The sequence below is a fragment of the Pagrus major genome, chromosome 21, assembly GCF_040436345.1.
Source record: "Pagrus major chromosome 21, Pma_NU_1.0".
In the NCBI taxonomy this organism is placed as follows: domain Eukaryota; kingdom Metazoa; phylum Chordata; class Actinopteri; order Spariformes; family Sparidae; genus Pagrus; species Pagrus major.
The window spans coordinates 13,974,412-14,035,359 of record NC_133235.1 but is presented as its reverse complement, the minus strand read 5'-3'; the positions used below and the strand labels follow the sequence as shown (position 1 = coordinate 14,035,359).

General features: G+C 40.1%; 1 protein-coding gene across 1 annotated transcript; it reads right to left on the bottom strand.

Annotated features, from left to right (window-relative positions):
* Window positions 1-679: 679 nt before the first annotated feature.
* On the bottom strand, window positions 680-54,296 carry lig1 (ligase I, DNA, ATP-dependent). The gene is made up of 27 exons (XM_073490459.1): window positions 54,168-54,296; window positions 53,440-53,508; window positions 50,807-50,984; window positions 48,625-48,799; window positions 46,984-47,121; window positions 44,325-44,669; window positions 44,061-44,172; window positions 41,715-41,801; window positions 40,422-40,478; window positions 39,610-39,668; window positions 37,337-37,450; window positions 36,944-37,110; window positions 36,489-36,565; window positions 36,180-36,271; window positions 34,330-34,429; window positions 34,018-34,103; window positions 32,974-33,089; window positions 29,858-29,953; window positions 24,468-24,578; window positions 22,914-22,985; window positions 20,831-20,975; window positions 20,145-20,227; window positions 18,665-18,817; window positions 12,651-12,704; window positions 7,658-7,801; window positions 5,139-5,231; window positions 680-875 (listed from the first exon to the last, which is right to left on the bottom strand). The coding sequence occupies exons 1-27, from the start codon at window positions 54,182-54,184 to the stop codon at window positions 801-803; spliced, it is 3,015 nt and encodes a 1,004-aa protein (XP_073346560.1). The 5' UTR covers window positions 54,185-54,296; the 3' UTR covers window positions 680-800.
* Window positions 54,297-60,948: the final 6,652 nt, after the last annotated feature.

Below are 60,948 nucleotides of genomic sequence, written 5' to 3'. Positions count from 1 at the left end.
CTCACTCCACTTTGCATTTAATGCGATTCCGAGTTGCTTACGGCTCACACAGACGAAAGCACAAACACATCGCTAACCCCTAAGTGGTTCAATCTCCATTGCGGGCACACTCGCATCCTCTCACATGGCATCACTACGCAGGAAACTCTCAAAATCCTCTTTGCTTCTTCGTGTAATAACTGCTCGTCCTTGGCTCTCAAACTGACCCCCCTCCACACATCTCCAACAGTCCCTGATTGATTCAGGCTGGACAGTTAGTGGATTTCCATCATCTAATGCAAGCTGTGAGTGCTTCTCTTTTGTCCTGCTGTTTGAGCAACTGTCAGCTCCCGCGTCTTTTTCTACTTCTAATAACGTTTCAGGCAGCCGGCAATCTCCTTGGCTTGTCCTCTTATTAAGACACGCGCTGAATGCACTTCGCTGCCACCTTTTTTTGAGTGCTCGAGCAGAAATCAGGCCAGCTCTAAGTATTGGTATGCCGCCGTAGATTTCATGTTTTGCTGGGCAGTTTTGCAGAGTGAATTCTTGATGGGGATCTATTACCAGCAGGTACGCTGTAACTGCTGAGTCGATATTGTGTGTTTGGAATTGCGAGATGTTTACGCAATTTTGCCTCTGAAAAGGAAATCAGAGTCTGTATGGGAGCGGTGTCGATAAATCAATAACATAAACGACAGGATGCTTAAAACTGGCAAGAGCCTTTATTTTAATTGAACATTACAAAAAGAAAGAAGCTATTTACAATTATTTCTGAAATTGCATTTATTTATTTATTATTCCCAGCTGATGACCACAGACGATCAGTAGTAGTCCTCCGGGTCAACTTTCTCTCCCTGATTCTGGATCTGCTGCTGCTTCTTGTACAAATCAGCGATCTGCAGAGAGCAGAAGAGATGGACAGAGATCGAGAGGAAGAGAGATATTGAAAGAGAGAGAGAAGGAGGGGAGAGGGTTGGCATGAGAGAGCAAGCATGAAAGAGAGAAGGAGAGGGAGGGGGAGAAGATCATGAAGTCAGGTCAGTAACATGAAGAGGAAAAGCTAAAAATAACAGTTTGATTATTCATATCCCGGGCTTTGAAGTCGGTGACTCCCAGCTGCTGACTGGGAGACAGAGGTTGTGTTCACTTGAGCTCATCAGGGTTTGGGAGTGAGGGGGCGGGAGGCGGGACAATGAATAATGTGTGAACAGCGGGCCCACCCAGAATCAGCAGTATCAGTACCAGAGCAGCAGGGTGGCACAGAGAGGAGGAAAACAATGAAACATCACATTATTTCTCCAAAACAGGATCAAGGTAATGCTTTGATGCTCAGCCTAAAACCAAATGGGTCCAACTGGTTCAGCTCCCAGCTTTTCCTCATTCCCTCCGACTTAAGTGGCCATGTTTACATGCTGCTGCAACCAACAATTATTTTCTCCTTTAATCGATTATTTGTTTGGTCTAAAATGTCGATCAGTGTTTCCCAAAGCCCAAGATGACGTCCTCAAAAGTCTTGTCTTAACAACAACACAAAGATATTCAGTTTACAGTCATAGAGGAAGAAAGAAACGAGAAAATATTCACATTTAAGAAGCTGGAATCAGAGAATGTTTATTTTTTTCCCTTGAAAGATTACTCAAAATGATTGATCAATTACCAAAACAGTTGCAGATCAGTTTAATAGTTGATTTAATAATCAATTAGTTGATGCAGCACGTATCACAGCAATATTCCACTATTACTCAGAACATGACTTTATTCTTCACATTCCACTGATAGTCAGAATAGTCAGCATAAAAACATGTTAGGTAACCTCTCATCCAAGAAACAAGAAGCCTCTTGGATGAGAGTTGAGAGTTAGGGTATGTTTTTTGAGTGCGGCTGCAAGTTAACAGGAATATTAGTGGAATATTAATTTTCATTAGCCATGTAAACAGCTCATGAGAAATATTGTCTTTTTCGGAATAGGGGGGAACAAAACTATTTTATGCATGTTAAAATGGTAACTGATGTCAGGTCTCATTTTAATTATCTGCTAAATGAGAGAATATGACACAATGTGCGGTGTTAGCACAGTGCGTGTGCATCCTCAGACAAGAAGTGGCAGAAGTATCATTTAAATGCAGCTAATGTTCCAACCTGACTCCCAGCTGAGCACAAATTTAGACTCTACAGTTGACAGATGGCTCTTAATTCAAGTCAGTGAAAATTCACATAATAGATGTGTTTCTGACCTGAACAAAGTTATACTGGCTCAGGCTGGGGTTAAAAAGCAACAGTCCAGCCTTAGCTCGAAGTCAAAATCTTGCGTCATACCTGGCGGGAGTCTGGTTGCCAGTCAGCGTTTGTACATTCAGGGAAACTCCTCATGCTGCCGAGCGCGTCTTAAATGTTTCAGTAGAGAATCAAAGTTCGATAAGGAAGCCTGTGGTGGGCTGTGAGCACTTTCACAAACCAAATATAACCTTCCTGTCTGGACGGTGGTGGTTTTGTCAGTGTCAGTGAGGTTTGAGTATATAGCTATTTCCTTACCTCCTTACAGTAAACAAAGTGTTACTAGTTCCCATGAATTATCGACTACACCCACAGCATAAAGAGTATACTTTCTTTAAGAGGTTAAAAAGAATCATCTAGCAGTTGGTTAGCGTGAGGAGCTTTCTTTTTTTTTTTTTTTTTTTTAATAAACATTTATTTTTGCATTAAAGCAATTGGAAAATGCCCATCACAACTTCACAGAACTCAAGGTGATGTTGGCTTTGAAAAAAAGTTCAAAACTCATTTTCAATTTACAACGACTGAGGAGCTTTTATTGAGGCGATTTCAGGTCAATTTTACTTTATAAATCAAAATAACTGCTCATAATGTTTTACAGCTGAAATGTTTAGTCAGTTATTCTTAATTCTAATGGATCAATATAAAATTCAGATCAGATATTCTGTCTGAGGCAATGTGATTGTGAATTTGGGCTGTATAAATAAAATTGATTTGATTTGATTTTACTGCGTTCAACTTCTCTAATGTGAGGATTTGTTAATTGTTCTTCCGTTACATTATAGATAAATACACATCTTTGGCTCTATGGCTGTTGGTCAAACAAAACAAGATTTGCAAAGATGTCATATTGTGACTTTTTTCACAATCTTTTGACATTTTAAAGCTCAAATGATTTAGGATTAATCTTGAAATGCAATCGATAAAGAGAAGAATTGCTTGTTGTAGGCCAAATTACCTTTTTTTGTTGTCACTTAACTAATTGTTTCAGCACTCTTAATAAGGGCTGCAACTAACAATTATGTTCATCATATATACAGTTCACTCTTAAGTCTATAAAAAGGCAAAAAAACAAGAAAATGCTCAATACAATTCCCAGAGCCTGAAGTGAAGTCTTTAAACTGCTTCTTATGTCCAACCAACAGTCCAAAACCCAGAAACTCTTCAGTTACTGTCATCAGTGACAAAGGAAAGCAGCAAATCCTCACATTTAAGAAGCTGAAACCAGGAAATGTTTCCTTGAAAAAAGTTGATTTGTCAATTATCCAAATATTTTCATTAGTTAATATGAACAAAGACTAGGGACTGAAGTCGGTCAGTTAGTTTCTAGTTGCTATTGTGAAAAAATACCTATCACAACTTCACAGAACTCAAGGTGATGTCGGCTTTGAAGAAAAGTTAAAAACTCAATATTCAATTACGACGACTGAGAAGCTTTTATTGTGGTGATTGTAGTTTATTTCTACTTTATAAATCAAAACAATTTTCATCATTTTCAGAGATGAAATGTTTGGACATGTAATTTTGATATTATTGGATCAATATAAAATATAAAATTCGTCAGAGACTAATCCGAGAATCTTAATCATTAAAGCAATTCTTTAAGCAAAACAGCCAAACATGTGCTGCTTTCAGCTTCTCTGATGTGAGGATTTATTGTTTTTTCTTCTATTACATAATAGAAAAATAAAAATGTTTGGCTTGTCAGCTGTTGATCAGGAAAAAACAAGCATTACAAAGATATTGGGCTTTAAAAAAAATGTGAGACAGCTTATAGATCAAATTATTTTTGATTAATTTTGAACTGCAGACTAATCAATAATGAGAACAATCGTTTGTTTTGTTTGTTGTAGGCCAAATTATTTTGTTGTTGCTTAACTAATTGTTTCAGCACTCAGAGCCTGAAGTGACGTCTTCAAGTTGCTTCTTTTGTCCAACCAACAGTCCAAAACCTAAAGATTCTTCATTTATTAACGAAAATGTGTTGATTATCAAAATAATTTCGAACAGCTCTAGAGTTAATACGTACATAGAGTTTAGACAAAAGTTGTTCCAGTCTTTATGCTACAAGACAAATCTGAAGAATTGAGTTTATATAAGGTATTCCATATTGCAACAGAGGGATGTGTGCATTGACTTGTAATTCAGGTTGGGTTGACTCATAAATAAATGATATGCTGCTGGGTCGGCAGGCAGGTCACAGAGAAGCAAGTAAAGATCATTTTAGAATAAATAAAACATCTTAAATCATTGAAACTTAATTTATGTCTTTGGCAAAGCTTATTGTAACTGTGTTGATCGTGGCTTCCTTTCACATACAGCGCTAAAACAAGAGACAGCCAATGATTAAGAAATAAAAGAATTATGTAAAGTAGAGTTACTGGTTGGTGTGTATTCCAGTCAAGGTATAGCTGACCGACACGTTGCTAGAGAACCATTTAATTCACTGTTTGCTGCCACACAATATATTCTCCACCACAGATCTCCATAGGTGCTGCTCTACCTCACTGTTATACAGTGTTGTTCATGCTGGAGGCCACTGCATAAACCCATGATAGTATAAAAGAAGACTGTCCTTGTGGTACTGTTCACCCTTGAAATTTTGCAGGACAGCTCTTGTGAGGTGACCATGATGATGATGATGATGATGATGATGATGATGATGATGATGATGATGATGATGCAGCATTTCTACACGGTACTTCAAGTAACATGGCCAAACAAACACTTGATTGAATTCTTACTGGTTTACAGAACAAGTCTGACCTTGTTTCACCTCCAGAGCCTTCACACACGCTCTGCAGATAGTATTTGATGTATTTCATCTGTACTACACAACCCTGTTTTTTTCTTTGTTTTTACCCCTCAGTACAGGTGGCGTGATGTACCTGAGCTCCGCTCGTGGCGTCCTCGGGCTTCTTGTCATCTCTGATCCGAAGGAAGCGGGGGAACCTCAGAGAAATGCCCTTTTCTGGATCCACCTGAGGGCAGACACAATCACAGTCAGTTAACAGCAGACAGCCATTGATGCATGTGAGGATTTGTCCTTTTTTACACGTACTGTACTGACCTCCGACATGTGTTGAATAAATGTTTCAAGCTATTAGAATCCCCTTTTGTTCAACGCTTTAAAACATCAAAGACTGAATGATTTTTTTTAAAAAAGGGATGGGTTTTAAAACCTTTTCAGTTCCAGGACAAAAACTGTGCTTTTGTCCTACTTCCATTTATCTGCCTCTAAGATTCTCTCATTACCCTAAAATATGGATGCATTGCATTTTACTTTTAAGAATAACCAGGGCAATTTGAGAATAATAAAAAAAAAAAGTTGGCTGTGAATAATTGCACTCATGGTTTTTGATGGATCATAAGTAGGTAGACAAATTCTGTTACAAAATGCATTTTATTGAAATTCTGAGGGTGTCAAATCTGATGGCTCACTACAGAGCGATAGTCACACCAATGAGTGAATATTATGAGATTGTGGGTGAAACTGGCAGCAACTGTGGGCTAAGAACAGCCTCATAATTAGGGATAGACTGATTATTCACTATCAGATTACCAGATCTGACATTCAGCATATTCATGATTATCAGCTGTAGTAGTAGTAGTAGTAGTAGTAAGTTTTTCGTTACATTTCAGATAAAACAGATGCATCACTTTGGATCTGATGCCAAATAATCATGAGGTATTCATAATCTGAATCTGCAAAGTAACTAGTAACTAAAGTAATCAAATAAATGTAGCAGAGTAGAAAAGTAAAATATTTGCCTCAAAGTTTTAGTGGAGTGGAAGTATAAAGTAACAGAATATAGAAACATTGAAGTACAAGTACCTCAAAATTGTACAAGATCAAGATTATTCTAAATTATGACTTTCAATTATGATTTTCATTTATACTGCAAATGTATATTGGTTCCAAATATCAGTTATCTGCTCCTTCACTACTAATAATCTATAAAAAACTGAAAAACCATATCAGTCAACACTTCTAATAATTAAAAAATGTGATTTAGCTCAACAAAAAACATGAACAAGTAACTTCTATTCAAGTCAAACCATGTCATTAACAGGGGTGGGAACCACAGAGAAACTCTCGATATGCTCCAGACGATAAATATGCTATCAGAACACATCGATTCTGTGATAATCAATACATTGTGAAACAACCTTCAAATGAAACATCAAGATATCCGTCTAATTGAAGAATACAAAATACCCCTAAAAAGGCAAAGTGCAGAAATTGTGTATTCATTCACTTCATTGTGATCAGTTTCACAGAATTTGACATGAGCTGTGATGAAACTGTATAAAAAAAAGTTCAGAGTCTTAGCTGAGTGCCTCTTTACCTCAAACACACTGACTGCAACTTGCCCTCGTCCATGTGTTTCATGTAGAAGAGCCAAAAACTGGAAAAACGCTGAACTGCCAGAAAGTTAAAAGGATACAACTATGGCTCATTAAACTCTTTTCAATCTGTGTAAATGTAGTTTACAGACGTTTAAACCGCAAGGACTCATGAAGTAGTGACTCTGGCAAGTCAAACTTTCAGGAACATTTATAGCTCATGCATGTTTTAATAAAAATCTTGATATCTGGCGACTGACATGATGACTGAAAGAGATATACACCGATCGGTTTAAGCCGATTAGTTGTGGAATATGTTTTGCTCTAGTTATGGTTATATCCTGAGACAATGTTGGTGATGGCATTGGCAGCCAATGTGTGTGTACACAAGTGCTACTGGTAGTGTTAAAATTTCCCATTAGATATGAGAGCTCTGACGTAATTTCTTTCCATTGTTTCTACCAGCTTTTGAAAGAAAGAAAAAGCTGCAGCTAAAAATGTTTAAAGCCACACAGTAATCTGACAAATTACCAGGTGGTTGATGATATGTCAAGTGTAGATAAAACTAATCCTCTTAGCGGGGGTCTTATTTGTCTACAACAACTCTTTCAGCCGTCTCAAATACATGTGTTTGAAAGTGACGTAAATGGAAGGTTTATTGTGAATGAATGAAACCTCTTTTAACCTTTACATTCAGATTTTGAGAACTAAATACAATAAAAACATGCTTAACAATTTCTTTCTTCCTGTAAATGTTTTCAGATAGATATAATGAGTTTATCACGGTGTCATTTTACATCAGCTTTGGTTAAAATGTGAGCTGTATGCTGTTAATGTTCCTGTTAATGCGCACTGTGGGACTGATTCCAGCATGCAGCCAGACAGCGGGTAATAACAAGTATCTGTTCCATTAAATCCAGCATCTTTTACAGCAGTTTTAATAACTCAATTAAGAGGCGCTAATTGTGACTTTTCATTGCAGGCAACAGACCATAACAGGCAGAATTTATCAGTGGAAACACATAAGGAGGGGCGGGGGGGATTAACATAATGAACTGACCATTCCCATGGCAGCCTTGTAGACGGGCGACAGCGACAGGTCGGCGCACTTCACCTCCCAAACCTGCACGGCGTCCAGCCACACGTCGGGCTCTGCCGACTGGTCGAAGCGGTAGTAGGCGCGTGGCTTCTGGAGAATGTGCTCCTAAAGGAAATAGAATAGATAATGACCATTTTCATTAAAATTATATCACACGTTAATTTAAAAGAAATAAATAAATTAAGAAGCAATCACAGGAGCGTAAAGGGATGAGACAAAACAACAAATGTTCAACTCATGATTTATTCACATTTTAAAATCTAAACACAGACGAGCAAAATGTAAAAAAATAGGTCAATGCATTCACAGAGAACCTGATAAAGAGACAGTGACAGAGTGGCTGCCCCTGCTGAATCCTGCTGCTGCCTCACAATCACCTTCCAAGAGACTGCACACCGTTTGAACACTCTCATTCAAATGATGCCTTCTTACCTGAGGGGCAACATGAGAGTGTGATTTTCAAAAAAAAACACATCATCACATGCCGACATGACAGATTTCAATCACAAACACCTTGATATGCACAGATTTGTTACCCGATATTCACCTCTTAAGATAAAACAGCCATAAACCTCGCAGCTGAGCTCCACCAATCTGTTCCTGTGCTGTAAGCAAACCGTCAACTTCTAAAATATTTACTAGTGCCTTTTTTTTCCAATTTGACACAAGTTATCATTCTGTCAGCATTTACAAAAATGACACCCCTCTTGTTTCAGTGTATTTCAGCTAGTGAGACTCTGGATCAGTGTAATGTTAACTAGACTGCCGCAGTGTCCACAGAACTGGGTCATAGTTAAGTAATGCTGGGAGAAGAAGGCTCCAGCAGGAGTGGTGCTGGTTTTCTCACACACATTATTTATACTGTAGGCATTCAAGTGACACTCTTATACGGAGTGAATTACAATGAACGAGCCGGTAGGCGTGTAGAGTCTCCTCAAACATCGCTGCCGATAGACGAGTTAGAGATGCACCTTTATACTTTATATGACAGGTCAGGCATCAGCTGAACGAGGCTGAAATATTTAATCTAGACTCTGATAGGAATAAAAAACAGTGCAATTTTACAAATTACAAGAGTCTTTTCAAATCAGTTTGGGATCTCAGGGCTTCTGAAGACCTGGATTAGGCTGGACGAGCTGTATGGAGCCAGTCTTTGTTTTCATTGGTTGTTTTTTTACATTTTAAAACAAGTCACCATCTACTTCAGTTGTTTGCTGCAACACTGTTTTGCTGTAAAGCTCCAGAAATGTTTTTTGGACTACAAAACTTCTCATCGACATGAGGTAAGCACGCAGTGTATCTTTTGAATTTGCATCGAGGCTAAATGTAAACAGCAGCAACAAGATGGTGATGATGGGTTGGCATCTTCACATTAAAAGTTCGACATTTGGGGAACACTGTCCAACTGTGACAGTGGGAGCACCAAAAATTGACGATGCAAACAGAGGCCACCTCTTCTCATCCAGCTGTAGTCCTGCACTCTGTTGGCCTGGAAAGCTGTCTGTCCTTTAAGTGCAACAGCTTGATCTTCAATGTTGTGGTGGAGACAAGTCTCTGAAAAAATGTGGGCACAACAGTCTCTGGTTTCTAGTTGCTTGGCCATCCTGAGTGCCATTTGTCAATTTCCTTTGCCTGTGACCAGACATTAGCCAGGAGCAGCCTTAAAACCATGCTGGATTAGTACGGCTCTTATTCCGACTCTCTTCCTCCCTGGGGCAGTCCGGCTGGTCCGACTGGATGGTCGAAAGATGCCATAGGCAGTGATCATCTCAAAGTTTGCTGCTCTTAATCCATAACACTGTTTTTTTTTCTCCAATGCTAATGAAAGTATTTCGCCATAGGCAGTACGTGTTTCAACTATACTGTAAAGCTGAAAAAATAAGCCATTGCCCCAGCCGTTAAGACACTTATTAAGGAGAGAAATTATCTATTAAGTACAGGTGTTGTTGCTGGAGGAAGCGACACAGTTATTTCAGACCATTCAGCAATAATGGTAAGCTAAAAAAAAGTTTGACTTCTTCTTAAGTAGAAGGGAGATTTTATAACATCAAAGGGAAAATACATCAGCAGGAGCCAATCAGTGGCTTCTTAAGTAAAGCAAATGGCCACTACAGGATGTCACCTGATACTTAAATATAAAGTTAGGTAAAGGTAAGGCGAATTCCAGTTAAATACACATGAGTCTTTGCATATATTCTCTTGTAAAAGCCTTTGGCCATCAGCTCAAATGAGTGTAACTTCTCTTGTTCCTGTTTTAAGTTTAAATGTGAAAAATCTGTGCAGGAAGTGCTGAGTTTGCACTCAACGGAACATGATTAGTGAATGAGAAGTGTATTTCTGCTGGGAGAGAAAAACTCAAGAGCAGCAGAGTGTTGAGTCTGGCATAACTGTTATTGTACTGATGGAAGTGGTGGATGAACACAAGGACACCGTTTGAGAAATTATAGTATTTTCATAGTTTTGGTCGTCATTTCTATCAATCATTACAACTTTGCACACAACAAGTTAATATATGAGGTATTTCTTGGAAATGGTGACACTAAAAATATGTGCAAAACAAACCCCAAGGTTAGCTAAATATATCTGAAAACGAAGGCGAAAAATAAAAGTTACATCCCAAACTGTGTTGTTCAGACCCATAATAGGTAACGGACCAGCTTCTACGTTTAACTTCAATCTACTTAATCTACTTCAGTTGTCCTCTTGGATCCACACTCTTCACATATATTTTATAACCTACTTGTATCAGATATTTTGTCATTGTAATCTGTATACTCTTATTTTGCAGGGCATCTATTGGCTGTCTGTCTGTCCTGAGAGAGAGGGATCCCTCCTCAGTGCCTTTTCCTGAAGTTTCTTCCTTTGTTAAAAGAGTTGTTCTTGTGGGGAGATTTTCCTTATTCAAATCCAAGGGTCTACTGAAAAGCCCAGAGAGATAATGCGATTTGTGATTTCAGGCTATATAAATAAAACTAACTGGACTAGACTTGCTGTAGTTGTGTAGTGTCAATATCTTGGGCACTCCGTCTTTCAGTATTATCTTCAAATTAAGAGATTCTTGCTGTCTGACTGTGTCATAGCAATGCTGCCAGATTCTTGATCTCAGCCATTTACTTAGTGAGTACAACCAAAGGAAGAAAAGAAAAAATTCTTGACTGTTTGGTTGGTCTTCATAGTGTCAAACAGTTTCCCGTTTTCTTGTAAGAATTCTTGAGTGACAGCCAAAAATGTGTTGTGACTCTGATCTCTGACCACCAAATTCTAATCAGTTCATCCTTGAGTTATTGTGGATATTTGTACAAAATTTGAAGAAATTTCTTCAAGGCAATTTTGAGATATTGATTCACAATAAAGGGACGGATGTACGGACAACCTGAAAACAATGCCTCCAGCCATGGCTCCCGCCAGCGTGGAGGCATAAAAAAATCCAAAAACATATTCAGGTCGAATACACAGAAGACTAAAATATTTGCATATTTATTTACAAAATAATAGTCAATTCATTTTCTCCTTTTTTAACTAATTAGTTAATCATCTAATTGTTTCAGCTTTAGTGCAGTTAACAGCCTCGAGTTCAACACATAAAGAATACTCAGTTACTCACACTAAGCAAATTGAAAAGAAAAAAGCAGCTCTGGTTTGTGCTAATGTAACAAAAAAAACATGGATACAGAAAAAGAAGGGGGGTATGTACATCAGTGTATCGCACGTTACAGCACAGCACCTCGCCACCCAGAGGAGTGTGTACAGAGCCAATTGTCTCCGTGTCTGGAATTCCATCGGCCTGCAGCACTGCAACCAAAGCAACACGGCCGCACCAGCAGCTTGCCTTAATTCACCATCCATCACTTTCAGATGGAGGGCTTCATTACAAAGCACTACAGTACAAGCTGTATTGGTCTGGGGCAGAAAAAAAAAGGTTACACCGCCTTCTCAATCACTGTTTCACTCCGATTCTGCACCGTGCAGCAGTTTGTACCACTGACTCTAAACCATTAACCTTCAAAATATTACTTTAAGGTTATATGATCCCGAAACACTACAGTGTGTAGCAGGTTTGATCAGTGAATATGATCTCGCAGTTAGTCACTTTCATAAACAGATGACTGCATTTATAAAAAGTCTCTCTGCTCTTAATTCCTTAAAAGCAGGTCTAAATTTAGCCGATGAAGTTAACAGAGTACCCAAATGAATTGTGACTCTCACAACAGCTATCATTTCCAGAGAGCTGTTGTCAATTTCTTCAAAAGTTGCTGCTCTGTCGCTCTGGAACGAACCTCTTCAAATGTAAATTGAAAAGGCAATTCATTTCCCAACGTCAGAGCATGCCTGCACAGTTACTCCAAACGCAGATTTGTTTTGAAGTAGTTTATGATCTCTGTCCAATGTTTTCCAAGAAGGCACTAAACTCACACATTTGCAAGCAATTGTTACTTCAAAGCCAAATTATTTGTATTTCGGTGATTTCTTTTGGGAGATACATGAGAAGTTTAGGATACTAGACACGATGTGTACAAGCCTGAAGGAGAAAAAAAATGATTTCCTGTAATACCTCAGCTTATTTCTGTGACTTCTCTCATTTTGACAACTTAAAAGGTACCTGGAGGCGTCAGTTACAAAATGATTGCAGTATCCTAGTTGCATTTTAGGTGTATGTTTGCACACTGGCTATCTCATTTTGGTCAGAAAATCTCAATATATTTCAGAGAATAAAGAATTAAAATGAGGGTATGATTATTTGTAGGACGAAGGGGCTCCGAAGACCCTCATTACAGCTCTTTTAACCTCAAAAATGACCCTGAGTCGGTTTTTAAAGTGAAGAAACTGTGGCTGCAGAATGTTAAGAACCCAGGTTAGGATTTTAAAAAATGAAGGCATCAATGTGAGAAAACAGGTGTTGAAGTTGTGAATTTTAACTGAGCTTGTACGTGTGACAGACTCTTTGCCTCTTTACCTTTAAGAACTTGTAATGCTGCTCCAGATCTTCATCCTTGAAGCCTGTCCCGATCTGCAAGAGAAGAAAGGAGATAAGAAAGACACACACGCTCAGATATACACATACACATATTCCCTCATGGTGAGACAGCAGATATTTGGCAGCGAGCGGCAGAACACATAACAGCAAGCAAATCCGCCCCCCTTATACCACGAGCGCCTTGTCTGCCTGCCTCGCCTGAAGCGTCATGTCACCTCTCAGAAGACCTGAGCCCCGCTGGGACACGAAAATCACCGAGCGGGCTGACATGCACAGAAAGGCAAAGAAAAAAGGCACTGTATCATGCAAATATAGCATTTTGCAGCTCACAGACAGATTCTAAAAAGGTGAATTCTGCAGGTGTCCACCAACAGCTTTGTGTTTATTAAGCCTGCAGTCGCCACAAACGGGTTTAGAGGTGTTTCATTCAACTGTGACACCTTTATGGGTTTAGTTTTATCCATCTGACAAGGCCAAGAAGTCCTCTGTCAGGCCAACTGTTAGAAGACCCTGATATGAAACAGCTACTTCACAGCAAATAACCCTGCAGGTGCTCTTTCTTTGAAAGAAGTACAAGGAAGTGTTTGTTTTGTTAAATGGCATAATCAGACCCCTACAGCAACTCGATTCGATCAATACAGAATTGTGGTTGTGTGCGTGCGCTTTTGTTAACTATTAAAGATCTTTTCCAGTACAAACACTGACCCTGTCGGGACCAGCAGTCCTCATGTGGACCAAAGCCTGGTCTAAATGCGGCAAATGGGTCATAGTTAAGGTTAAGTTTGGGCATAAAGTTGTTTTGGTTAAGGTTTGGGTAAGGGTTAGGTTGTCCACAATGAATGGAAGCCAATTTAAAGCCTAACAAGGATAGCTGTGCAGGATGTGTGGTCTATTTTTACTATATTTGTGGGGCCAAACAGCTTCGTGAGGACTCAAGTACTGGACTCCATAACATAAATCATTAAATTCTAGGTTGAAGATTTGGGTTATGGTTATGCTAAGGGTCAGGCAAGTAGTGGTTAAGGTTAGGCTCCAGCAAATGAATGCAAGTCTTGGATGTCCCAAAAAGTGAAGAAAAATAGGACGAATGTGCGTGTATGTGTATGAGGGCTTATGGTAGTAACAGGCAGGGCTGGATAACAGTAGACAACTGAGTAATGGCTTAATTTAAGGAATTTTAACATGTTTCTTCTAGAAACCTTTTCATCTCCGTTACTAAATAGTTTCCAGCATTGAGAACGCACTCACAAGGAGTTGCAGATCAGATTGGCTTCAATGCAAATCCATTAAAATTAAACATGTCTCAGATCACAGCTTTTGATTTAGTTTGGTGAAGAATATCGAGACATTTTGGTTATAGTCTTTTCTCCTTTTTATATGTATGGTCATTTATTATTCTCTTGTACATTTATGAAAAAATGAATCTAAAAAGAGGATCAAGTTTTGGATCCCTTGTGATGTATAAGTCACATGTCTGATCAAAGAACTGCCTATGAGGAAACCAGAATCAGCCGCAGACACGACCCTGATGTAGTAGACAGCGTTTTGTGAATAAAGCGTGGGGTAACTGACAAGAGTTACAGTGCGTTTTAATTGTTACGATGCACATGACCTTTGTCTCAAAAATAAAAAAGCTGACTCAAAGCAGAATGTAAATTTGATCAAAACAGAAGACAGAACACATTTTGGGTGGTACTCAAAGTATTGACATTCAATACTTGGCTCTACAGTCACAACAGAGAGAAGACAATTCAAATGCTGTATGCAATTTCATTTCTTGTTATCCTGGCTGATATTTCTGTTGTGTTTGAAGGGATGATATATCTAACTTTGCTTTTTGAAGGCGTGTGATTTTTCTTCATTGAATCTAACATTCACACAAACCTGCTGCTCAGTCACCCTGCCTCAAACTACAGACAAGCATAATAGCCAATAGTCAAGGAAAAAAGTGCAAAAAAAAGACTAAATAAGACCATAAATAACCTAGACTGGCACTCAATAGAGCTCATACCTCCACCAAGGCTGAACAGTCCCCCTTAATTTAATCAAGCTTAATCCAATATCAAACTCAATAGCCCTGAATAGCTCTAAATCTTAACCACTCATAACTGATTAACCATTATTTAAGCTCAATAGATCTAGGACCTGCATCAAATTGTACTCAATCATAGATACCATCCACTTAAATATGCCTGATTTTTTTCATCAAGATCCATGCATTATTCCCTGAGAACTTGAAAACCTGAAAACGAAAATCGAAAAAAAAACGCCCTCTCTTGCAATGTTAAAGAAAGTGAGAAAGTATGCCTAGATCCGTCCCTTTTATCAGGATCTGCACCAAAAGTTCACTGGGTCTATTCTGGGCTGAGACCCATCCTCCATCCAAGTTTGGTGGAAATCAATTCATTCGTTTTTGTGTTATGCTGCTAAAGGACACTGGTGAAGACAACCTCCTTGCCAGAGGTAATGAATTCTGTTTAGCTAGAATTTAAACTGATGTTTCCACTGCCTTTAATATAACAGTATGTCAGTACCAATAATCACTAAATATACAATGTATCAGCCTTTTGTGAGTTCATGTGATAGCTCTGAATTTAAAGTTATGTTTGGAGTACAAATAACAAGTTGTCCTGTCTTTTTGTTCTCTGTTCGGGGAGTCTTTGTGAACTGTGTCTGAGTGGCCTGCTCCTGCATCTGCTGAGGACTCATGTCTCGCTCAAGGACATTTCAGCCGGATGTATAGTTGAGATTACATTTGGGAAATGGAAATGTGGGTTGAAGTCTGCTTTCAGCCACTGAAATTGAGGGTTCCTGAAGTTACTATGTCAAGGACAACAAGATCACTTTTTAAGGGGCTATGCCTTTGTTTTATGGCTGACATTGAAGAGTGAAAGAGAAAAAGACAGATGACAAGCAGCACACAGGAACTGCTGGCGCTGCAGTCACATGATACACATCCTAAACCACCAGACAGCTGGGACGTGCCACAGACGCCATTTATTATAGAGACTGATTTTATATCATCTATATGGAGAGATTTCTTTGTTCTTTAAAATCAACATTTTCCTGCAGTGGACACAGACCTTTTCGAAGATAAAATGTGTCTGAATGAAGCACATCAGCACCACTTTCATCCAAAAGAGACAAAATAGGACAAAAAAAGCACATACTCTCTTGGCTCTGTCAAGTCTTTCACTGTTGTGACAGTGATGGCAACACTCACTCAACACTGCAGAGTGTCAGGCAGCTTTAGTATTTCAAAGTAACTAGTAACTTTAGATGTCAGATAAATGTAGTGTAGTAAAATGTACAATATTTCACTGGGCACGTCTCTGTAACCTCACGTGTGTGACGGTGTTTGTTCTGCCCTCTTCTACCATGGGTGAGTAGTCTATATAATTAAATCGTTTTTTCGCTGTCTGTTTAAAGGGTCTCGATAGATGATACTTCCGACTTTGTTGTGCTGTAGATCCTGATTCTGGCCAGGATGTTTTAGTCTGAAAATTGTCTGACTTCCTGTCTCGCTCAAGCTGCTCTCTGCAGCTTGACATGGCTGCTGTCCTCCTCTGTCAATCATGGACTATGTGCGTATTTTCTGCAGAGCTGAGCTGAGAGCAGCTCCTAGGACGATGCTGAAAGTCACTGTGGCGCAGCTGGTGGAAAAGCAGACATTGTCTAGAACGGCAGAGCTTATCACGGCTGTAACACTACACAGATGTGCCTGATGAAATCTGGGCGTATGGTGGCTGGCTAGCAAAGCTTTGTCCTGCTAAAAGCTGAAGATTGATCGATGGGTGAATGTCATGATATTATTGGTAGCACACGTAATATTAAGAGGAAGAAAATGATTGGATTTTGATATAAGAATTACAAGAAATATGCACAATATGACTGGGGATGTTATCTTAAAGGCATTTTTCATTTCATCTTGACTTTAAGTACAAAACTTGAGTAAAATTTTTTAACATGTCAGCAACATCAACTTTTTTGCCATGTATTTGTGAGAAGGCAAAGTAAACAAATGATATTACCTGTAATTTCCACATCGCTGCAGGTTTCTTTTCCACTCATATGAAAGAAGTAAACGGAGGCGCATCACAACATGCCAGTCCACCACTTCATTTTGAAATAAACTGATTTTGGCTTGCTTATGAAGACTGCAGTCCTCTGTGTACTTTCTGAATATTACTTAAGTTGCTGTGCATGGGGGAGGTGATGCACCAACACAACTTTAAGAACAAGGTGTAACTGCCAAGTTATCCACACATTTCTGAGATCAGACAGGAATGCCAGCCAGGACAGCTCCGAATGGAAATTTGTGGATTTCATCAAAATTGAGCTGCAAGTGTGAGTTCATAAAACCTGGTGTGACTGGATGCACCAGGTCAAATAGACTGACAGGTGCGACTGAAAGCTCAGTCAGAATCTGTTTAGCCTTGACAGTTTAAAAAATGATGACTATGTAAAAACAAAAAGCTCTTATTTTGAAAAATATCTGAAAATTGAAGGTTTCCAAAACACTGGAGCCAGCAGCTATCCAAGCAAAGAAGACTAATGTGAAAATCAATACCAGACAACAGGCAAGAGCTCTTCATCTGACATTTTTCACATTTTACACAGCAAGTGGTGTCTTTTGTTGTGCAATTCAAACACAACATCCATCCTCACCCCACTTATCCAGGATAGCCATCTCAAGTGTGAAAACATTCTCCAAAGAGAATTTATTTATGGCAGAAGCAGTGAGAACATGGAGAAACCACCCGCACTGCATTAAAGAGTTAACACGGCAATCTAACCACGCTTTAACCTCAGTCGGCTCAGTGGAGCTGCTCAGTGGAGCTGCTCAGTGGAGCTGCTCAGTGGCCGACAGCAGAGCGCTGCGGTTATACCACCGGGCTCCCAGGTGTGACTGTGAAAGTGATGCGGGCGGTGCTGGAAAGTGTGTGTGTGTGTGTGTGTGCTCGCCGCTCACTAAAGCCGTTTTCCATGGTTAAAGACATAAAAGTTACACAGAGAGAAATGGAGATGGGAGGTTTTTGTAGGACAGAGAAGAGACAGAATTTATGCTCTCTGGTGAAGTCGTACTCCAACTTGTTCACGCTTTCATTATCTCAAACACACACACATAAATACACAAAAGTGGTCACGCTTGCTCCAATATGTGCTTACCACTTATCCTAAGATGCACCCAGTCACGCCTCCACACACACTTTTTTCCTCCAACTCAGGTTTGAGAGGAAAAGTGACAGTTCAAAAAGCACACACACAACTGCACACTAGATACAACAAACACATCCAAAACACACTCAGCGGGAACGCAAAAACACCCCCGCAGCGCACACACACACACAAACAAACACACTATCAAGAGACATGAGCAGAAAACACTCAACAGTTTATGGCTCCTTACCACAAAGATTGGAGATACATTTAGCAAAAAAGAGAAACAAGACAAACAAAACACTCTGTTGTGATATGTGATCATGATTCATAATGCACATTTTTGTCAGGGTTGCCTCCCAAAGGTTACATATTAAAATACATGAACTGCCAGAGGGGAAATTAAATAGATTAACAGTTTGAACTTCAAGATTCAACTGCTGCCTCAAAATGTTGACAAATATGTCAAGGCCAGAAATATAAAATCGGTTTCTCTGGAGGTGTTTAATGTGGGTGCCTCGGCTGTTTAAAATATATGTATGTGCTCTATGCCCCTGCGGTTATACAGCAGGGCAATAAAAAAAACAGTGAACAGCAGCATGTTAAAGAGGGCAAACCTTTATAAATTTATAAAAACAATTCAGCCAAATCAAACCAACACTTGCAAGCAACAAAGAGGCTTTGATACTTTCTACACTGATGAATTAAGGTTAACTATGGTCCCGACTGCAGGACAGGGTAACATAAACTCAGAGGGCCATAGGCCTGTATTCTGTGGCGTATTAAACCATGTGTTGGCTGTATCGTAAAACAAGAACTGTACAGACACACACCTTGCAGACAGACTGGAACTCCTCGTTTTCCTCGTCGTAGCAGGCCAACAGGAAGCCACCATATGTGCCCGTCCTCTTGCCTTTTCCGAGGTAGGCACCGATCACACACAGGTCCACTGTGTCGCCAACCCCTTCCAGATAGTCCTTTTTCAGCTGAGGGGAGGACAACAGCATGAGAGAGATATCGCTGTGTGTCATGATGTAAGACACTGGATAAGACAACAGACAAATGTGAGTAAAAATGCATCTCAATATTAATAAAATAAACAAAAAGGTATTAATGTTCTTTACATTAATTGGATGCCAAAGGGAACAAATAAATGCTATTTATTAGCAATGTGAACTGTCAGAGGTCCAAACCCAAAAGCTTTAAAATGCTGACAAGATAATGGTCTTAAAAATATTCTTGTAAAAATGATGATTGTTATCTAATAGGATGTTTGTAAAATGTTGCTGTCACAATGTCAGACATTTACTGTTCATCCATACGAGGATCATTTTCAGAGATTCTATTTATTTGTATTTTGCATTAATAAAATGTTACCAGGACAGGGAACTAAATTAAGACCTTACAGGTTTTGTTCAGACTGCAGGCAAATGAGATTTGTTTCTCAATTCAGATCTATGCAGCTGCAATCACTGCAATGCTATTTCCAAGTGATCGGAACGGATTTGCGTGTCATTCACCAACCTATCTGCATGGGTTGTAGCGATAACAAAATAGGCGTTAGTAACTACATATGCTGGTGATGCGGCTTTCCAACACAGACGCATGAGCTTTCAACTTTGCCTGTACAGGAGCCTGCCTCAAAGTATGAGCAGACAGTTTATTTCTGCATCCGTCCACAGACTGTTGTCCGCTGTCATGTTGTCCTTCACACCGAGGCGCACTGATGCGCTTCAGTCACTCTGGATTTGATGTCATCGTATGTGTCACCCTCACCAATCTGACTGGAATCACATTGCAGATGACGCATTTCACGTGGCTTGTTGCTGTCCAGACTTTTATACAAATCAATCTGGATATGGCAAAAAAACGATCTGGGTTGGCAGTCTGAACAAGACCTTACAGTCAGAGTTGCACACCTCATTTTTCAGAATCAGAATCAGAATCAGCTTTATTGGCCAAGTATGTGAAACACAAACAAGGAATTTGACTTGGTTTTTTCTTCGCACACAATGTACATAGACATAGACATGAACATAAACAAACATAACAACATTCAACTAGAAGGAACAAGAACAACAAAGAACAGTGAGTTAAAAGGTGTTCAGAAGTCCGGACTATTATAAATATATAAATATATATTTAAGTATATTTATATTATATTATTTACAGTGTGGATATATGTTGTATGTATTTCTGTGATAAGACAACAAAGAGAACAATGTGGCACACATGCTTTCGAGTCAGTGTGTACCCACATTGTGTTGCATGTAAATGTGTATAGGAGTTACTGTACTACTGTGTCACACAAACCTTGAGCCAGTTATGAGAGCGCTTGGCAATTTCATAGGTGGCATCCTTCTCCAGAGTCTTCACCATTAGGCCTTCGCAGGAGTCTGAACACACACACACATATTAATACACCAAAACACGATTCTAGTCGTGCAGAAAGGAAATGAACAGATTATCTTTCAGATAAATGTAAGGTCTTTGTTTCCTTCTGAGAGACACACACTCACACAAACACAAAAGGGTTCCCGACACAAAGAGCCAGTAGGACAAGGACACAGGTATATAACTCACACACACAAGAAAACTCAATTACACAAGTCACTGTTCTGTTGCTGTGACACACACACACACACACACACACACACACACACACACACACACACACACACACACAACTAACACATAAATACAACTAACAAACAGGCCAAACAATGAGACAGCAGGCAGGGAAACAAGGACACAACTACTACACACACCCGTCATGCAATTTACACATGAAGGTAAGGGCACTAATGAAATGAAACACACAGGCAACTCACCCACACACAAAGAGATTCAAGACACACAGGGACATCAGACAGGAAAACAAGTACACAGTTAGCACACACACACACAAAGAGAAAAAGTTCAAGACAAAAAAAGTATGAAAATCTGTCTCGTCTCACAAACATACAAACACAAACACAAACACACACACACACACACACCTCGGACAGACTGCTCCAGGAACTCTGCAATGGTGTCGGTGTTGTCGGAGTCGATGGATCGGGCGAACACAAACTCCCCCTCCACCTCTGAGAAGCTTTCTTTCAGCAGAGCCCGACGCCGACACAACGGCTGTCGCACCAGGGACTACACACAAACACAAACACACACACACACAAACACCATTACAAATGGCAAAACTGTGTATCATTACAACCATTTCCTCTTCATAGCTTGGAGCCTTGCAATGACAAGGATGAAATGCCATCTCCACTAGCTACCCACACACACACAAACACACGTCTCAGAGTATACTCACAGATACACAGTCACGACAGCTTTGAACGCACATGCAAACACCCACACACACACATACTGTACAGTCTCAAACCGCGAGAACACACACATTCTCGGTTGCACACAATAACTAGGAGCAGATTTCAAACCACCTACTGTATTTTTCGGGGCATTTTGAATTTGTTTATTAAAAAATTGAATGAAATGAGCTCAAATTCTTCTAAATATCACGAAACAGCTTTGTCGAAACGGAAAAGGACTTACATCTTTACAAAAAGGAAACACTAGAAGTTGACAGATGCAGGATTTTCCAATTAATGATGTTGGCAGGGTCTGCAGCTTCCTCATATTTATATTTATATTTATATTTATACTCTCTTTTAAAAGGGGTACTATGTAGTTTTGGAGAAGAATACTAAGGAGGTAATATTACAAATTCAATAACAATAACACAATAACACTGTTTGAAGCTAGAAAGGTGGCAGGGTCCTCCATATATAAACAAAGTAAACAGTATGAAATTTGTGTTGTCCTTTGTGGTCGGTTTGTTTTTTCAGTTTATTCAGTCATGAAATAGAGAGTTTGTTTATTTAGTTTGTTTAGGCATAAAAAAAGTCAGTCAATAAAGATCTTTCTCTTCTGGTAAAAAATGTTTCCCCAAAACTACATAATGCACCTTTAATTTGCAACAATACAGATGGAGTCTCAGCCTTAAAACAAGATGTGTAATATGTGTTTAACTATGGATTATTAGCTCCTCCTGTTGTCTTTAAACCTGCAAAATTTCCCAAAATAGCATCAAGGACATGACCTTGCTGTCGTCAGCTGTAGCTTTAGTCCTGCTAGCAGCCCCTAATGGTTGGCTGAAAGTTGGAAGGGAGGGTTCTGTAGGGGGGGGGAGCATAAACAGCCCTCTCCCGTCCAACAATAGAGTTAGCAGTGACGAGGACTGCAGCGCACAGGGAATTACACAGTAACAATTTGTAGAAAAAGGGGAAAGAATTAATTAAAAATAAAAAAAAATGAATTTTAAAAAGCGCAACAGCCCAAAATAAGACAGAAAGGATGAGTGTACAGAGACAAATTAATTCATAACATTTACATAAATGTCATATTAGGTGGGAAGCAGCAATGAAATGGCACAACTAAAGAGTCACTGGTACTTGTTTAATTCTGTAATTGTGTTCCGGTCCACTTGGGAAAACTCACACAGCATTGGCTGATGGAAACTTTACTGATTTGCATTTTCTTTGGCTGACTTTTAGGAAATTAGCTTTAAAAAGTGTGTATTATTTAGAGGGAATCATACACATTCTCAATCCCACACAGTCACAATTACCACCCACAACACACACACACACACACACACACACACACACACACACACACACACACACACACACACACACACACACACACACACACACACACACACACACACACACACACACACACACACACACACACACACACACACAGACAGACAGTCTCAAAAAGACACCGACTCTCCCTCTCATACACACAGACTCAGAGACAGTCTCAGACAGACACACACACTCAGACACACTCCGCTGGAATTACAATGAGCGTTACAATCATTATCTAGTTACGGCCTCCAGTAGCACCATCATTGGCATTCAGGGACGCTGTTGGCATCTCAGCGGGTCGACGAGCACGCGGGCGCGCTCGCAAACAATAAACTCGCACGCACATGCCAGTTTTAAATGACAATGGCAGCGCTGAGAGAGATCTTAGGGTTATAGTTGCCTCACCAGCACCGGATCTTACCTCGCCATTGAGATAGAGGAGGTCAAAGGCGTACACACACACTTGGACTTTGATCTCTGAGGCATCCACATCCTGCAGGGAGGCATCAAATCACACACACAAAAATACATTTAAATATTTTTTCCTTGACAAAAATATGCAAATAGACGCATCTTATTCACAAATCGCTACATACAACCTTGGGACTTGTTACAAAGAGCTCTTTGATTTCCGCCCATTCATCTTAAAGTTAACCAAGCTGCCTTCCTGTCTCCCCCACCTAACTTTTAACAGCATCGCACCTCCTTGTTGTCTGCCTCCCTCTCTTCCTGCTCCTCAACTTATTTCACTCACCTCTCCTGCCTTTCCATCTCCTACTCTCACCTCTCTTGCACTTCGTCCTGTTTATTCTACTCTTGTTTCATCCTGTCAGCCTCTTGAGTCTCGACTCAGCCTCATTACAAAGTTTCCACCGCGGCCTTGATATAAAATTCCAGGATTTTTCCATAAAAAGCTACATTGAATTCCAAGATTGTGTTGCATCAGTCATCATTAATCCATTACTGGGTTTGTGTATAAAGTCCCTCTTGTCAACGAGTGATTTACTAAATCAGGTTGTACCATTAAAACTTAAAAGCATTGTGTTGACTTTTTCACTACAGACATGATCCACACAGCAATATCTGCTTTAAGAAAACATTTCACCAATATTTGATGACATTAGAAAAAACTTCTATGATCAGTGGTGGAGGGATGTAGTCAAGAAAGCATGAAATACATCTGCCATCTCAAACCTGAAAGATTTCTCTCCTGATGTATCCCTCTTCTCCTTCATTCTCCTTTTAACTCCCTTATTACTTTCCCCCCGCCGCCCATTAATGATGTTTAATTAGTCCGTATCAGGTTTCATCTCCTCTTCTGAAATATTTCATTTCAGCAAGAACGTGCATGGTAGTAAAACAGTGATGTTGTTACAAAATGCCAGAAGCGCAGTACAATCAATTTGTGCATCAAACCATCATTACAAATAATCATGATTTCATAGTGGCGGTAACAGTATCTAGCAAAAAATCATCAGGATAATCATTTTCAGCCGTTTTCATCATCTCGTTCTCCGTATTTGCACTCTCATTTCTCTTTTTCCTAATTTACAAAGAGGTCATCATGCATACAAAAAGACAAGGTAAAAGGAACGGTTTCACGCTAATGTGATTGGTGTAGTGGAAAGAGGCCGTTATTCTGATCAAAACTGAAAAAACACCATGCTGACATTTGCAATCTCACAACCCCCCCTCTCTCTCCTCGATCCATTTGATTCTTCTGTCTCGTACTTATCAACTCCCCCCCTTTCTGTCTGCTCTTTCTCCGTCCATCTCCCTCCGTCTGCCGGATCATTTCACTCTATTATCTACCTCTCCTCTACCTTCTGGTCTTTATCTCTGTCTTGTTTTCTCTCTTCAACCTTTTCACTTCCTTTTTCTGTCTCTCATCATCTCCAACTTTCTACCCTTTTAACATCCCGAGCACTTCACATATTCTTCTCCTACTTTAATATACTCTCTCTCCATTCCATACCTTTCTCTTACGGGTGGTGAGGACCTGGAATGGTTGGATCTGTTTCTTCTCGCGATCCCAGGCTACTGCCTCCGAGTCCAGGACGCAGGATACCACCGATTCCTTCTTCACCTTTTAGAAAAATAATGAAGACACAGCAAAATAGAATTATAAAACAAGAGATTATTATTCAGTGGAGAGATGAGGAAGGCTATTCAAAATTAAAAAAAAAAAAGAAGAGGAGGTTATTTGCCAATCTGCATATAAGAAACATCTGCTGCAGCAATCAGAGGATTGTCTAGAAGCTTCATTAAAATAAAACAAACTTGGAGATTTAAACTGAGTACAAGACTTAACGTGGAGTTTTTTAAAGGCCTGGATCCAAGCAATCAAATTGAAGACACGTTCAGGCAGTTTCAGGACCTACAGCTGCCCTCAATTTGTTGCCAAATGCTTTAGGAGTCAACACATTAACATTTTTTCTCCCCACTACTCTTAAGTAGGCATGTCTATTGCTACCATCTCTTCTACTCAACCAGTTACCCAAGTGTTAAACACACCCACTCTTTTGGTCGGATGCCCACGCTGTGCCAAAAGCAAAATTCTACACCAGGGACATTTTGCAGTTTGCTTCTCGGTTTGTTTGTTTTTCATTTCTGCATTAACTAAAAGGCTTTGGCAGCGGCGATTTCCTCGTGCAGGAGAAACACTGACAGGGTTTAGGCCGTGGATAAACCATCTACGGGCAGATTATATTGACTATTGCAGCTGATTTCCAAGATGAGACAGAGTGGCTGCTAATTATCTGAGCCACCAAATCCTGTGTGTGAAGCTAAGGAATGTTAATCTCTTGCGTCCTGGTCGATTTGGGGCCACGAGGATGCTTTAAATGTACACCTTGAACCAGATTGAGAGCAGATCAGTGAGATAAATCTGAAAGGTGATCTGAGAGAGCCAATCAGAGTTAAAAGCAAGAGCCACCTTGGAGGTAACAGGTTGTTTGGAAACAGCTAAATACATCAAATATAACCAGTTATACTCATAAGGTCATTAGGCTAAGTAATACATTAATTACCAATTAATGTATTTGTATTAACATTAATGTTAATGTATTAATATTAATTCATAATTAGAAGCATTAAGGCACCATGGTAGCTTCAGGAAAATTAGTTTTCCCTCATTAATATGCAAAATAATGCAGCAAGGTGCTGCAAAATCTAATCAGACCATCTCTTCTATGCAGTGTTGGTGTGAAGTTTCACTCTGGCATTGTTCATGAAAATGAGTCAACACACAGCCATGACAACATAATGTGAGGACTAAAGATGCAAATTTCAATTTAAGCAATTTCTTTCATCAATTGTCTGCCACGTTAATGGTCAGCAATCGATTTCCTTGATGAAAGCTTCGATTAAACAACTGACAGGGGCTATTTTTATAGCACAATCACAGGAAATTAAATGGCATAAATTAAAAGTCACACATTAAACAAATGCAAGAAAATGTGTTTCCAGCTCAAATTAAATAAAATGAAATGATGCCATCACTTAAAAAGGGTGCATCGTTCACACGGCATGCAAATGAAGCACAAGAAGCCAAACTTTCTACTCTGCTGAACTGTTTCTTCACCTTAAACTCAAAACAGGATGAGGTAATGGTGAGAGGCAGCAAAGGAGAGAGGTAAAAAAAAAAAAAAAATAGACGAGAAGTCTACGGGTTAAGGGTGTAGAGCGAATGAGAAGATGGAAGATGAGTATGAGAGGAAAACAAGAGAAATGTGAAAGAAATAGTTTTAAAAAGGGAGGGAGATGTGTGGAAAAACAGTGAGAAAGATAAATGGTGAGAAGGTAGACGGGAATAAAGAGGAAGCAAAAACAAAAAGGTGAGAAGACGGCAGTCAGGAGCATCGACAGGCAACGAAGAAAAAGAGCGAGTGTGGGTATGGAAGGAGTGTAGAGGGAGAGAGAGGAGTGGTGAGAGGAGGAGAAGGGTACGAGAGGCAGACCTAAAAGGTAAAATTGCAAGACAGGTTGTATCAAAGTGCTGGAAAAAGATGAGAGGAAGAGGAGAGACAAGAATGAATGAGATAAGAGTGAGAAGAGAGGAGAGGAGATGGAGACGGAGACGGAGAGGTGAGAGGAGATCAGCGAGTAGTGAGGGACCCAACAGGTATCATCAAGAAGTAATGAAGAAGAAAGAAGAGAGAAATGATCAGATGGAGAGAAAGAAGAAAGCGTCAGGTGGACAGAGAGAGCAATAAGGTGAGAGCGAGAGACAAAGAGCTGTGTAGCTTTAAAAGTTCTGAAAAGAAAAATGAAAATCAGTGTGAGAGTGAAGTGAGAGGGCAGATGTGAAATGATGAGATACAGGGTGCGAGAGAGAAGACTGAGGGAGGGGGTGGCAGGCGCTGAGAAGTAAACTTTTCGGATGCTGTCATGACCTAATGCTGTATGTCAATAGGCAAGGAGGCGGTGGGTGGATGGGGAGGTTTACTTGTACTGCACAGCCATGAGCAACCAAAGCCAGTCAAGTCATGCTGGCACAAAGTTATTGGTTTACCACAGGAGAGCACGGCGAGAGAAAAGAAGCGTTTTTTACCTTGATGTTTTGGAGGTGAGCTGGTTCACACAGTACAGAATGAGCACTTCTAAAATCCATGGCTGTTTTCATATTTTACCAATGCGCCCTGTGATATTTTAAAATTCATTCACTGACCAATGTGGCTTTCCCATGCACATGTGCCGACTAGGCTGGACTCGGCACGTCAGCCCAAAGCGGCACGGATTTTAATTTCTACTACAACGAGGCTACCTGCATAAAGGTGTGCCTTTAAATGATGATTTGCTCGTCTAGAGTAGTGGTTAAAGGAGAGCTTTGAATACTCCTCCTCCACAAAATCATATCGAAAAATAGCTGCTAACAAAGTTCTGCTAATTCATAAATTTAATTTCCATAAATTCTTCACAATAAAAGTCCCCTGTTATTTAGTTATTAAAAAGCTTTTATCATAAAGCTGCAAAATCAGGAATGTTGGGTTTTTCCACCAGCAGTAGCTTAATACGACTTCTGAATCAGCCGAAAGCAAACACGATAAAACTGTAAAAAACAGTAGATGTGGGACTCCTCAATTCATCACTCCCCATCCCAATTCACTCCACAAAATAGTTAATTTTTGTTTTGTATTGTTTTTCTCTTACGTAGCACAAAGAAACTTATGCTTTGCAAACAGTTTCGTAAAAAGGCAAACAAATTAGCCGTGTAACCTTGTGTTTAAAAGCACAAACAGGGATGCTGGAGAGAAAACAAAATTCAATCCACAGAGATTCAGTCAGAAACTACAAAAATGACTGTGAGAACACAGAGACTTTTAAAAACACCTTTCTCTTGGGTTCGGGTGCGCTTTGTCCCGCTTCAGAGATGGTCCAATTCAGGCCTGGCACAGCTCAACTCGTTGAGGGCTGTCAATTGATCAAATTATTTAATTGTGGTTTATCACATGATTGTCCATGGTTAACTCGCAATTAATCGCATATTAATCACACATTATTTTATCTGGTGTAAATGTACCTTAAAATATATTTTTCAAGTTTTTAATACTCTTATCAATGTGGGAGTGGACTAATATGCTTGCTTTATGCAAATGTGTTTATTATTATTGCAACAATCCAAAACAATGAAAAATACTGTCCAGAATATTATCCAGAATAACCTCAAGCCCAACAAGCAACAACAGATGGGCATATTGACCTGAGTGTAACACTCCTCCGTAATACTAACGCAACATAGTGTCCAACTTTACACTACACAAAAGTTAACTAAGCAATGTTAATGGGCCTGCAAGCTGCAGCCACCCATTTAGCTATCACTGTTGACAGAGTTGTCCAGGCGTCTCCCTTGCAAACTATACAGTGTGGTCTGCCTTTGGAGAGGGGGAGGAGGGCTTTCTGCATCAGCTGTGCGCTTGACCAGCAAGTTGTATTTGAGACTCGACGCACTCCGGTGGTAACTCAGTTCACATCGACAGTAAATGCAAATAACTTTGTTCTTGTCGAGAGAATCATCTGGCAGGGCTTTGAAGCTGAACTTTCAAAAGACCCTTTTCTTTATCCATTTCTGCTCAAGGAGGTTTGTTCCTGCTGCCATCCACAACATTACTGCTGTACTGCTTCTTGACTTCCCAAACTACGGGGCGGGCAAAGGGTCATAACGTGCGTGCGTTAATTGTACATCAAAAAAATTAACGCTGTTAAGTGGAATTAGCGTTAACACGTTATCATCGCAATAACTTTGACAGCCCTACACAGTGTCACAATTTAGGAATCAGGTTTTTTATGCTGAATAAAAACCCAGCCTTTAGTTGTTTAGTTTTCTTAAATTGTTTGTTTTTCAGCTCAGGAGAGTTCTTATAGTAAGTAGTAAAAGGTGTGAACTGTCCAGTAAGGATGTGTTTGACCTGAAAACGACATGCATAGTAGAAAACTGGAGAGAAAAAAGAACACCCTCGAATAATTGTGTGAAACAGGTCGCTGAACTTGTTTGGAGAAACAAACACATTGTATTTTTGGAAGCAGAATACAGAGTCTAGGAGAGGTGAAACTATTTCCTCTTATAAATTGGAGCTCTACAGTATGCCTTAATAAATTCGAGCAAAGGGACCCATTAGCAAAATGCTCCGACTATACTGCGATTCATCAGATTCATTAACTCGCCTTGATAGAGCGGATGGGAATAGCTTTTAATATTATTGACATTTCAATAATGGCTGTGTACTCGACATAGTCTTGAAAACAACAACGGTGAATGAGACAGGAAGAGAGTGGAGACTTTATTGCGGATCCTTAGTGAAGCAGAAAAACACACTCAGCAGGTGTCGAGGTAGTGCGCGCTCAGATAACCCCCAGGCCAACTGCCAAAATCCTCAGGTACTGGTGATCTCTTTCTCTCTCCCCACGCAAGCAGAAGCCCGCTAATTCAACAAGCCTGCCCACAACTGCACTGTGAATTAAACAGACGTTGTTTTTACCATGTATTAGGGAGATGTAGTTTCATGACAAGTGGTCTAAATTCCATCCTTTCTGAGTACAAAAGAAATTGAATGGCCAGTGGTAGCTTTTGGCGACTGAAGGGAAACAAGAGGATAAGGAAGGGTAAGGACGAACAAAGGAGTAAATAAACTTTGAAGAGGAGTTTCACACAGAGGCAGACTGGAGGAGTGGGCAGAAGAAAAGCAGACAGATGAGTGAGTCGATGAGAAAAAGAGGCAAAATGAACGACAGAGAGAGCAAGTTAAATGTGTGCAGTTGTTATCCACACTGCTGCAGAAGACCTCATTTGACAATCACGGCTCAGACCGACTCTCCTGTCTCTCCCAGGGGCTGAGCTGCAGCGCTCTGTGTGTTCAAGAGTTTTACCTTGGGAATGCGAGAGATGATGTCGGGGTATTTGCTGGTGTTGTCTTCCTGGTTGCGGCTGAATATTCGAACCTCGCCGCTCTCCAGAATATGAATCTGTGGGGAAAAATATAAAAGCAAACTCGATGAATAAAATAGAGACAAAATCTAACGCCGGGAGCTCAGATTTGATGATCAAGTCTGACAGATGGATGAGTGAATAATGCATGTAGTAAAGGAGGAACAAGCGCCAATACAAACAGTGGACACATGAAATTAAAATCACAACCAGAGCATACAACAAACTAGATCACAGTCAGACTACACAATAGTTTTGTCTTTTGAGCCGGTCACTGTGTCAGACTGGGTGATCATAAGGTAATAAAATGCTGCGACTTGGCCGAGGGCCATGGCAGAATACCAGCTGGCCCCCGACCAATCAAAGCTGGCCTTCTTTCACGACTTGCATAAGGTACATGGCCGGGGTCATCTGTACAGTCTTCACTGTCCCATCTGACAGCAACAACAACGACTGTTTCTGTACATAAATATGGTTTTCTGACATGGGTTTTGTCCAACCAACAATTCAAATCCCAAAGATTGTCTTATAATATAATGTACATGATGTTTTATAGCCCCTTTTGACCAAAGCGAACAACGTGCTGGTTCAGAGTTGAGTGACATCATTCAGTCCCTGTGTATCTCCAGTTTCCCGGCATAGGTAGAATAAACTATGGCGGACTACACTGACTCTTTACAAGTGTTGCTCCTGGCTTTGCATGCCTACATTGGCATCAAAACATAACTGATCCTCAGACCACTGTTGCTTCAATTTGGCATCAATGGTGAAAATCTTTTGTTTATTCTCCCGTGGATAAGTCAGAACACACTAGCTCTGGTTTTTAGAAATGGCGGTCATAAGCGGTTTTGGTTGGTCCTTGGTCACGATAAACACAGCCCCTGGCGTAAGCGGTTCTTTGTTCTCGACCAGCAAAGTGTTTGTGCCACTGTGGAACCAGTTTTTTTGGTTGGGAGCAAGTTCTTGGACTTTCAAACCGCAAAGAACTGGTTCCAGAGTAGGCACTGGCGCCAAACCAGCACCTTCACCGTCTTGGCTGGAAACAGGTATTAGTCAGGTGTTGGGCCACCACATGCTGCCAGAAGAGCTTCAATACACCTTGGCAGTGATACTACAAGTTGCTGGAACTGTACTGGAGGGGTGGAACAATCATTTTGAGAGCTTTGTCTAACAGGTTGGCTCATAATCTCCGGTACCTGGTGACTGGAGGCTATAACTTATGATTCACATCATTTGTACACTGTGGTTGGGGGCATTGTCATCCTGGAAGAAACCAGGATATAAATGATTCAACATAGAGTAGGATTGAGGTGATCACTCACAGCAACTTTGTATTGATTTGCAGTGACCCTTCCCCTCTGAGGGCACAAGCAGACCCAAACAATGCAAGTAAAATGTCACTGCCACAATGTTTCTCCACTCATTTATTCAGGTGTATCTTAAACATTTCACCTGCCTGTATCTCTCTCAACCTCAACTCTGTATGACTGGCATCCTTGAGTTCGAGTCTGTCCTCTTTCTAGGTTTAAGGTTGGCCCAGATATATATTCCTCAAATATGTTGGCAATTCATTCAACAGTGTCATTCAGTTTCTCGTTCAGTTTGTCATTCAGTGTAACTTTACTGTTGGGGCCTGGATGATGGGTCCCTTCTCTGTTGCTCTTCCTGTCTCTCTCACTGTTACACTCTTACTGTCTTGGAAGTTTTTCCCTTATCCGAACCGAGGGTGTAAGGTTATAAAGGGTGTCAGCTAGAAAAGCCTAAATTCTCCATTCAAGAACTTTATGGTCCATTCTGGCCAGTTGAAGCTTTGGCTCACTAATTAGGTGAACCAAAAGACACAAGCTGTCGTGTTGTCTGTCCTGTTATCTTTGCTTTGCCTTTATGTTATGTCTCCTTTAATTATTAGTTCTTTCTTAATGTGGATTGTAGCCAACTACTATGTGATGTGCAGTGGGCTTATTAATTGCTCATGTAATTCATGCTATAATGTTCCTAATTTATATACATTGACTTTACAAAATACGTCCTTTCATTTGATTTTAAACACTTGGCCAGGGACAACAAATAACTTTTGTCCATTAACATTTTTGCTTTTAGTTTCTTTTGATCGATGAGCATCACCTCAGATAAATAAATGTATAAAATGGAAATAATCAAACATATACAATCCCTTACTTGGCTGATTAGATGAAACACATGCTCCCATGTAATACATACAGTTATTTTGATTCATTAAATGCAACACAGGCAGCAACAGACTTTATCGTGGTTATTAAAAAAAATCTAAACACACACACACACACGCACACACACACAAACACACACACAAGAGAGGGAGTGTTTGACTGAGTTGGTGTACCATGAGTCCCTCTGCTGGCTGTTCGAGGTAATGTCCACTGCAGTGAGACCAGAGGGACAGGGGGAAGGGAGGGAGGAAGAGGAGGAGGACGTCATGTGGATCGCTCGCTTCGTCTTCATCCTCTCTCTGTTTCTGTTTCTGTTTCTCTCTCGGCTCATCTCTCTTCTTCTTGATTCAACTCAGTTCAAAGGCACTTTATTGGCATGACTGACCAAAATTAACAATACAGCTGGAGGGGTTTACATTACAATCTCTCTCGTGCTGCGTCTCTTCATGTCTCTCTCTCTGGAAAATTTCCTCAGCCCCATTGCCGTCTCCCCTTAATTCTTCCTACATTCGTCTCTCTCTCCTCTTCACTGTCTCTATCCTCCTTTCGTCACCTCTCTCCATCTCCCACCTTCGCTCCCTATTCTACTCTCTGGTCGACAGTGGCAGAAGTAGCTTGCTCTGCCTACAGGCCCAAGTGTTTATCTTAAAAGAAAAAGGCAGCACAAGCATGCAAGCAGTGTACCAAAACACCAAGCTGGTGAGCACACAGTCAAGAGTCACAGAGCAGCAATACCTCACACTCAAATAACACAGCCAAAAGGTATATGCATACTTAATTCAGCAGGCATATGTTCACCGCCTTACGCAAGACAAACAAACACTTGTACTCTGTCACTTCACTACCTACATGCACACAAACACACACACCTGTGCACGCTCTCCATCGTATTTGTACTCGCAGGTGAACGCCGCCTCGTCAAACCTCTTCATCACCTCGCCGACACCTTTGGTTGGGTGAGCCAACATGGGTCTCAGCGGTACGCCTGGGAGAAGAAAGGTGGTCAGAGGTTTGGAGAATGTAAACAGCTAAAAACAGCAGGACACCAAAGCAAACAAAACAGAAAAAATGCATTTTTCATGAATCATGAACAGTTCAGAAAATAATTGCCCAGGAGAAGTTTGCAACTTTTCGGTGCGTGTGCAGAAGACATGGGGGGGGGGGGGGGGGGGGGGTTGGCGCGTCACTAACATGCCTCCAGGTTATGAGAGCAAGTCAGATCTCAGCTCCATTTGGGGGAGAAAAAAACAAAAAACATAGAAGCTGTGAAATTAGCTTCAATGACACATTCCCACATGAGCATCACACCCACAACTGTGTCGGTGACAAAACCACAGTCGAAATTAGTTTATTTGTACTCTCATTTGGCCATAATATGAAAGTTGTCTGACTCACATCCCTTTGGGCTTCACTGCTAAGTTAATCTTTAAAAGAAGCAGAGGAGTGATATAATGAAATACACTGAACAAATTCCTTTAATTGCAGCTCACAGAGCCAGATATGACAGGACAGTAACGTTTTGTCCAAACTGACTGATCCAAAAATTCAGCAGCTCCTTTAACTGTCTCGCTTTTTAGAACAGAGCAGTCATCTGAATAACGATTGTTTACCTGCCAAAATAGCTGCAAGATTTTTCTAACTGACCAACAAGGGCCAATTAACTTTCCCAATTTAGTAGCGTTCAGATGGTGGCTGGTATTAATTTGCTACCTTGGTGCCAAGGCTCCTTATCACAAATAGCTTGACAACATGTAATTGGGAGCTAATCCTTAGTTTAGTGGTATCTTTTATCTTCCTGTGATAAATGACTCAACTAAAATAACTGTCTTACCTCCACTAAGCGGATCAATAAACACACACCAGTCGCTGTTTTGGATTTTTTTAGCCTTTCTGCCTCCTGATTGGCTGCTTACCTGGAGTTAACTTGCAGTGATTGGGCAGCTGGTCTATGCCCTCTTTTAGCAGAACTGGGAGAAGGACGTCGTAATTGGGCATCTCGCTGGACAGCAGAGCGCGGGGAGCGAGTGAGAGATCAGGCAAGGTGTTTGGGTAGAAAAACAGAAAAAGAGAGGGAAAAAAAAAAATCAATATCATCCAAAATGAAAGTGAGCAGAATGACTGAGGCAGAATGAGGGACAGGGCTTAAGGGGGATGAGGCATTGTAGTGGTGCCGAGGAGAGACTGCAAAGCGAAATGAGAGAGGGGTTTGTTTAGGCTTCACTTACCAGTAAGTTTGTTTGAGAATGAGACTCTTCTCTTCGATCCACGCCCGCTTGCTCTCAGGGCTCATCCCTTTCCCTGCGTCGATCACAGCGGGTGGGAAAACTATAAGGAAGGAGGGAAAAACTGCATTTCAAACAGATCTGTGTAAGTGTTTGAACATTTGTACAACTGAACATTTGTTGGATGAAAGTTCAGCAGCACTTCAAAGGCCAGGAGATATGCAGGACTTACCGCAGCGCAGAGACTTGTGTACAGAAGCACTGAAGTGTTTTTTATGATAAACCCAAGCTGAGATGAAGTTTCAGTGCCACTGTGGTTAAAATGGTTATGATAACATAAGCTTTCAGGTAATACAAATGATTTTGTTTCCCAGCTCCACGTTAATAATTACGATATATTTAAAATATGACTGAATACTAATTTTTCACACTAAATTATTCATTGTAATGGTCCACTTCAGCCCTAGAAAGAATTTGCTCCAAGTTGACCTGCCTGATTAAATAATGGCAAAATAAATAAATAAAAATGTTAAGAAAAACATTTCCAGAGCAGACCACAGATCAATGCAAATTTCCCCACTGAGCCTCTGGTCTAATTGACTCTTATTAAAGCATACCTCCAGTCCTGAGTAGGCCACGAATACTAATAAGTCAGGAATTAATTAATTTAATTTGGTGTAGGTGGTGTTGGTGCAAGCAGGTCAGATCTCTGCTGAAAGCAGGTGGTGGAGAGATTTGCTGTGCAAACTTCCTTTAGAAAGTGATGAAATCAGTGACATGTTGGTGAGAAGATGTGTCAACTTCATGCACCCAATTTTATACCTCAAGATTGCCTTTTCCGTTCCTTTTCTTTAATTCAACGTGTTTTGAGAGGTTACATTCATGTGTTGTGTTCGGCTGGCACACCAACTGTTTCAGTTGTCATCTACAAGTGTTCTAATGACTGCAAAAAATATTCTAACACTGTTTCAAAAAGTGATCTATAAATAAAAGCCACTGTTACTTGCTCTCACACCTTGCCTTCCTCACCTTTAGTGTGACCTCCCAGTTGGGTTCTTATTTAAATAAGAACCCAACTGGGATAATTTCATCATACAACAAGTGCAGGAGTATCTCATTAATACAAAAAGTCTGCACACTTCGATAGAAAATCCAGTCTTCAATCGATGCAAAAAATATATTTTAAAAAGTTTATCTGAAAGTAATGAGGTTCTTTGCAGTCTTGACTCATTTTTAGTCATTTTAGTACAAAAGTTTAGTAATTTGAAAATTATTTCATTAATTGCCACCTATTTTGATGATGGATTAATCCTTTCAGTCATTCATCAAGTAAAAATGACAAACATTTGCTTGTTCTGGCCTCTTAAATGTCAGGATTGCAGCTTGTCTTTGTCAGTCATTATCGTAAATGGAGAGTCTTTGTGTTTTGGACGGTTGGTTCGACAAAAGAAGCAATTTGAAGATGTCACTTTGGGCTCAGGTCTATACATTGTAAAAAATATGCTCATCAGAATTTAGCAAACGACTAACCAATTAATCATAGGGATCATAACACAAAGAAGGATCCTGTACTAAGAACTTTGGAAGGTACTCGCTTGTGTGACTCCAATAGTTCCAGCCTCCTGTTAACTTTAGATAAACTAAGGAATACACAGAAGGAGGACTGTTGCTTTTGTCCTCACTCTGGAATTGCTTTAGGCGGGGATCTCTCAATGTATGTGTGCCATCATGAACAGAAGAAATGATTACAGCAAGCAAAAACTGCTTCAGTGTACACAAAGTGCACCTCACTATTGTTTAAAGATAGCCTTTTTGTAGAAATTGTGAACCCATCCTTCAAAATTCAAGATTACCTTGTCCAGGGGGGGTCAGGCACACAGCCTGGCTTAGTGCTGATAGGACGCTCTGCTCAGCCAGGCCTATCCTCAGCTTCCCAGCCAGGGACCTGTCCATCAAAACCACAAGACCAGCAGCTGTCAGTGCCCATTTGCACCTGCTCCCCATGACAACAGCTACACGCTTCAACATACACACAGGGAGCTAAGAAGGCACTGCAATATCTTTGTGTCTATATACATGAAGTTGTGTGCATGTGTGTGTGTCTGTGGGCACACACGCAGCCTAGACTGTCTGTGTATGTGTGTGAGAGAGTGTTATTTTACCTGACTATGTAGCGGGCCTCAGAAAAGCGGCATGCCACAAAGAGGCCTTTGATGATGTCGATTTTCTTATTCATGGCCTGAGGCAGGCGGGAGGAAATTGAGATTCACAGAAGACGAGCGAGGAGAGACAGAATGCAAAAAGACTGAGGTCACCAGCGAGTACAAACTCCATGTTCAATCCAAAGTGTAAAAAAAAAAAGAGCCAGCAGCAACGGAGATGAAAAAGGAACTAATTGCTTGAGAGATTCCAACCAGGTGACGACTTATTCAAAGGCTGAAAAATTACCCTTTTCCCTCTGAAGTAGACAAATAAACTAATAATTTCTTTTTCGATAAACAATCACGTTAACATTTCCTTTTTCCCTCGCTGACCCCAATACTCACAGCCAAATAGAGTGAAACAATATTTGCCCAAGACTGCTTTCCCCTGATGAAAATGTTATTCAGTGGCTCACCGAGTTTCCACTCATGCTGGCAATTTCCTTCAATTTCCTGAACACGCCCCCTGCTGTCAGACTGGCCGGTTGGAACATCATGCGCTGGTTGCTACGGGAACTCTCGGCCACAAGGCCCAAATCTCCTTTCTCCTGCGCCTCTGCCTTGATTTTGTCCAATTGTCGCCCTGGAAACAAGAGCAAGACGATAAATAGCAGCCGTCTCGCCGGCTGATGAGCGGAGAACGGTGGCATTAGCAGTTCGGCTGGGAATGCACAAGCAACAGTTTGGGTGCAACAGAATGGTGTGTGTGTGTGTGTGTGTGTGTGTGTGTGTGTGTGTGTGTGTGTGTGTGTGTGTGTGTGTGTGTGTGTGTGTGTGTGTGTGCGTGTGCGTGTGCGAGAGTCTATTACCAGTTGCTTGAGCAACAGCTTTCATTAGCACCGTCTCTCCAATGCCAAGCTCCATCCCCAAGTAGGCTGGACCCAGCTGGTTCAAACACAGGTACACACAGCACAGCAGGTCATCTGGAAAAACAACACACACATTTTATTACACAGAACACATCAGCATACACCCAAACAAACAGGAAATCACAAACACAAAAGAACAGGCCTTCAAAGAGAAGCATGCATAAAGTTGACAAAAGCACATTCAAACAAGATAAATAATAGGTGCTGGGCAAAAGAATGCGTGAGAATCAGAAAAATAGTGTGCGCACACCAAAGCGCTCCCATGAAAATGTATTAGTAAACCTCCATGGGAAGTTTCGGGCGCTTCTTCATACATGAACAAAATGCAGAGACCCACCTTACAAGTACCTGTTCAAAGGGGTCAACCGACAGCTAAATGGTGACCCAAAAAGAAAAAATTCATTACAATAACATGTACAATATGAAACCTTTAAGTATAATTCATGTGTACATATTTCTTGTGTTTTTATGTGTCTATTAAAAGGTCAACCAATTAATCTGTTTGGCCGAATAATAGGGGCCAAGAAGACGTTTTACAAACTAACATTATCGGCTGAATTCTGTGGTCAATGGCTGCGCACCCTCCACCAGTAAGTAGGGGACATACATTACACATAACCATTTTGCACAGTGTCAAGGTAATGTCATTGTGTTTATTTAAACGGAAGTTAACTTTATATAATTCGGCTTGATATGTAGATTATGAGCATGATGAAGTTGTAGGTTATAGTATTATTAATGCATTAGTCTGAAGATGCTGCTGTGCTAAAAGTGTACCGTCTGTTTTGCTAGCAGGCCGAGCCGTAAATGTTATAACCATAACTGATCATTTGAGGGCCACATGCATGTGATTAACCCCTGATAATACCAGCCGATTAACTGGCTATCGACTTTTTCCCGGTTCAAAATATCATACAGTGATGGAATGGAACAAAGCACATCCAAGTAAAATTTTGAGGTACTTTATTTGAGTATTTCCATTATCTGCTACTTTATACTTCCACTTCTCTACATTTTGGAGGCAAATATTGTACTTTTTATTCCCTACATTTATTTAATGACTTTAGTTGGGGGTTACTTGGCAGACTGTGCACTGTATCAGACTCAAAGTGGCACATTTATTTAATAAAACTTAATTTAATTTTACTTATAAATGTGATACCAAGTATGACTTTTGGACACTTTTAACAACACTGCATGCTCATCAACTTTTTATCCTCTCAATGTGTCACAAAAATATGACGGTTATTTAACTAACCATTCCTTTTCTTGTATATTTAGGTGTTTTAGAAAACATATAAATGAATTATACTTACAGGGTTCCTATCGCACATATTACTTGTAATTACATGATTCACCGTTTTACATTTTTGCTTTGTGGTTCTCCATTTTGTCGTCACATGACCTGTCAGGTGGCCCCTTTGGTCAGGTTCTCCAAGGTCCATCCTTGCATTTGTTTCAGCTCTGAGGAAGGGCTTGTGTCTGAAACGCCACATGGTGGTACATGCATACACTGTCATGGGAGCATTTCCTAGTGTGTGGACTATTTTTCCATTTTCTAGAGAAGTGTGCACGCACACGCGCATACACACGCGCGCACATACACACACGCGCACACACACACACACACACACACACACACACACACACACACACACACACACACACACACACACACACACACACACACACACACACAGATCCAACAACTCACATACAGACAGAAGAAACTAGACATCAACATCATACAAACAAATACAAAACCAAGGACATATGGACAGACAAACTAAACACATGCAAATACACACTTACACAAACATGGACATATATACACAGTAACACACTTGTTACATGCCCCCTCCCTACAGACACACTCAGACAACACCAGCCTAAAAACAGATGCTTAGACACACACACACACACCAACACTTCAACACAAAGACTCACATCATCGGAATCCCACAGGTATATGCTCACACACACACACACACACACACACACACACACACACACACACACACACACACACACACACACACACACACACACACACACACACACACACACACACACACACATCAATGAACTGACTCATCCTCCCACTTTTATGTGCAACCTGGCTTCATCATCATCTCCTTGATAGAGTGGCTGGCAGCCAGCTGCCTGTGTAGCTACATCAGCATGCATTATGGGAGAGATAAAATACCATTTACCTGGAGAGAGCAGCAGCACGGAGCGAAACAGGTTCGACAGCGTCTCAATGTTTCTCAGCCTAGAAAATGACAACGGGATTGCTTTGAGACAAGGAAGGCGAGTTAAACGAATTTTAAAGCCATCCAGTAAATACTGGGAGGCGGGAAATGAGATTTGTCTGGAGGTTTTAATAGGAAATGGAAGCTGGGGGGGCAGATGAACAGTTCATTTATGAAACGCTATACATCAATGGCAGCGGGTGGGAAAATTACAAGTCATCACCTTGTGGGAAAGCTTGTCATTCAATATCCTCAAAAGATTAAAAGTAAGTCTAAAGATGTCAATTTGTTGCCAAAAGACTTAAAATCTATAATCTGGATTCCTACAACTAAAAATCAAATGCAGTTCAGTCACCAAAAACTTCAAGTCTTTTTAATTTCTCAGTATGTTTTAACTCAACAGCTGTAAAATAAGTCATCAGCCAAGTTTCCAAAACAGTTGCAAAGAACAAAAGCTAAAAAACGGTAAAAAAGTGAGAAAAATCATTTCTTAAACATTCCTAGAAAGTGACCCAATTGTAGAATTCCTTCATGTTCCCTGCCATCCCCATAAAATTAATCCAATTTTCATGCTTTCCCTAGCGGAAACACACTCCTCTAATTATATTCCAGAGATTCCCAGCAGGAAACTTAGAAGCTGAGTGGTAATTTTGTAAAAATGCTTTGGTATATACTGTACCCTCTGAAAAGAGTGGCGGCATCACTCCCTCAAACGGTGTTTTCCTCATTCTGGGATTTAAATAAAACACTTTTCTTCCATATGGAGCTCTTACCTGCCAGAGTCCTCTTCAATCTTCTCAAACGTGCGAGCCACTGCCAAGTACGGCACTCTGGAGAGTGATGAGCATGTAGTTAGCAGGCGAAGCCTCGACGCTGACAGATTTTTTCCATTCACAGTGTTTAGCTGACTCAGCTGTTCAGAGCAACTAGCAATTAGTGCAACAGCAGAACGAGCTTTGATTCTGCGTTATCAAAACTTCATGAAAGCAACAGCAGGGAGGACAAAGGTCAGAGAGGCCATGGTGGGGAAATCTTTACAATTACATTTCATAGGCAAAAATAAAGTATTATTCCCCATGTGACAGTGGAGAGAGGGGAGGGAGGGTGGAGGGTTGGGGCAAACAGGACAAAAAGCCTCCTAAAGCTTTGCCCAGGTGTACCATGGGAGTATTTAACATTCTGAACATTACAGTCTCGAAATAAATTAAATAACTATCAGCACCTGTTATTTTCGTCTCTCTTTGGAGTAACAGATGGGTTTTGTTTACAATATGAGAAAATCTGTCAAAATGTCCATATTGAATCAGAGAGAAGCATTTACAAATCAATTCAGTGACTTTTCGCTGACTGTGACTCGATATTATATAGTTATCTTGATGAGAATATATATGGTCTGTTATATATTGTGAAATGTTATAAAAAATGTTACAATATTATTATAGTCCAAACACAGACCGTAAAGGGTGGTTGACCGGAGTCTAAGCAGCCTCGTGTCCTTGATGTAAAATTCCATGATTTTTCCATGACTTACCCAACCCATTACTAAGCCAGAGCACTTCCCTGGTCTGAAAAATTGATTTCCTCTGAGTTTCTTAATGTTTGACTCTGGAAGGTTGCACAGAGAAAATCAGGGTGATTCTCTGAGGTGAGAATAAAAACACTATACAAATACGATTATCACGACTGTTGGGTATAAACCTTGTTATCTCAAATCTTGGTGACGGGAGGATATACAAGTCTGGGGGATTTTTGCTTTTCTTTGACAGTTTGAAGTAAAGGGTGAATATAAATATAGGGAGAAAAAAAGTTCTCTAGTTTCAGATTCTCTGTGAGGGTTTGTTGCTTTTCTATATTTCATGTGACAGTAAACTGATTTATTTTGGGTTATGGACTGTTGGTCGGACAAAATAAGCAATCTGAAGGTGTGACCATGACAGTGAGGGACATTTTTTGACATTCAAAATGATTTGTTGTTATTGCAGCCCTAAAAATAAGTTAGAATTTGGTTTTCCATTTCTGCATAAGGTCATTGCGAAGACAGGTGAGCAGGCTGATTAAAAACTTACTTTTGGCCCTGCTTCCAGCAGGCGTGGTCCACAGGATGGTAGTTGGGCCTGGACGGATTGAAGTCCGTTTGTCCCGAGGTTGACTCACTGAGGGAGAACGCAACAAGTTAAGAGTCTAACTGAATGATGCGACAGCTGTGACAGTCACATCTCAGATCTCTTTGTAGACAGAAATGCACATTATTATCATAACAATGAGATATTTTGAAAAGCAATGAGTGTTTTTGAGGATATCTTGAAAGCTTCACTTCACACTGAAAGAAGTTGAACTAAAGCCAAGTTCATCTTGAAAGAAAAAGACTGGCAATGATTAAGAAAAAGTTCAGCCTATTTATTAAAAGTGTTTTCCACATCAGCAGAGTTATCTAATTTATTTTTCAAAGATTACTGACCAGTACAGTTAGAAGGTTAAGATTTTTACTGCAGTTAATACAAGATATGTTTTCCTGTTCCTAAGAAGAGGTGCAAAAAACTAGTGAGTTAAACACAAATACCATAGCCTGAATTCATTACAAGGAGAGCCTCTATGGCTGTAAACCTTCTTTTGTATGCAACTCCTATCACTCCTACACTGTCACATACAAGGCAGTGATAAAAAAATAAATAGTTAGGAGGATGAAAAATGCATTCCCTCAGTTTCTAGAGCTAAAAATAAACTGGCTGGAACAGTTAACATGACCTGAAAATGACAAAACAGTAATACACTGCTGCTGTTGCTGTTGCTGCTGTATTATTTACATGTTGTAAGAGCACTTAACATACGACAGGCCGAGACAATGTGAAGGTATAGTAAGGATAATAATGATGAATACAGAAATAGTGCAAAAAAAAATGTGTTAAGATCTTGATTTCCATCTGGATGAACACAGATGAACAATAATTTGATATGCCAAAAAGAATTATTGAGAAAATATGACATAGGTGTAAAATGTCTCATCGCACTTTCTTAAGAAAGAATTCCTGAATTCAGATTTTCAACAAAAAGTGGTCAGTTGTTCTTTGGCCTTTAAATTTGAATCAAATCTGTAGATGCATTACAAGCAAACCCTGATGACAAATGACCGACAGACTCTGTACAGATGAAGACTTTCTTAGAACAATGTCAAACTTCCACTAGATTGGTTGTCGTTTAACAATGAGTTTGAGAGGGAGTTGTAACACCTTATTGACCGCCTGACTGTTTGAATATACATTGGAGTATAATTGCACATGTGCGTCAAACTGCAGTCTTGACTCAGAATGTGCGTGGCTATAAACAAAATGGAACTTTGCTGCAAAACGACAGGCCGCCTACAGCTCCACCGTGCTCTAATGCTGCCTTTCTCGTTTTGTATTTATGCCCATCTTGGAAAAATGATATTTTACTGGAATTATCAATAAGCAAAATTGATCTGATTAAGTGTTAACGTTCAGTGTGAGCATCCACATTGTGAGCACAGATTATCATGTTGTGGGCGTGCAGAAAGGTCGTTTAAAACGTGTAAAGTGAACGAACGCATCTGTGTTGTGAGAGAGATCCTGATCTCATATAACTTCAGCAATTTTTCTCATATAAGTTGCCAATGACACCACCTACAACCGCATTACTGTTGGCTGTTCTTGTAACGATGCTTTGTGGGTTGACGTGTGGGACATTTCTCTTTAATTTGAGCGTTATCCAGTGAGGGATCTGTCTTGATGTCAGAGTGAATGGAGAGAAATGTTCACATATTCGTTATAAAATCAAGCTGAAGTTACTTTCTCTTCTTTTAGATCGAGTGAGACTTTTTTCATCACAGATATTGACAGCAGTTGTTGTGCTCTTTATTGTTTTGTCTTGTGTTGAATCAAACTTGGCCTAAATAGATACACATACCATATATTTGGTAAAGTGTAAGCTGTGTCTTTTAAAATGAAATGTGATGGTCAATTTCTTTCCGTTTTTTTTTTTTTTAGATAGAGCTGTTTGTTTGGATTAAGTAGGAAAATACTACTTTGAGTGAGGGTTTTCAGTCAACTACAGCAACTTTCTCAAAGTCGGACGGGGTCGAGAGGGTTAAAAAAGGCACCGACAAACAAACTGGATGAAAAATCTAAGTTATCAAAATAATCAATAAAAAACATTCAATACCAGCCCTACTTCATCTCCACAGTGTCAAATTAGTTTCCTCTCACCTCCCTCTGCTACAATTATCTATTTACCAAAGGGGTCAGAGGTCAAGAACAGCTGAACAGCTGAACAGCAACATCTGAATGAGGTAAGTGGGTGTCGAACAGGACACTAGATACTACAATACAACGGTCAGGTAAAGCATCCAGCCTATCAAGCCTGAGTTGTCGGGAGCTTCCTGTTATATTTTGCCTTACCCTTTTGTATCTTTGCTCTCCTCCGCTGAAGACTTCCTCTCTGCGCTTGTCTTTTTCTCTCCTCCTTCATTCTTCTCTGGTTTCTCAGTTTTTACTGCAGCTTTTCTTGGAGCTATTAAAAAAAACAAATGAAAGGGAAGGTAAGCGTGGAGCAGGGGTTGGGGCAGGACAATATTTTGCTGTCTTTCCTAACTGATAAAAGCATAGCACATTTACGGACACATTTTTTTGTGCAAGCACAGAGCTATGCAAATTCCTCCTCACCAAAGAAACTGCTGATGGGGGCTTTCTTGGGCAGCTCCTTATCTTTCTGCTCTTTTGCTTCTTTCTGCTTTTTCGCCGTTTGACTTTTTGGGCTCTCTTCTCCCTCTCGCGTGTCCTTTTCAACTACCTCCTTCTCATCGTTCGTCTTCTCCATTGCTTCATTTTGCTTTCCCGCCCCCTCAGCTTTTTCTTCTTTCTCATCAGAGCTCTTTCTCTTCACCCGCTCCTCCTCTCCTTCTTCTTTCTTCTCATTCCCCACCTCCTCATCAGGGCTGTTAGCCTCGGTCACTGCCTTTTCAACTCTTTCTTCCTTTGCTCCCTCATCCATGGGTTCACCAGGGTTCCCTACACAGGGTGAGACAGAAAGGGAGTTGAGTCATTGAAGAAATAAATGCCAGCAGGTTGACTGAGGGCGACCCACTTTATTTGTGAGCCCATGATTGAAGATGGTTTTCAACATAATAGATTCAATAAATGCCTCAGGTTATATTTTTTAAGGGTTTCCTTTTCACCCGTAGGAGTAGGGTAAGGGAGAAATTACCATTGACAAACTTGTACTGTGAGTCCCAGCGGATAGAGCTCGGGTCATGATACTGGCTGAGTGAGGACACAGACATGAAACTTTAATTTTCTCACCCACAAGTTAAAATGACTGCTGAAACCAGCATTTACTGTTGGTACTTTAACAGCCAATTTTGGAAGAATGAGGGGCCATTTTTCTGTCTGCTGAGCGACTGTAGGCACACATGCCAAAAGTGGTCTGGCATGTGTAGTGGCATCTTAATAGAAAGATTAAACTGGGATTAAAGGGTAGCAAGCTTTAGAATTGTAAGCAATGACTGACGAGAGCTGCCTTTCCTTTCATTTTTTTGAGCCTTAGGCTGTTTTCTTTTTGTTTTTTCAGTTTTCACTCACTTAATCTGCAGGCTTATGGCATCGTCACTGCGCATGTTTAAGATCGACATTAGGGGTGCAACTAACGATTCTTTTCACTGTTGATTAATCCATTCCTAATTTTCTCTTTTGTCTATAAAACGTGAGAAAATTATAAATTAAACATTTTGTCAGTGCTTCCCAAAGTCCAAGAGGACGTCCTTAAATGTCCAGACGTCCTAAAATCTGAAAAATATTTATATCTAAGAAACTGAATTCAGCTAATTTTGATGTTTTTTTCCTTGAAAAAATACTCAAAAAACTAATGGATCAATAATTAAAATAGTTGGTGATTAATTTAATAGTTGACAACTAAGCAATTATTTGTTGCAGCCCTTGTCAACATATCATTATTTTCTGGATAAAACACATCAATTGGCATCAATTGTTTTCCCTGATCTACTAATGTTTTTTTCTATTAATCCATCCAATTGTTTAATTTATAAAATGCTCGAAAATAAAGAAAAAGCAACAAATCCTCACATTTGACAAGCTGAAACCATCGAATGTCTGGCTTTTTTTAGCTTGATAACTGACTTTAAGTAATTCATTGGAATAATTTAAAATGGAATAAATTGGCACCGACTGAGGAAACCGACCACAGACATTGTTGTTGTTGTTCTTCATCTTGTTCTGGTTATGTTTATGACGTAAATCTACCTAACACCATCACCTGATGCAGCTGCTTAACTGCTGTCCGTGCTATTTGAATAAAACTGAATACTATGAGATATGTGCGAGACAGGATTGCCTGCCATAAACCACAAACACACACCACTTGTCATCATACAGGTGGCTACAGTTAAAGTTGACATTACCTAGTTACCTACAAGCAGTGAGCAGCTAAAACAGATAGAAGTTGTGTTTTCTGACAAAAAGAACATGCTCCAGTCAGATCACTAAGCTCCTCCACCGCTTTGGTTTTGAATGTTCCTAAGTGTCCCATAAAAGTTCACCAGTACTTTTATGCCTTCTGTTTTCATGCCGCTAAACTGTGAAACTCACAACCACTGGATACTAGAATGGTAAGCTTTCTCGATATTTATATAAGGGAATTTAAAAAATCTTTTCCATCTGGTTTTGAATTTGCAGTTTTATTATAGTTTAGTTTTTAGGTCATAGTCATTGATTATGCCTTTTTTTTTTTTATCCCTGGTGTTTATTTTATTGACTTTCATTTATTGACCTTTAACATTTTATTGTTTTATAGTTTATTTTGTTGTTTATTTTGGTATTTGTTGTTTCAAAGACCAGACTTTGTTGCTGTGTGAGGCACTTTGGGCTGCATCTTTATATGAAAGGTACTATAACAAAAAGAACTGTTGAAAGAAAGTCACAATTTGGGTCTAAACAGTATAATGTATGAGCAGATTTATAGTTCTGAACTTATACTTAGCTTCCATAGCCAACATCCACTTAGTTGTGTCCTACCTTGCACTCTGACAAAATCAATAGGAGTCACAAAATCCATGCAGAGTCTGACAATCACCATCAATAATCTATAATTGGTTGTTAATAAAACACTTGATGCACTGAATAGCACTGAACATGCACTGAATTTTGGGCTTTGTTTGTTTTTTCCACCCCTGTATCCAAGGTGTATCCAAATTTTAAAGTCCAAGAAAGTCTCCAGTTCATTTTCCATTCTCACTGAGACCCTCCAGCCTGGTGGAGTTGCAGTGTGTTGTACCCTGTTATCTGACTCACAGCAGAGGTGAAGGCATACCTGGGCTGCTGGCACTGCTCTCCACACGGGGTCGCTTGTTTTTCTGACCCTGCTCCTCCTTGGCCTCAGCCTCCTCCTTTTGACTCTCACCGCCGCTCCCGCTCTCATTGAGCTTCCTCTTTGGGAACATCTTCCTCGCTGCACATGTCAGGATGGGCATTAAATTAAAGAAGAAGAAGAAAAAAGAAGTAATGAGAGGCATCCCAACTGAAATCATGCAGATCAAACAGAAAGAGAACGTGGAGATGAAAACACGACGGGTCTGCTCTCCCTTATTGCAGATGTAGGGCAAAGAAAAAAAGAGAATCACAGATTCGTACTTTGCTAATGAAAACACTAATTCCATCCTGAAAGATATTATGCAGCACGGCAGCTTAGGGTTCCAAGTGTAATTTCCTCTGTAATTTTATGCAGCAGTGGTGCTCGAGGGTAATTTTAGTTTTGGTTCCACATCCGCCTCTGTTTTGGTCCTTGTTAGGGTTCTAGCACAGGTAGCACTGCTGAGGTTTTTCCTTCTACATATCATAATTAAAGCATTAAACTGGCACATTAAGAATGCTATTTCTGGTCAAATTAAAGCGTTACTTTAATGTGATGTTTTCTTTCTGGTGGTGATGGTGGCAGGGCGTTTATTGTGGCAACGCACCACTGCTGAAAGCAAACAGTGCAGTCATCAAACAGTAAGGGAATGGGATGATGAAAAGAGAATGAGCCGCAAAAGTAGGATGAAGGAAACAAAGTGAGGAAGGAGGTTCTTCCCTGATGAAAACAAAGCTAGAAAACTGTGTAGCTCTAAGAAGTTTAACTTCTCTATTCAAAATCCTACATATCTGGTGTGACATGAAAAATAGAGCAAGTAAAAGGCGCCACTTAGTCACTTGGCCATTCTCTTTCATGCTAAATGTGGACTGTTTACACGTATATCTCATTTAGAATTTGCAGATAACGAACATGCAACTTCTAACTTTCACGTGTGAAACACTGAGGTCCTGCACAGACTGCAGCCATAAAATGATAATCATTAAACATGCTCATGCTTTTTTTAAGAAAGTCACCAAAGCCTGCAAACCTAAAAGGAACCATATAAACATTTACGATCAGCTACAATAATAAGACGAGTCGCTCTGCTGCTTCCGTTGACACCCAGTCAGCAGAAACTTTACATCGCAAGATAATGCAGAAATAAAATTACTATGATCACAATGCAAATACATGCAGAAAAATAATGAAAAAGGCTCAGGGTGTGTACTCATGGTTCAGCAGATGAGATAAATATAAATGCACCGCAATCTTGACTCTTGGTTGTCAGTCTGAGGGTTGAGACCCGACCAGGGAGTCAAGAGATAAATGAAACACGAGGGGGGAAAGTGTACTTAGCTGTGTCTGGTGAACAAACTTCTCATGCATGCAGTTTGTTATAAATGCCTTGTTTTTCCCCTCATTGTGAAATAATGAGTATTTGGAGCCATTAGGCTCCTGCTAACAAGTAATCAAGTAAAATAGCTCGAGGCAGAAGAACTATCAATCCTCAGCTGGTGTCAAAGTTCAAATAATGCTGCAACTTGGGAGAAAAAGTTGAGAAGTGCGGCGTGAGTGAAGAGTGAAAAAAGAACGATTGAAGAACAAATGGATCATACTGACCAGTCTTGCGTTTAACGATCCCCGAGGGGGAGATGGAGTTTGGGGTGCTGGGGGTCCCAGGTGATGCTGAAGAGGCTGGAGTGGCTGGAGTGGCTGGAGTGGTGGGGGTTACAGGGGTGGCTGGGGCAGGTGGAGGAGACAGAGGGGTGGGAACTGCCTTGAACACATCATCCTTCTGAAACACACAAAAAAGTGTTGGTATTAGACAGCATTAAAACATTTTTTTTTAAAAAAAGCATTAATGGCACGATTAAGTGTAGATCATGGTCAATGATCAATGAAAGTGCAGGAACTGTAAGGCTGTCTAAAACAACAAGATCCGGATCATAAGGTCCGTTTGTGTCACCCATCCTCGATGTGGCATTTTCTGCCAAAATAAATGAGAATTCACTTGGTTATGGACCGTCTATGAACAATGACCTCCAAATCACAACAGTAGCTGTCTAATGACACTTTTCATATCGAGACCAGTGGTGTGTATGTTTGGCAATCTGATGATTAGATTAACATTTCTTGGTATTGAATAACAAAATGAGGGGGTGTGCGCCGCTGTGTCTTTAACACTGTATGTCCAGCAGTGGGGAGCAGCCTCTCTTCTACATCGCAAAGTCATCACTGTGCAAGACGCTGAGTGGGAACAGGGTTTTGAGATATTTTTTTATATTTTTTTCACCACAGAGTATTTTAAAGTTAATTGGCCACATGTGTGTGTGTTGGTCAGCTGGTCTCATCTCATTAGCGTCAGTGTCTGGGTGATGGTGTAAAATTTATTCATAATACAGGCCTACTTCATGATTGTCTCAAGCGTGTGCTCACTTTAGGCTTTCAGACTGAGTTCAGCCTTTTGATCACATTATCAATTAACATTAAGAAGATTTTTGACATTTGTGAATCGATTTTTTCCACCCATCTAGACCATGTCACAGTGTCTACTTTTACATTAGTAATAGTGTTAAATAACGTCTTGTTTAAAAGCCATGCCAATGAGCACATTTGGGACAGAACAGGTGGTGTTGATGAAGAGTTTTTTGAGCTCATCTGATGATAAGTCAGGCAAACAAAAGGTCTGAAGTCTGTGACAGAAATCCTGATTTCTAATCTGCTGAAATGATCAGTTGATTAATCAACAACTCTGATAATCGATTGTTTATAAAGTTACATTCTCTCTGAATTCTAAGAACAAGTTTCCAGACCCAAGCAAAGTCCCCAGAAAATGTTGGACGCATGAAGATGTCTAGTTTCGATGACAGGTTAATCACTGATGAAAATAATCATTAGTTGCCGCTCTGCATTGAACTCTGGTAGAGCTGCTCTGTGACCCTACAGACATATTAGTCCCTAATCACGAAACATATATAATAATCATCGTGACCATATGACAGTGATGCAGGTGGATCATGCTGACAAACACAAAGGATCCGTCACAATCTCTTCCCTTGATGAACACATAATGAATAATTTCTGACGCATCACAAACCAAATGAAGAGGGCTGTTAAGAGAAGTGTTTATCAAACAACAGGTGGTGAGCGCCAGCCAGAGCCGATAATCAGGTCTTTTCATTATACGGCTTATTGACAAAGGCATTCAACATGGTGATTCACCATACAATTACTATGCCTTTGTGCAACAGTGTTTTTCCGACCACTGAATAAACAATAGGCACTGATACGCCTACAGGGGCTCAGAAAGTCGTGTATTCATTCAGTTTGTGTAGGTTGTGTGAATTTGAAGGCTTACATCCCATTTTGACTTTTACATTGTGCAAGAAAAAGTCTACTGGTAATTAGTCTTTGCCTCAAAGGATTTTTGAAATGAATATCCAAAACAGTTACATCAGTTAAGTACATTGAGAAAGGCACACTGAGGAAAACAAAGCCATATATATCATATATAAATAAATGTTATATCAAAATTCATCATCATTTACGTACATTCACAAATATGTTGCATTAAAGTTAGATAAGACTACGTACTGTTTCCTGATAGTCTTGCAGCTATGTGATGTGCATAAAAATGACTCTTAACATCAGACTTTCACTGTATAAAAATATGTCTGCTTTGTTTTTCAAATGACAATGACATCCCATGAAACTGTCATTTCTTTGTAATAATGTCACTGTTGAGTGTAGTGATTGAAAGAGACTCTGATGTCCTATTCAAGAAGAGAAAGATGCCATTTACCTTTTCAGTTTTACCAGCTCCTTTGTCTTCTTGTCCCTTGGTGGCGACTTGTTCTTTCACAACTGGCGCATCGTCGTCGTCGCTATCCAGGATCTGACGGCTGCGTTTGGCAACCTTCTTGATGGGTGAATCAACTTCCTGGACACCGTTCTGCACCTTGAGGGGGCTTTTGGCAGGTCTGGAGACAAGCACACAGACACACAAACAAGACACCATGTAATTCAAATAAGCATTTATATGAAAAACGTTCAAAAGCACATCCACATTGTGCTGTGTTAATAAAGAGGGATAGTCGATGGCAAAAGCAGTAAAAAAAAAAAAAAAAAAACACAACAGAGACATAAAATTCAAGGCAGGAGCCATAAAAGACAGGTCGAGGCACTGATGAAAAGATCATTACGTAAAGACAAGTGTATTAAAGTGAGTTTTAAGATGTACTTCAAAGATAATACCGTGTAGAGATAATGCACACTCATCATCAAAGCAGCTCAGAGATGAGAAACAGAAGTTATCAGCTCTTCTGATAATAACTACTGGCCAAAAAAAAAAGATTAACCGAGAAACAGATCAGAGTGATTCACAGATAACTGTCCACACTCCAACTGTCAGTGTGGTTTCAACAAAAAAATATGACTGAAAATGAGCTGATTTTTGATACGGTTTACTATTCTTCCCAGCAATATATTCCCAGCAATCTCAAGAAATACACTCTCTTACAAATGCAGATATTTGCACGTATTTATTTGTAATATCTGCATTTTTTTGCTGATCTGTCAGTTGTACTGAGTGGTATATTCCTTCAAAACAATTCACAGTATTCTCAAATCCTCAAACATCCTAATATGTTGACGTATGAACAAAACAGTAATATAATCAGTGGGTTTAAGAGGGGAGATCTGTATCAGAGTTTAAAGTGCCAGCAGCTACAAATTCATTGCAAATGGAAATGATTTTCTCCTACAGACCATCATCTGACAGTTAACGTCAATATAATAATATAATAAAACATATAACACTTGATATCTCTTTCAATACCACAGCAGAGAGAAAATAAACAGCCCACATGAAATCTTTAACTTATATTTTAATTAACAACCTGCACACAGTGCTGGTACAGAAGAAGTCACTGAACACATAGCAAAACATTTGTAATGATGTTAATATCTATACAGCCTTGGGTTGACAATCTGATTATTCTGTCTTTTGTTCTATTGCTTCAGTACTTTCGATACTATTGAATGTGAATATTGTATAGTTTTAAACTCGTACTGAAAAAGTATTGATACTTTTGACAACCTTGGACAGAAAAATTTGTAGTTACGTGATGGAGTTCTGTACAACTTAAGCCCTATTCGCACAAGACCATTATTACCAGAGGACCTCGAGGCACATTCACACAAGACAAGAGAAGTCTGTATTTTACACATATTTATTGACATTATCTCAGACTCCGTGTAAAACATCAACTTTCAGAGGCGAAGTATCTGTTCTACAGAGGCCACATTATAAATGTAGTTTAGAGTTGAGTTGCCCACTCTCTGCATGAGTTACAAGTATTGATACACATTTGAAGCTTTGTAGATCAAGTAACAGATGCTTTGTGCTTGTGGTTGTGGTTGTACTTGAACAGAACAACCTTTGGTTTTCCGAACCTTCTCTGTCATCTTTTAAACGTCGATCTAGCTGATCTCACTGCACAACTGTTGAATGCTGTTAACCATTATGAGCCGTTCATAACTGTTCAGTTGTCTGACAACAGAAAACAGCGGTTTAAAAAGAAACACAACCCCAAATCACAGACAGCACGATTTGCACAGGGATAATATCATCACAGGACCTCTGTGTTTGGTGAAATATGGTAGGTAACGTGCCGTGGAATTTTTACCTTTGACATGGCAGATTCGTACAGGATTAAGATCACAGACATCCACCGCAAATATTATCAATTACTAGAGGTTAGGGTAGACTGATTATCAGCCCAGCTGATCATCAGGGCCGATATTCAGCATTTTCCGATTATTAAGTCAGATTGCCGATAAAATAAACTAATTTAAAAATGTGCTACTTTGGCTCTGATGTAGCATCCTCTCACGCAATGTCCCACCCACAACACTGACTGACTGGTAACACATCACAGTAAATAGCCTATGAACATTAAAATAATCTGAATCTGCAAAGCAACTACTTACTAAATCTGTAAAAATAAATGTAGTGGAGAGGAAGCATAAAGTAGCAGAGAAAGGAAATACTTAAATTGTACTTGCGTAAACTGTACTTCATTCAATCTCTGGTTGTTCTAAATGTTGACGCAAAGAGTTTCAGTTTTACCGCAAATGAATATCGGTCCCAAACATCGGTTTTCAGTCTCCTTGATTTTCAGTAATCTGTGTTGGCTGTGAAAAAGCCATATCGGTCGACCGCTGCTAGAGGTCCACAGACAATACTAGTTCTGTGCACATAGGGCTTAAGATAAGACAGAACTGAGGTTGTCCTGAGGGGAACTGCAGTACAAAGTATGAGTGAGTGCATATAAAATATATAATATATCAATAAACTATGATAATGATAATGTCCATATCTCTCCCAGCATGGCAGTAACCACCAATTAGGTGTGACTGATAATGAAGTCTTACTTTTTCACAGGTTCAGCTGCAGTTTTCTTCTGAATATCTTTGTCCTTGCTCTTGGGCTGAAAGAAGGATCTGGTGGAAGAGGAAGAGTAGATACAAACAAGAAACAGTCAATGGCTTGATGGGCGTTAGCATGCTTGTCATCAATGTGGACAATAAAATAATACAGTCATTGAAGCAGCGTCTGTGTGTTGATGTGTGTGAAACTTTAGGTTAGTAAGTTAGGGGGTTAACGTGAGTTATTGAACTACGAGAAGAGCGTAACTAGCTGAGTTGCCATCTTGTTAACTTATCTTAGTTACCTAACATCACTTAGCTAGCTTCGTGTTGCAATACTTTCCTGTTTTCTTGGACAGAACAAAGTGTCTTGCTAAAACAAATAACGGTTAAGGCACAGCCCACAGACATCACACATTAATCGGTGCGTTTATCTGACAATAGTTGTGTGTCTGTCTCCACTGTGGGAGCAGAAAGTGAGTCTCTGTATCCAAAACAGACGTTGCAGACTAATGTAAGCTAATGCTAACTTACATAATGCGCAGTTAACACTAATAGCTAACGTTACACTTTCATGTAAGCAATCCAAAACCCCTAATCACAACACCAAAGTACTTTACTAGCTAGCTTGTGAGTTAGCTAATGGTTATACAGATGCAGACACCACCAAGCTAACGCTACCACCAATAACAAGCGAAACAGAAACCACTCCAAGTTACCATCTTTGTACTTACGCGATGCTCCGCTGCATGTTGTCTTCAAACTCTTCCTTTGCCCGATGCTGAATTAAAACTATTAGTTAAATGATAGTGCAGGTCCAACATCCACACACAACAACACTAACTCCCGCGTTGCAGAATGACAATATTCAGAATATTCGGCGCCAAAATGACATCTGGGCCAAAGATCGTCAAATGAAAAGAGGAGTCACTCGAGGCTCTCTAGCTAACGGTTGGAGGCTACCAAACACGTTAGCTTTAACGAACTGTCTTAAATATCTTACAACAATTGTGACAGACCAACAATTAAGAAATGTGACTTTATTATGTTTGGTTTTTAGTTGATATTGGAAGATAAAATAAGCCTCCTGTCGGTTTTAGAAGTGTAGAGTGCCAACAACTTGCATAAATTAGCCTAAGTTTAGGTATGTAAATACATTTATAAACACCAAATGAGGTGAAAGTACAAAAACATGGAATAATGTAATAAGATGTAAAGATTTTTATTTTGAAAAATAATAGCAAATGTGTATCAAGCAAACCCTATCTCGCAGTTTTCCTGGTAAACTGATTTAAATTAATGGTACCCGGAAAATGAAACCGAGTGACACCTCTTCATTCTTTTCACGTCTCGGCTTCGACTGTCTCCCGGGAAAAGCTGTGCTGTGAAAAGTTCGCGGGAAGCCAAAGACGCTGCTGCCCCCCGCTGTGTCGGAGTGGTAACTGCAGGCATCAGCTGCTGGTCCTGATGCTGCAGGAGAAGAAGACATGAAAGCTGCTTTCATGAAAATTTCACAGTGCCTGTTTGAATGCATCATTTATGCAGCTCTTATTATTTTCATGAAGCCCGGAGAAGGAGGGCGAGGAATGCAAGACAAACAGCTGAATAATGTAAGTTGAGTGCACTGCTTTATTTGCACAAACACAAGTGCCTTGTTTTTAATTGTTTACAAGTGCAATTCCCCCAGTGTGGTCCCGTGAAGTGCTGACAAAAGAAAAGCAGATTCCTCAATTTTTAAATCAAAAAAAGACACACACACATCATGGTCCAACTCAATAAATACAAAATATGTGTATCACAGGCAGTGAATAATAAACTACTGTACAATGCGGAGCTAAAACAGTATGAATGCGAGAGATTTGAGGAAGGAAAGCAGTCCATCTGTTGTAGTGTAGTTCCTCCTCTTCACTCCGTCTCCTCCAGCAGTGCGTCACTCCCGGCTCTCCTCTCCTCTCCTTGAATTTCAGCCTGTTTCGCTCCACCAAACAGGCTTCGACTGATGTGGTTCAGATCCCACCCCGCGGGGCTCTTGTGCGGCCAGCTGTTAGCGCTGACGTGGAGGGCCGAGGCCAGAGGTGGGAGGCCTGACTCCCTCAGCTCCCTCAGGTTGACCCCTGGACGTGCAGGGCCAGAGATGAAGGGGAAGTGACTGTGGAGAGCTCGGGGAGTCGGGATGGGTTTAGGGAGGCAGCACGGGAGCAAGAAGGGGTAAGGGACCGGCTGGACTCCTGTCAGGAAACACAGAGAGAGTCACATCAATCACAAAGTACAGAGGACTTCGTTGTCAGCCTACCCAGAGGTTTTGGTTGTTTTTAAATGTTTTAGAACAAGTTTTCTCCATTAATCAAATGATTGTTTAGTTTGTAAAAAAATCTGAATATATTGAGAAATGCCATCTCCATCATCGAGAGCCCAACGGGACACTTTCACAGTGCTTGTTTTGTCTAATAGTACAAACCTCAAAATTATTAAATCATTTATATTGAGTCATGAAATGTTTTTACATGAAAAATGATTAAAGTATATTAATCTTTTGTCAATCCATTTTTTGACTCATGGTTTCAGCTGTACATGTACATTTTCATGCATTTTTTTATTTAAAAAAAAGTTAATTTGAAAAGTAACTAGTAACTACGGTTGTCAGATAAGTGCAGTGAAGCAAAAGGCACAATAATTCAATCTGAAATGTAGTGACATTAAAATTAAATACGACAATATAAAATAAATCATAATCAAAATAATATAAGTAAAGTAGGAATTTGTACCATTGTACAGTATTTGAGTAAATGTACTTAGTTATATTTGGTTCAGCCTACAGATATGTGTGTCATTCACTACAAAATAAAAATGTCTTTTTCACCTCGTTAGCTGAGGCTGTAGATATTGATTGCACATATTAGACATTTTTATGGCAAAAGTAATAAAATAAAAAGAAAAGTAAGTTTGAAAGTTTGCTTGACCTCGGCCATCTGACAGAAAAACATGCTTAACTCAGGGTTCATGTTTAAGCCATGCCGACTGAACAAACTTTGGGGGAGTTGGGAAAGACTTAGGATAGACTGTGAGATGTGGTTGAAATCACTGTTAAGGGGACTTTATTTTGTATCAAGATCCTTCTATTTAATCAGAAGCTGCAAACCTGATGGGGCACCAACCAATAAGTCAATATATTCTGAATAACAAGCCTGCTGCATCACATCATGAGTTTCAGGTGTTGACTCTTAAAAAATACCAGAGTTACACCTGAGATGTTTGAATTTATTCATTTTGAAACCCCCCAGAATCCATCTTCAAGGTCAAGCCTGGCCTCCAGTCCTGCATTACTTTCCATCACACACATCCTGTTTCACCCTGAAACAGGAAAATATCATACGAGTGATTAACAGCAGAGAAGCCTTGTGACTTCAACTAAGGTAAACTTATGAACGACTTATGGATTCTGCAGCGTATGAGCATTTAAGTTTGAATTATGTGACGTCAAACTGAGTGGATATGAAGCGGATGGAACACTGATTAGATTCTTCGTGGTGTTTTCTTCTGTATTTTTAATATCAAAGGTAAATGAAAAATAATTCTGATATCTGTCCGGCTAATACTGCAGTCAGTGTCTTTACTGAATGCTTAATCAAGAGGTGAATTCATCCTACTAACAAATATTGTCTAGAAAGACAGATATATCTTATTCCTGTGTTCAGATGGCACAAATGTTGTCCAAAAACAATTGAAAACAAACTGAGTGACACTTTTGCACTGGGTGTTCATTACTTGGAATTCAGAAGCAACATCCTGCTGCGGTAAATATCAAATGTGTATCGATAAGCGGCTGAAAATAGTCCCCAAAAATGCACAATTTAAGCCACGTTTCACTGCAGGGACCAGGGTCTAAAGTAAGATCCAGGGACGTTATTCTATCTTTCAAGTCACCGCATAGTACTTCAGAGGTACTGGAACTTGCAGGGCTGAACATTTCTGATTGGTCGAAGCCTCTTAGCATTTTATTTTAGCCACTATATTTAAAAAAATCTGCAGCCACAGCAACAGCATCTGCTGCTGGAGCATCAATCATCTGTCCGTCGCTTTAGATGGCATCGATGTTTTACAGTAGTGTCCAAAAACAATGTTTAATAACAGCATAGGATGACTGTGCAAGTAGCTTATTATGACCCACATTTACATTTGTTGTAAGGCAGCGACCTCTAGTGGCTGTAGGAAGCATAACAGCAGCAACGGAGGTAGTCAGGTGAAGTATTATAAAGAGGATGGGGTGGACTGTTGGGTAAAACAAGCACAACTGATGAGTCAGGTGACTTCTTACCTCGGTTCATCACTGATCCTGCTCCTCCACACAGAGGAACACCACTCTCAGCCGGGAGGAGAGGAAAGGGAAGAGAGCCGCTCTGGAGCAGCTGGAGAGCAGGACGGATGGAGGATGAGATGAGAGGACGGTTGAAATGGGAACATGGATCTGTCAATACAATATAGTCTGCTGCTGTGTGTACAAGACACCAAGAACACCTGGTGAAGTTTCATATTTTGATGTATTACTGATTTGACTTATTAAAGGTGCAGTATGTAGAAATTGACCGATCCTAAGTTCCTAAGTTCAACCTCTATCTGTGGAAAATACTGTATAAACCATTGCTAATCAACGGGTATTATGACTATAACTAATATTCCGGTTATTTGAAAAGTTGTCTATTTCCACATTCTTACATACTGCACCTTTAAATATACTGTAGTTCAACGCTGATGTAGTTGAGAGGAGGCAAATAAGTTAAAGAAGCACTTTGAATGATTAAGACATTAATCAAATTAAAAGCAGGAAGGTGTTCCTGATATTTTGTACACTCATGGCCTCATTTAAGATTTTGATATGGCAAATTAAAAAAAAAACATAATTACAATACATGGTATCAAGAGTTTTACTCCAAACTAATATGGTATTTTTAAATGGACTGCACTTATACATCACTGTTCTACCTCCACAGACAAAGTCCATCCATACTAATCCCAACTGTTACAGAATGAATCCTATAATTAAACAAAGTACGGTGCTTTCTGAAGGATAGTAGGTAACCTAAGCCCTGAGTTCGCCAGCGAGCGTGATATAACTTGAACACACTGCCTCCCGTCTTCATTAGAGGATCAGTCAATTTCATATTAAATGATAACGTGTTAGTAATGATTTCTATTCAGCCAGTCTTAGAGTCAGCCAGTTTTATATTAAATGATAAAGTTGAAGCAATTGTTTCCATTAAAGTCAGTCCATTTTTAAATATTAAATAATTCAGTTAAGGTAATTATTTTTTACTTCAAGTGTTTTTGGAATAAAACTCTTCTTAAAGGACTGTTACCATGTCTCGGAAAACTGGAAGCACGGCAGCCTAGTATTTTTTATTTTTTTAAATTAAACCACAGATATCTCCCAGAAACAGACAGAATGCTTTTTTAATCATTTTATATTAAAGGTAATACAACCCAGAATCCAGTTTTCCAGACAGTGAAGTCCTTTAAGTTGTGATATGAGGTGTAAAGACGTGGTGATGACCTGATGGCCGGGTGGAGGTGGAGGTGGTGGATGTCCCGGATAGTTGACCAGGATGAGTTTGCTGAAGTTGAACTTGTAGGTGAATCTTTTCCCTTTGGTCTTGTGCAGGATGCGTTTGTTGTAGTAGTATCTGGAAGTAAAATGTTTCCTGTGTCAGACTACGCTCACTGTGTCTGTTTGTTCATGGCAGGCTGTAATGTCTATTTGCACTCATGTTCCTGTCGGGCTCTCAGGATAGAAGTGCTTCCCGAACGGCATGTGTTGCATCAGTGGGCATCTCATTTCAATTTTTTATTTGACAACATATGTTGGCTTGGAGTGCATTTTATTTACAGCGTCGGCCTGAGGGAGAAGCTGCGCAGAGAGGGGGGATTACACACAAACCATATGTGATCATGTGTGTGTGCAGACGCTGTCGACTCTTGCATTTTGCATCACCTGAGCGCCCGGCTGAGCTTGTCGTAGTTCATGTGTGGTTTGCCCTTCCTCTCCCCCCACAGCCTGGCCAGCCTCTCGGGGTCCCTGATGACAAACTCGCCCCACTCCCCTCCCCAGCCGATGGCGCCGCCCTCGCCTCGCCCCAGCAGCTCCAGGAGGAAGTGCCACAGCTGGACCTGCCTGGAGCCGGGCGACCAGGCTGGTTTGTAGGCCCAGTCAGGGAACAGCACTGCTGGAGAGACATGAGGAAGTCTTGTTAATGTGTAGGAAGGCACTGATATGCTGCTGAGTGCTAATGAAAGTTGATGTGGTGTGGTGCTGATGAGTATTTATTTGTTTTCTGTTGCATAATACAGTACAGATCCAATTTTGATTAAGCTCGGGGTAGTTTTGCATCTCTCTCTGTAGCATTCGTGGCATGTTGAGTTTAGATCATTGTATCTAATTTGCTAATCTGTAAGTGCCTACATTATCAGGCTTCTCAAGTGCTCAGTGACCTTGTGGTTCCACTCAGGTTCAGTAACACTTGGAGCATCCAATGGGAAAAAATCGAGCCCATCCTGTCTTCAGTTGCCATCAGTTTTATTGAATACCACGTTTGGGTCATCAAACTTTAGAACAACACCTGATGAAGGTTTGGTTGAGGCCTGGAGTCTGATTCCACCTTGTGATTTTTGCTGGAGTCCAAGAAAGACGTCATAAAAACTTTCATTCTTAACAACAACTTGCAGTCCTTTGGATATCTGTAACTGAAGTTGAAAAATTGCCTAAAATGATGTTAAAACTTTCATTTTGAACCCTGTAAGAGTGTCATTTGGATGTCAATAGTGAAGGTTAAAAAGACGTTTTAAAAAATACATCACAGATTCTTTCATTCTTGCTCCTCAAAAGACGTTGAAGTGACGTCTTTTGCTTATGTTTTGCTCAGTGGGTATGGGAAATGTTTTTTGCAGAGAGTCCGATAAAAATGTTGATGTCCATGTTTGGTCGGTAAATATGATGCAACAAGATACAATTTGTTAATTAGTGAGCTTCAGTTGAGTTGAGAGGTAGCTTTTGTTACTTTTGGGCAGAGCCAGGCCTCCTGTTTCCTCCTGTTCCCTCCTGTTGTTCCTCCAGTCTTTATGCTAAGCTAACCAGCTGCTGGCTGTTCTTTTAACTGTACAGACATGAGTGTGGTGTAAATCTTTTCATCTAACTCTCTCTAAAAGAGTAAAAAAGCCCTTTTTTAAGTGTATTCTTGGAGGGTATACTATTCCGTCTAACAAGCTGCCCGGTCAAACAGGACACCTCAGTGGCTTTTTTTTTTTACTGAGTGATTTAAGAGCTGGACAATTCTGTCTGACATACACTTGATGGGCGGTTAGTTGATTTGAATGGACCATACCTTACACTGTGCAGTATCTTGGATACAACTGACTTGTTTTTGACTGATGCATTTCTCTGCTGTGCTTTGGTATTTTTAATTCCAGTTCCAAACTGAAACCTACCGCATGCAACTGACACAGTTGTCATAGTTCACTCTGTCT

What these genes read in the sequence shown, in the direction of transcription:
- lig1 (XM_073490459.1), bottom strand. An exon ending in CCAGCATGAGTGGAAACTCG is followed by an intron (nt 36,566 to 36,943) that starts GTGAGCCACTGA and finishes CGCCTGCCTCAG; the next exon opens with GCCATGAATAAGAAAATCGA. An exon ending in AGCATTACAAGTTCTTAAAG is followed by an intron (nt 7,802 to 12,650) that starts GTAAAGAGGCAA and finishes TATTTCCTTTAG; the next exon opens with GAGCACATTCTCCAGAAGCC.